This window comes from Poecilia reticulata, chromosome 22 (assembly GCF_904066995.2).
Source record: "Poecilia reticulata chromosome 22, P_reticulata-male-v2, whole genome shotgun sequence".
In the NCBI taxonomy this organism is placed as follows: Eukaryota; Metazoa; Chordata; class Actinopteri; order Cyprinodontiformes; family Poeciliidae; genus Poecilia; species Poecilia reticulata.
This window is the reverse complement of record NC_088851.1, coordinates 2,308,059-2,380,147: the sequence shown is the minus strand read 5'-3', so window position 1 is coordinate 2,380,147 and position 72,089 is coordinate 2,308,059. Positions and strand designations below refer to the sequence as shown.

General features: G+C 38.1%; 1 protein-coding gene and 1 long non-coding RNA gene across 4 annotated transcripts; both read right to left on the bottom strand.

Annotated features, from left to right (window-relative positions):
- Positions 1 to 17,674: 17,674 nt before the first annotated feature.
- On the bottom strand, positions 17,675 to 55,304 carry prkd1 (protein kinase D1). 2 transcript variants are annotated; one of them, XM_008398674.3, is made up of 21 exons: positions 54,755 to 55,304; positions 43,009 to 43,147; positions 41,646 to 41,777; positions 41,376 to 41,545; positions 41,254 to 41,277; positions 40,533 to 40,737; positions 40,298 to 40,375; positions 39,494 to 39,695; positions 39,293 to 39,416; positions 38,459 to 38,536; positions 37,371 to 37,538; positions 36,426 to 36,537; positions 34,618 to 34,670; positions 32,823 to 32,895; positions 30,544 to 30,650; positions 28,605 to 28,766; positions 27,660 to 27,758; positions 26,762 to 26,922; positions 26,522 to 26,628; positions 23,767 to 23,852; positions 17,675 to 22,571 (listed from the first exon to the last, which is right to left on the bottom strand). In XM_008398674.3, the coding sequence occupies exons 1-21, from the start codon at positions 54,968 to 54,970 to the stop codon at positions 22,341 to 22,343; spliced, it is 2,727 nt and encodes a 908-aa protein (XP_008396896.1). In that variant the 5' UTR covers positions 54,971 to 55,304; the 3' UTR covers positions 17,675 to 22,340. The 2 variants fall into 2 exon arrangements, with proteins under 2 accessions (XP_008396896.1, XP_008396895.1); XM_008398673.3 differs by having other exon boundaries at positions 40,533 to 40,740; positions 54,755 to 55,303.
- LOC145549994 (uncharacterized) lies at positions 47,527 to 49,426 on the bottom strand. 2 transcript variants are annotated; one of them, XR_014085808.1, is made up of 5 exons: positions 48,671 to 49,426; positions 48,405 to 48,494; positions 48,231 to 48,307; positions 48,031 to 48,098; positions 47,527 to 47,685 (listed from the first exon to the last, which is right to left on the bottom strand). It is a non-coding gene; the product is annotated as an uncharacterized LOC145549994 (long non-coding RNA). The 2 variants fall into 2 exon arrangements; XR_014085807.1 differs by having other exon boundaries at positions 48,405 to 49,426.
- Positions 55,305 to 72,089: the final 16,785 nt, after the last annotated feature.

Sequence of the window (72,089 nt, the reverse complement as noted above, 5' to 3'; positions counted from 1 at the left end):
CCTTAACCAAACCCAGACAGAAGTTTGTAGTCGGCCTAGTTTGCTTTTTTGGTCCACATCAGAGTTTGATATTTCACATTCACAACTCCCCAAACAAACCAGAGTTTTTTAAAGCAGACTAAGCATGACTGTATCCTTACTTCTTTTTTTAAATTCAATATCCTTTTAAAGGACAGACAGACAGACAGACAGACAGACAGACAGACAGACAGACAGACAGACAGACAGACAGACAGACAGACAGACAGACAGACAGACAGACAGACAGACAGACAAAGCCTCAAGCAGAAGATGAGTTTGGAGTTTTGAATTGGATCTCAGAGGCATCTTAGAAGTACTGACAGAATGAAGCACTTTACTGGATCCCCTTAAGGTCATGCGTTGTCGGTTGGGATGCACTGATAAATTGGCTCAGATTTCCTTAATTAATTATAGAAGACTACAATTAATTGATTACATTCACCATTATTATCTTCCTCATCAAAGGTCTGAAAATCCGCCACTGTCCTCTTTTGCTCTGCTGTGAGAGGTTTGACTGACTGACTCGTCCACCAGGTCACCTCTGAAACAATAGTCATCCCACTGCTGCCAATTTTGTGACTTTGTTGCTCTATTTAGCGACTTATTAGACAACAAAACAATCGGCCGAAAATCTGAATCGACAGGTCAGACTTTTTAAAGATTGCGAATCAGCCAGAGAACTGCAATCAGTGCAGCCACCTGACAACTGACTTTTTTCTTGTCAGGTGTTCTCGTTAGCTCTTGACAAACTTGAAGACTGTTTGAAAGACAGAGCTTTTGGTCCCCTGGGTAAACATCAGGTGGGTGTAGCCAGGTCAGTTATGCTGGATGTGAGCTTTGAGTTTGTGTCCTTTTCTGTCATGGCTAAATTTATTAACTTATTTTAAATCAGCTATTTGTCCCTTTGACATTACTCTAATAGTGAAAGATTTGTTTGACATTGTGGGGGCGAGTTCAAATATTTATATATTATTATGGCATCTTTTCAGTCTGGTTGTGAAGCACATTGCTGAGATGGCACTTGTAAAAGCTTTAAAGGGGTGTTGTGTATTTTCCCGGTACATAGTGCCATTTAAAATCACAATCAAGTAACTATGTCACCTTCAAAAGGTGACATAGTTACCTTATAAAAAGGCTGTACATATCAGACATAACTTAAAAGACATTTACCTTTTCAATTTGACGCCTTGAAATTGGGTCTCTGTCTCGGCCTCTGCTCTAACACTTCCCTTATTCAGCATGTCATCACAACAATGTTAGCATTAATGGCAGGCTCCATTGTGGAGAACTAGCTGTAGGCAAGCAGAGACCAAACGGGAGGGTCTGAGCAATGCATACACAATCTTGTTTGACAGCATATAAGCCCTAAACTGATTGTATTTCTGCAGATGGCTGTAGGACTGCAGTGCTCCCTGTGGCAGAGGAGCTTGGTTTTTTTTCAAAAATTTCTGTCTCATGCTGTCATGACATTGTGACAGTTTTAACAAACGTATAAAAACATAGATTTTTTAAAAATAAAAGTTGCAGCTTCAGCTTTAAAGCACAGACGGCACTAAATTAATCCATTCATCCTCAATCCCCATGTATTCTCACAGGTTTCCAGAGGGCTGGTGCCTTCATTTCATCCCACTTCCACTGTTTCAACAGTCTCCATGCTGGCATGATTGAGCCACTGAAAAAACAAGACTGGAATTGTGGCCTTTGGCATGGGTCCATGGATGAAATTAAGAGTGGTGGATGATATATCTGAAGTCATGGAATAGGATTCAGATCTATTCCATGCATATCTGCACTATTCCATGATGAGTGCAGATAAGAAAAATATCTTATTAAAATATTACAAGAGAGGGTAAACAGGAAGTAAAACCAGGAGGGGAAAAAAGCACCTGCCGAAGCAGAAGTATAATAAACTGATACAGCAGAAAGAAGTCAACATTGATCATTTTAGAGTCTGAGGAGAAGCAGGTCTTGGACTTTAATGCAGGAGAAGCTGTGCAGAAACATGGCTGCCAGCCAGCAGCTGAAGCAAAGGATTCGGATGGCTGAGCACTCCAAGGGGCAAACATGTTCTCACCATGTCTGTTTAAATACCGTGTATTCATTTTTCTGTCTAAAATCTATCAGAAATTATAACATGTATAATTGCAGTAATATATTTCAATTATTATTTAGGGGACAAAACAGGGCAAATAAAAAACCTTGGAATAACATTTGATGTGACCTGGTGCCAAAGAAATAGAGGGCTGAGCAGAGGCAGACAGAGAGCGGCACTTCAGGGTGTTTTCATCCCTGATAGTCCAGGGTTCCATTGGGGATCAAAGTAGCAACGTCTGTTAAATTTTCAGCTGGTGGGGTTCACTTTCATACTGCACTGTGTCAAACCACCAAACGCTTTGAAAACCTTGTCCCCCCACTACTCCTCACCCACCCACCTGTGTGGGCGCTGCACCAAGAACCACTGAAGAAAGCAACATGAAAACCTCTGAAGAAGAGACTGAGCACAACTTTCTTCTTCATGAAATATAAGCATAAATGCAGTGACTGGATGGAGGATTTCTCTTTTGTCTCTTTTGTCTTTTGTCTACCGCTAGAGACACACCTTTGGTTTGGTTGTATTTACCCAGCATGCCCTGTGCTAGAGTCCACTTCCTTTAGGAGTGGTCTCTGGTCTGCTTGGTGTTCACATATACCTTTTTAGTTTATGTTTTACGCTTAAACTCCAGAAGGTGGCAGTTCACAAAAATTAAACTTTTTGTGAACTTACATCATTTTCCACTAGTACAACAAAAGCTAAAAATACATGACAATTTTGTTTTTCAGTTAAAACGTGAAGGTGTCGACAGCTGCAAATGGATGCATCATATGACATGATAAGTTACCGAATCCCTGACCCTGGACAAACCCAGTTACAGTTGCCGGCGTTGTCTCAGCTTCTACCTGGGTGTCAACAGCAACACAACGACGGTGTCAGATCTGCTGTCAGATGAAGACAGCAGCGTCTTAAAACTCATAAATGAACAGAAGCATAAAAGGATCAAGAACAACTCAGCCTGAAAACAGTCTGCAAAACTGTTCAGCTAATGAGCAGCCGAGTTGTATAAAGTTGTAAGTCTTTATGGAAAAGGGTACAGTAGCTTTCTAATTTAGCAACCAGCATGATTGGTTAGACTTGAGTCACCCTGAGAGATAGAGAGACAAAGAATGGTTTAATTTCCTCATCGAAGTCCAGAGCTGCATGAGAAGGAGTTCTGAGAGCTATTATTCTCCCTTCTCTCATCAAATTGGAAGCAGGTCTGATTTGGCCTTAATCGAGCTAATCTCCCCTGCTGCTCCTTCACAAAACTGGCTGCAGCTCAAATCATTTCCCTCCTGACGAGGAGTATAGGTCATTCTCCTTTAGCACCGGGATTCTTATTAAGAGCCATGTCTCATTTTCCTACTGTCTCACTGAGAGGTTCTTGTGAGGAGGAGGAGGCGGAGGAAGGGGACTGGGCGTCAGCGCCATGATTGCTGTTACCAAGACAACGGTGCAGCGGGTGCTCCCTGGATCATAGCTGGGTGGGGTGGAGGAGAGCAGACGGAGAAGTGAAATTGCATTCCATTAGTGCTAATACAGATACATTAAGAGTCTGTCTGAGGCACGGCCGCTAAAGATTATGGTCACTAATTCATCCAATCAGCTCATGAGCAGACATTTCATAAAGTCATAACGACCTTGTCGCCTCTCCTTGCCGGCTATTACCATGTGATTGACAGGAGCCAACACTTTGTTTTAAACTGAGCGAGGAGGAAAGGGAAAGGTCAACAGAAGGAACATCACTGTCACTCCAAAAGCGTTTCTGCTGCATACTGTCAATTCCTTAACATTAGTCATGGTTTTATTGGCGCGTCAGCCCATCACACGCTATAATCTTATGTACCTGCCTGATGTTTAAAAAAAACAACAAAAATCAGTGGTACAATAACTCTCATATATTTTCAGTAAACATCAGTTTTATTTTAGGTTGAAATAAATTTAATTAGGTTATAATAAGCTCTAGTAAAGTTTTACTGGTGGTCACACTTCTTTCAGAAACAACCTCTAATAGATTCATGGTGGTACGTCTGACTGTGAGCTGAGCCGGTCCTGCTGCACCAGATTCATGTTGGTTCAGACCAAACGTCCTCTCTTCTGCTGCACAAATCATTTCATTTGTTTTCATGTAACAATGTGAACATTTTGAACTGTGTGGTGCCAGTCTTCATGAAAACAGGTTTTTCTATTCAATAAGCAGTAAAATTACACTAATTAATCACTAATAGCGATTTAATAATAGAATACAGCTAAAGCAAAAATCCCTAAACAATAAAAAAAAAAACTTTTTGCATTTTGACCTTTGTAATTTTCCACTGCAGAAGCTAAGCCATGTTTCATCTCACATTCAGCCGCTCCAAACAGATAACAGACAGGCGGACACGACAGAGCCACTGTACTTTAACTGGACCTGCTGGCCCAGTCAAAGTAAGCACAAAGCCTCCTGAAGCTGTGCTGCCCCAAAACTGCACAGTGGAATTCAGAAATAGGATCATTCCTGAATAACTGAACGAAGTGAATCCCCTTTTGGAGATCTTTATTCATGCCTAAAAAATCTTAAGAGCTAATAATAACAGATTGTATGAATTATTAAAAAAACAGTAACTCTCTGCATCATTGTCCCCTGGGAGAGCCACTTCACACAGGCCTGCAGAGCTCAGGCTGGATGATCCCTGATACTTTGCCATTCCTTCCACTTGTTTTGTGAAAGTTTGCAATATTTTTCTGGCTGAACATGAGAAAGGCCTTTTAGAAGTTTTGGTAAGAAAGGTGAATATGCACTAAAGGTCAGAATCCATCATTTGACCTCCTTTCAAGAGGTTTCATGTTTAGAGGTGTTGACTTGTGAAGTTCCTCACAATCAGAAAAATAGAATGAGATGACATATTTGGAAGCTGGGACTGTTTCGGTGGATTTTTGGTTTGTATCAAGGAATAAGTCACTAAGAAGAGAAACGCAGCTCTAACATGGAAACCAAAGTGTTGTTCCTGAAACAGGCTTGTTTGTAGCAAAACACCCTGCTTGTTCTGTGTGGGTTGTAGAACAGCTACAATCTGCACAGGAGAGCTACATTTATTGGAAAAATTATAATATAATTTTTAGTACACTACGTTTTTTTTGTCATTAGTATTAATCTCAACCTGTAATGTTCATTTTAATGGTCAGAATCAAGACATTTTAGTGTTTTCTGTGGAGTAAAACTGAGTATCTGTAAGTTTTATGACTGGTTGAAATGACATTACTGACAGACTGGTGACCTGTCCAGGGTGACCCCGCCTCTCGCCCGGAACGTTAGCTGGAGAGGCACCAGCAACCTTCCTGACCCCACTGACCAGGGTGTAAAGAAAATGGATGGATGGATTGGACTGAATTGACTTTATATAAAGTGACGTGAGATGAAATAAATGGAATTGAATTTACTGATAACCAGAGTTCAGGGAAGGATCCTCAGAACCTTTAAGATTTAGAGACGGTGTGGGTGTAAGAATGGGTCAAAATACAGAAGACATCTTAAAATTATTTTTACCAAAAATATTTAATAGATATTTCCAATGTTTAATTTTTAAGCTCTTCATGTATTTTCCTTGTGTGTGTGGATTACTTGGTTTTTGGATGACATTGTGTGTGAATTTCATGTCAATGGCCCAATTAAAAACCAAACAGTTGACATGTTTAACACTGACAGTGTTTTACCAGCTGTAACTTCTTGATTCCTTTGTTCCTTTTCAGTTTGTTTTATTCTCTCTCCACCTCTCACCCATTATCTTAACTATTTCTATATTTTGAACTTGATTTTATTATTATTTATTTATTTTTAGAGGTTTTTGTTCAACTCTTAAGACTCATACTGTATTTGGGTTCTCCATGAAACTGTAACAGTAGTGATGGCTGGTGTGGACATCACCTGGTTTGGCCTGTGTAATTAATCAGCTTTATTTTTTAACTTCACTTGTTGGCACCAAACATAAAAAATTGGTTTTCACAATGTTCTTCTTAGCATGTGTGGTCTTATTTATTTATAAATATAATTGCAAGGTGGTTAAAATGTACAGGAGAAGCTGTAGAATGTCAGAATGAGCTGACACACGATCCATGTAAAACACTCTGTGGTTTTTTACATGGCATAAAATCTACTCTGGAATTGTTGAATTATAATTTTTGTGCCCAAATGATTCTTTTAATATATTTTTTTTAAATTGCATTATTCTGAGCTAGGATCGGAACTCTTAGCCCAGCTGACCCGCCTCAATAGATGACAGCAGCACTGAATGTATAATAAATGACAAAGTAAGAACTTAAAAAAAAAATTACAGACTCACAGCATTTATAATTTTGCACTAAACCTCATCATTTTTGTTGTCAGATTTTGTAAATGTACCCTGGAACTGGCAGATAAGACATTTGTTTTATCAAGTTATTGTTATTAAATTACTAAGTATGATAAGCTCCAGGATATTATTTCTTTGTTTGTCTTGTAGAAACCTGAATTTGAATGTTGGCAGTAAAATATGTTGCATATTAACCACAGACCAGAGTTGCACAACTGAACTGGCATAAACGGATCAGAAAGCTGTGTTGCCATGAACGTTTGGCTGAGTAAAGCCGGTTATCCCTGTGGTAACTTTTCTAACACCTTCTGCTCTGTCCAAACCCCATAATTAGTACTGAACACACTGAGGCATAAGACTGATCACCAGAACACTGACATTAAATTAAACAATATTCTCAGGTCATCTTAAGATACCAAAGCAACCTTAAGTTGAACTGACATTTAAATTACAACATTGTTTCTAATTTTTTTTGTAAATTATCAAGGTTTTGTTTTTCGTTCTCATTCATTTTACTGATCTGTAAAAAGTTATCTCATTTTTTTTTAGCTGCCCTCATAATAATACTTTACCTTTGTTATACAGTGTTTGGCTGTCCTTTTCTGTTTGTCCAGCACACACTCACTCAGATGTGTAGGTTTGCTGTGGAGTATAAGTGGCAGGTAAACAGCATAAGCGGTTTGCAGGCTTGTATTCAGAGCCTGTAAACTCCTTTCAAATTCTCCCATGGGAGCAGAACTGCAGCGGCGACACAAAAATCGATCCAACTGCTGAAAGGATGGGAGTACGGAGGGAGACAGAGGCCTGGTCTGTCAGGAATGACTCAGGAATTTTTTGTAGAAATAATTACTTCAAAATTGGGCTGATGGGAAATAACATGCTGTACATTATAAAAGCAGATTGGTGGCTTATAAAAGACAGAGGGTCAATTTTGTTCTTTCAGGAAAAATAAATAAAATACATTTTCTTTAACAAAGCTCATATGAGTTTTGACTTCCTGTTTTTTTTTTTTTTTAAGAAATAGGCTGATAAGTTTAACTGACAAATGTTCTAATCTAAGAAGTGATAAAATTCACCTCAAATGCAATGTTCACTTACTGGAAATAAATTTTAACCAAAAAATTTGAAAAAAACTTATATGCCAAAGTATGAGTGCTAACACTGTCTCCCATGCAGGAGGGAGACAGAGGGAGATATATATATCTCCCTCTGTGTGTATATATATATATATATATATATATATATATATATATATATATATATATATATATATATGCTAAATGCACATGGTGTGTTGTGTTTTGTTACTTTTCTACCAGCAACTATGAGGTGCAGGAGAGACGTCCTCATCAGAACGGTTTGAGGAAAAGGTGCAACACCTTGTTGTGCAGCTTTATCCAGACAACACTGTTGTCTCAGATAGGTTAACGCTGCACACCAACAATGTAATGGCAATTTTTCCAAAATGTTAGAGCGTGGACATGAGCAGGTCTCTGTGGACAGATTCTTTTTTTAATTGCAGGACTGAATTCAGCGATGTGAGCGCTGCCAGCACTTCTAAAGACGGTGACATTCAGGGTGCCAGTGCTGCTGAAATTTGTGGGGGTTGAGTTGGCTTAGAGGTCCAGAGCAAAAAGCTTCAGGATGGAGAGCACCCAAAGTCTCCCCTTAAGTCAGAATTGAAGTGGCTTATTTTTTCAAAAAATTTTAGTGATGTCAAACAAGTGAACATCCCACAGATAATGTGTAGAGTTTCTTTACTGTTTATTGACTCATTAATCTCTCACTACACAGTTCTCCTAGCAGTGTTTTGGGTTAATGTCTGCAAGACTCAAAAGTAGCGTCATTTGAGTGCTGTGCAGGGGTTGGCGTGTGGGTAGGGGGCTTGGAATGATTTTTTTCTTTTTTAATTCATCAGTTGTCAAAATAATTTTAGCTGCACTATAGCTGTCTCCTTGCTCACCAGCCTGCTTTTTAACTGAACTAAAGGCCCATGTCAGTGTAAAAGGCAGCTCTGCCTTTCTGCATACATTTTATGTTGTGCTTCAACAGTTTGCTCAGATGCAAATAATCCACAAGCACAGGCATGAGGTGAAAATACACACACACACACACACACACACACACACACACACACGCACACGCACACACACGCACACACGCAAACACACACACAACTACACTTTGATGCTAACAAAAGAATTAGCCTGATTCACTTGCACAGCCAGCCTCCTGACCAGAAAAGAGCTTCTCTGAGTTATTTTTGTTGAACTATTCTTAACTCTAGAGATCCCAGGCGGCATTAAAATGGTTCAGTAAGATGTCTGAAATAAAAGATGTAAACATAAACAGATAGTAAAAAATATATTTTTTGAAAAAGCCAACTGTAGTGAACACCTTTCTGACTCCACACCACTGCTCTCCACCTATTCAATCCCTCTGGTTTACATGTTCACTCCAAAAGTAAGTTTGTCCCATTTTATTCTAAAATTAAGGGGGATAAGCTGTAGTTTTTTTTTTTTTAATTTACCTAAATTCACATGAAAAAAAAGCATATTGTGAAAATTAAATAACATTACCACAAAGGCTAAATTATTACATTGTAACTTGTTTAAACACAAGCAACTTTTACTAGCTTTATACATTACTGTAATTTATACAGTAATACAGTAATATATCGTTTTACATTTATGGTCTATAAATGTCCTTAAAACCTTCGTAGCACGTCTCTATCAACAGCAAAGTATATTCAGTCTGTCTTACAAACTGCAGATTCTCCAGTTTTGAAACATTTTATTAGCTCTGATGAACTGCATTCAACTTTAATAGAAAGAGTTTATAATTGGGAAAAGTTTCATAAAGTATTTCTTTATTGCTGTATTAGATATTTAGTTTTTTGGGCTGAACATGGTAGATTATGTCTATCAAAAATGATTCAATCAACACTGACCTGAGGTCAAGTCATCTTCCTAAGAGACTGTCCTAGTTAAAGTACATTGCAAACGTCCCTCAGGGGAAATGTGTGTCTGTTCAGTATTACATTCACCCAGAAAATCCTGATGACTTTATTTTAACTTCAAAGTTCTTGACCACTTGAGGACAATGACCGAACATCGGGGTCTTTATCCTAATACACACACTCTATACACACACTTTATACAAAACGGGAGCGCAGTCATCTGCTGATTCTCTGACAAAATAAAGGAAGGAATGCCTTGATACATCAGTACATTCTGTGAAACCCAGATGTTTACATTCAGTATATAAATATCTGTAAGTATTTTAGCCTCACTGCTTTAAAAACTTACATTCTAAAGTTTACTTACATTCCCTTAGTATTTCTTATAATTACTCTCTTTGAGTTGGGTCTAACAGTTTGGGTGTCCTTCCACAGTTTTCTTTCAGTAGTTTGCTTGAGATTGGGTCCAGTCCACCAGACAGAACTGGTGGAACTTAGTAAGATGTCTAGACTTCATCGCTCTCACACAACTTTACAATTTCACACACATTTCCTATGGAGCTGAGTTCAGGGCTTTGTGACAGACATTCAAAAACACAGATGTTGATGTCTTTAAGCCACGTTGTGACTAATTCCATGGTGTGCAATAGGTCGTGCAGGTGATGCTTCAATATTTTTTAAAGTAGTAATCTTTGTGTTTGAGTTAATCTTGTTTACAGAGTAAATCTGTTTCAGGATGTGAAGGAAACTCACAGCTGATTAACATACCAGGCTTTATTGGCTAGTCACATGTTTTTATTATTATTTCAGGCCGTTTGATCACCATATCCAACCCATGCCACTAACGGGCTGTTGAAAACATAAAAATAAAAAATGGTCCAGGTCTGTTTATGTGTCATGGGGAAATACTCACCTAAAATTGGCCCAGGGCCACCAAGTGATGTTAAAAATGATTCTTATGAACGTGAACTATAGGACTCAAGGGAGAGACTTTTTTGTTGTTTTTTACAACTTTGCTTGTTTTTAAAGCTCTGCACACAGGTCAACAGTTAATAATATTATTATTATTATTATTATTATTATTATTATTATTATTATTATTATTATTATTATTATTATTATTAATAATAATAAATTTAAAATTATATCTATTTAAACATTGAATAAATACAACAGAAAAAAGTATGGTTGTGTGAGAACCATAATTCATTGTCTTAATTGGTAAACTTAATGGTGCAAAATAGAATTTTTGATTCTGGCAGAGCAACTTAAGTTCATGTTTTTTTAAATACATCAACAGCTGTGCCTAGAACTTCAGTCTTGTCAATCCAGCAGTCAGAAACTCACAAAGCCGTGACATCATGAGTTGGGTTTTAAGGGTTGGGGGTAAACCCTAACCCTACCCCCCAACCCAAGACATGAGAAATCCTCTCATTATTCTGCCATTCAGAAAACGTTAGCTACTAACTCACTAAGACAAGAAAAGTTTACTGTATTTTAATGTAAGACACTGAAGACAAAAGATTACATCTTTTCATAAGGTGTATGCAAATATCTGGACCTCCTAACTACGGTGGTGTGTGTGTGTGTGTGTGTGTGTTGGGGGGGAAAGAGAAATAATCTAGCTGTGGTGGTGAATTATTTAGATCTACCTGTCACAAGTCCTCTTTACTCATCAGTCATAATGAGTAAAGGTCCAGTAGATCTTACCCTACTTGCGAGATTTTCTTAGCAGTGTCTTGTCCATGTTTATTATTTTTACAAGAACTCAGCCTTTTGCTTTGCCTGACTGCAGCGATCAATAAAGCTTCATCTCAGTGGGCTAAAAACAACAAACATCTGAGAGGAGATGCTCTGAGATGAAAAATTAGTTGGCAGCGAGGCAAAAATTGTGAGGCACGATTCATTTGTTTTTACTCGTCTGTTGTCTGTGCTGCCACTTTGTGTAGTCAACATGTGAGTGAGCATGGCAGACAGACGGATGGAAGGGGAAGGGAAGGAGGGATAGTCAGAGGGAGGGCTGCCATGTTGTCTGGTCTCATTTATTTTCTAACACACAACTAAATCACCTCGATGTGGGAAAATGGTTGTATATGGATGTCGTCACTGGGTGATGCTTCTGATTTCAACAGAGAGAGGGCTGAATGAAGTAGTTACTACGGCAACAAACCCATCATCCCTCTCACTACACTAGCAGAAAGAGAGTGAAGGAGAATAGACAGCAAGAAGGGACTGAATATTTAGAGGGAGGGGAAAGAAGTGAAAGACAGTGAGAGGATGAGGAGGTGGAAGAGGATGAGAAAGTAAAAGATGAAGATAAAAAGACAGTAGAGGAGAAAAGCTGTGTGAAACCGCAATATAATAATAATAATAATAAGAAGAAGAAGAAGAAAAAAACAACAACAAGAATCAGAGCGACTGGAAGCTGCTGGAAACTAATATAAAGACCCAGACAGAAAACAATCCAGTCTGGTTTTTACCTATTTTCTCTGAATTTAACATTGTATCTAAATATGGATTCATATATATATATATGCTTCATCATAAGATGGCAGATAAAGATGTCAAAGTATGAGTGCTAACACCGTCTCCCATGCAGGAGGAGGACAAGCAGCAGCTTTCAAGTTCCAAACTTTTAAAAAACATCAATACAAAACAGCAATTAGTTGAAATCCAAAAGCTTCCTGGTAGTATCAGAACCGGCCCTTTAAGCAGATTTACTATCTGCATTTAAATTGGCCTGGGCTTTAAGTAATTTTTTTAATTAATTATCTAATAACTATGCTATGCGCTCTTGTTGGGGAGGAAGTTGGATTCCTGTCAGTTGGATTAAACATCATGTGATGTCTGATAAATCTTGTATAATGTTTCTGGACTGTTTTGGTCATTCCGTATTTAAATACAAGCATGTCTTAAAAATTTCAGACCCCAACAGAAAGAATTAAGCTGATTTCTAAAATGCTGGAAAGACGGCAAAAAGGATCGCAAAAGAGACAAGCGAATAAAAGGAGGGAGTAATGAAGCGAGAAAATGGCAAAGGGAGTGAGAGACATATGGCGACTGGTGGTTTGCAGACTTTTCCGCCTGGTGGCCTCGAGCTGACAGCTCGCTTCGTCCCCATGAATAACGCAGGAACACAACATGGACGGACATAAAGAGAAGGTAGAGACAATAGAATCAGGCAGGAGTGATAAAGTAAAGCAGAAGGAAGCAGAATGCAGAGCAAAGGGTGAACGTATTTACTGGGTTGTGTGAGCAGAATATAATGCCAGCCAGAGAAAGAGAGAACATTTGTCTGAGCCGGAGCGCCGTGAGCTCCCCCACAAATGAATGCCTGACAGATTAATGGCATCTTATCCTGTGTTTGTACTCTGAAATATTATCTCTGGAAAAAAAGAAAGAAAAAAAGCAAATAAAGCAGAATTAACACAACAGCCCAGCCCAGCAGGAGTGAAAGGAATTAATACAGCAAACAAGGAGCTCAACCTAAATAAAGAAATATGGCAAAATATGAAACACAGCAGCAAATTGTTTTCATGCATTTGGGATGTAAACAGAAACTGTTTTACTTTTGAACTTTTTACTCATATTTAACTAAATTGTCTTTAATAAATAAAATAAAATAAAATAATAATAATAATAATAATAATAATAATAATAATAATAATAATAATAATAATAATAATGTTAAGCATATAAATGCATAATATAAAAGTTAATCACATTGTATAGATTCTTTATACAGCAGAAGTAAAGCAGCTTCTGATTCATCCCTAAATGTGGAGGTTTTGTTTTAGTCACTGATGTTTCATCTGTTCTATCGTTTTGGAGCTCTGCACCCACTGCTTTTTATTTTAGGCTGCCATTGATTCAAAAGCTCATGTAACTTCACACAAAAAATCTAAATATGAATAAAAAACAAAACAATATTTAGCTACAAGATGCTAATGTGAAAATATAGATCTGAAATAAACATACAAATTTGGGAGACAAGAAAATAATAACAGTCGTCAAATAAAGTCTATCCAACGAGTAGAATTATTATGGTACAAACACAGTAAAAGATTGTAAAAATACAGAAGCAAAGGAAGAATGTCAGCGAGACAGAATAGAATCAAACATATATTAAAATTTAATTTTATTTCTACATTTAAAAACTGACATATTTATTTTAGACATAATAATTAAGCAAGGTTAACTATTGATTTTTAAATATTTACATGTAAATATTCTGTAGATCATAAAACATTTTTAATAAATAAGCAAACAGGAAATTACTGTCTAATTTTTGCCCGACTTTAAACTTTTTAAATTCAAATTTAATTCAAATCACATTAGAATATTATAGAACATTAAAATACCCATGACATCTAAAAATATCTCTAGAATGGTTTTGCATGTTTTATTTACATTGAGATCATATATACTCATAGTCATATTCAGTAAATTACAGCTACACATGAGTTTCCTTTTATCAGAATAAAATTACCTTTTGAAAATAACCTTTAAGCAGGTATTACATTTATGTTTTATTAAATCCACATTTCTGTTTTAAAAAATGTTTTCTTTAGTTGCCTCATGTAATATCCAAATTTTAAATGTGATAATAAATGCACATGAACTGTTCATAAATAATCTAAATGAACAGAAATAAAGGCTGTCAAATTTATGTGTATAATGTGTTTCACAAAGTCCATTTATTTCACCAAATAAATGGACTTTCCAGTATTATTTTCATTTATTAAATCAGTATACAGAGCTTAACTTCCGTCTGCAGTGAATTTTCCATGTCTATTTGACAGGAAATGTGATTTCCTGGCCAGTCTATGGGATCTTTCTCTGTGATGAAGCTTTACGGATCTTGTTTTGTCCCACCTGAAGTTTCTCTTTGTTTATTTTAGGCTCCTGGATTCATCCACCATGCAATCAAACATCTGACAAGCTGCTGTATGTGGCTTTTCCTCATTGTTTGGTGGCTGCTACAGCAAACGGATTGTTAAAGAGAATCGAAACACAAAGACTGTTTCCCGCCGAGCGAACAGACTGAAGCTTCTTTCTCCTGCAAGAAAACAGGAGAAACAAACGGGCCGACACAACAGACAGAGCTGGATTCTGCTGGAAACACGTAAGACATGGAATATTGTATTTCTGTTAAAAAAAACCCTGAAATGTGGGTCACTGAAGAAGAACAGTCAATAATTATTATAGTGCTTTAATGTCCTAAAATGTTTGCCTAATAACAGGTAAAACTCCTAAATGTAAAGTGAGGTTAATATTACACAAAAATGTAATGTAACAAACAATTACTTGAAAGAATAATATGCATTCAACACATAATAATTGCTTTAGATGTTTTACTGTTGATCATTTATTGTGGTAAAATCCAGTTAATTTCCAAATATTAGTAAAGATAATCAGGATAAAATAATAAGTATCAGCTGTGTTCATCCTGCCAGAACAGAACATTAGCAAACAATAAAGAGCTGATCCCAGGAAACTGATTTAAAATTCTAATGAATTGACTTGTTTAGCTGACAAATATAAAAACAAAAGCAATGCAGCGTGTCATGTAACATGTTGGTGGATCTGCAGACACACACCGTCCCTGCAGAACAAGACAAAGAGGATTCAGTTCAGTTTTTCTGCAGCTGCTCTGACTTGACAGCTCATTTACACACGTGACAGGTTTCACTGCCTTGGTTTGTGTGCATGTGTGTGCATGTGCGTGTTTGTGTGTGTGTGGGTGTGTGTGTGTGTGTGTGTATGTGAAAGCATGAAGCCCAGGTAACAATGTGTGCTTTGCAGCAGAAGAAAACCTGAATTAGCTGCTCGCAGTTGGATTTTACACGTTGTACAGTTTGTCATTTCATGTTTCTGATCAAATAGTTGGAGGATTTCAGACTGTTAATTGTCGTTTGCCTGTAATTAGCTTCTCGCAGTCTCTAAAAAAATATTTCTGTTTTTGTCTTAAAGCCGCCTCCTTCTCTCCTTCCATCTCTGTGTTTTTTAATTGGCATATAGGGAGGCTTGTTTGTTTTTGTTGTCTGCTGTTTCTTAAATGTGTGTGTTCGTGCTCATGTGGCCCCCGGTGTCCCAACAAGCACTGCGGTAGGTGTTGGGAGGCGCTTTCGGTGGCAACAAACACACAACAACAAAACAACACAGAAAATCTCCACACAGGGATCCACATGACAATGTACACGACAAAGACAGGAATAAGCAACACAAACCTGACACAAAGCGCTCTGGAAGGCACAAAAACACAAAAATATGCACATGCTTCAAAAAAGGATAAAACACACGCAAACACACGCAAAATCACGCACACATTCATCAGAAGCAACTGAAGCAACAGTCTCAAACCTTAGTTGGCTCTCATGTGGCGCCATCTAGTGGCAGTGTAAAAATAAAGAAATAACTCATCCGTAAAAGCAGCAATTATTTCATGTCGGGAAACGATGAATTATTTCTGCTTTTGTAATAGTGAATTTTGAGAACAATAACATGCAATAAATAAATAAATACATTTACAAAGATGCCTGAAAATGAATGATTTTAAATTTCTACATTACCACAGTGACTTCCTGTAGATCTCCTGTTTGCCATGAAGCCACCAGGCAGACAAAGCATTTTGGAAACATATGCAGAAAGGAGCGCAGAGTCAGAAAAGTGATGCAGAGGGAGAGAGGAGGCAGATGGAAGTCACCGGCAGCTCAGTGTGAGCATCTTCATCTGCTGAATGATTTACCTGCAGGTTGTTTTTATCTTTTTACTGTTTTACTGTTGTTTTGTTGTTTACTAATGTAAATCCTGTGTTGTGTGAACCACTGAAACAATGTGGATCCTAACAGATTAAACGAAGAACACTAAAAAACTATATATATATATATATATATATATATATATATATATATATATATAAAGGTCACATAAGACAGGACTGAGAATAATAGACAGGAATTTGTTACTGTTAAGGATACATCTTCATTTACAAGTTTTTCATTTACAGTAGAAATATTGTGTGATGTCTATTTGATTAAAGCTACACTTAAAACTTTCCATTCAGGACTTCTAGTTAGTAAATGAATGATGCGTCTGCATTTAAATACTCTTGGAAGCTCAATACAACATATTTTAATTACTCCTGTCTGCAATTACATCACTTTTAAGGAGTCAGAAATAAAATAATTGTAGTCATCTTTAGTCTGACTAATTGTTGGAGACGGTTTTATTGAAATTTTATGAAGAAACACTTTAAGAATCCTTGGGTTTAATTGAACGTTCTGACATTTAATGATGGACATGAACGGCTTTTATTCTTTTTTTCCAAACCCGCCTGATCTTTGCAGCCATGTGGGGAGTGGCTGCTGCTGTCGTCTGTCTGCAGTGGCTGATGGTTGAGGTGCAGGTCATCATTTGACCGTGAGTTAATGGAGAACACAACAGCAGTGGTGTTGGAATACTGTGACCAGGTGTTTCACTGGAAGTAGGTTCTCACAAATGTTTAAGTATTTCATAATTCCATAAACTGATTTAAGTAAAAAAAAAAGAAAAAAGAAAAAAAGCTTTTGTTTGCATTTTTGAATCAACAAACTGAACAGTTTCTTCACATAAATGCCTCTCTCAGTGTTGCCCAAAAGTAATATTCAGGTTATTGATAGGTTTCTATGAATACTATTATTTGTAAAATATTCTTAGAAATTTCAATAAATTACATTAAATAAACAGCTGAGATAGTCGTGTTGTACCTGCAGGGGTTGATGACATCAATACTAACCTCTACACAACACACACACAAAATCAAACTTATCTGAACTTTAGTAATAATGTGGCTATAGAACAACTCTAGACAATGACAGTGCTTTAAGTTCAGTTCATTTACCATTCTGCTCTTTTCCTGAGGAGTTAGCAGGAATCCACTGGGCGTTGGAGGGTGGAAAGGAAGTGCAGGTGAGCTGACAGGAAGGAGGAAAAGGACTGCCGTGAAGAACCACTGAGTCATCCAGGAGAGGACATTGTTGGTAGTATTCCTGATGGTTGCTCTGATTTTTTTTATTTTTTATCGGTGACTTTGAATGGATGATGGAGTAAATAGAAAAAACACAGGTAGTTATTTGAGGGGAAAACATATTTAAAAAATAATCACAGAAGACTTGGAATAAACCTGAGGTAGCAGAGACTGAGAGGGTGCAGCAGGTGTAGTCTGATTGATTTAACCCCTAGAGGTGGAAGCTGCAGCTCAGTGGAAAGGAACATATCACACAGACAACAACAAACCCCAAACCAGGACAGTAAAGTATGTTATCTTTAGTTATTATTGTCTGGTAGCAAAACATTTAGGCATGAAAAAAGCAAAAACAAAAGAAAAATGCAGGAGAACAAATACTCTGACAGCACTCTAATATTCAGGTTAGCAAAGATGTGACAGCACAGTTATGTAGCAATGGGGTGTTTTTGAGTGTCCTTATATAAAACATATACTAATGACCACAATTAACTTTGTCATCATTTTAATTTTGTAACATAAACAAATAAAATGAAGTTCAATATAATAAATTGCAGCGAATTTAAAAAACACACTGCAAAAAAACCCATTTAAAATAATCAATCATCATTCCACAAACACATTTTAAGAGTTATAAGCAGCATGTTGACATAGTTTATGATAGAGACATTGTGTTGTCTTTTTTAATGTGAAATGAAAGAGTTAACAGTAAATACTGTTATTTTCCAGTTGCAGAAAAACATCCATCAATCCTGTTGCCTGGGAAGAGGTGGGCATGAATAAGGGAGAGGGGTGGAGTACACTCTGGACGGTTTTGAGTCTCAGATATGAAAATGTTTTTATAATCATAAAAATAAGCATGACACTGAGCATTTCTTCAAACAGCAAATTAATTCACAGTTATGAATAAAGGCATTTCGAGAGTCATTGATCAGTTCACCAAACAAGGAGAAACATGAACCTTAAGAAGCTTCAGTTAACAGCAACTGGCAAAAAAAGAAAAACTGAAATGTAAACCAATTATTTACAGAGCAACTAGTGTTTAGGACTCCACTTGAAAACTCAAAGATCCATCCATCCATCCATCCATCCATCCATCCATCCATCCATCCATCCATCCATCCATCCATCCATCCATCCATCCATCCATCCATCCATCCATCCATCCATCCATCCATCCATCCATCCATCCATCCATCCATCCATCCATCCATCCATCCATACATATCCTTATCCTTGCAGGGTTGTAGAGGTGGGGTTGGTGGACAGTGGTGGGAGGTCAGAGGGGTGAAGTCTGATAAGACCACCGACTGACATTTAAACAATCATCTGATGCAGCCACATGAACCCAGCAAATGAAGGGAGATTGATTGTTCTAACGCAGTATTTTTGGTTACTCTTTAGCTGTGGAAATAATTACTATCAGTGGTAAACAAATGCCGTGTAAGATATAGACTAAATAAAATACTTTTTTACACTTAAAAATGTCAACCAGAAAGTGCAACTTTTGAAACCAGTTGCTGTGGTTTATTCAATCCATAAATAATTCTGAAATAAATTTCACAGAACTTAAAACAGTCCTGCCTATTGCAAACATGAACCACTTGGTCTCTAAACCATGTTTCTGCCCTTATAGTAATGGACTCTCACCAAAATCATCTGTCCATTTTTTGATCTTGCTCTTTGATCTCAAACTGATTGAAACTGAGTGATTATCATTTTCAGCAGAGTGTTAACTCTGACATCAGAATAACACAAAGCTCTGGTCAGGAAACGTCTCTGGTTAAAAGCCCTCCCTTACAGTAACTTCACTCGTTTGTTCAATTTAATTTTTTCACACCAGCCACCAGAGGGCTCTGTCGATTTTCTCCAACAGACGACTGACGGCAAGTCTGTGCAAAACAGAGTCTGGTTGCCTTCAGGTCACAGGAGCAGTTGTGTAAATCTACTATTACATTATCTGCAGTGAACTCTGTTAACTGCACAAAGACGGCAGTGACGCAGTGATGTGCAGTCAGTGTAGACACTAACTTTTTCTTCAACCTCAAAGCAGCTTTACATTGTAGAAAAATCTGAAACAACATAACCTGGAGTTCAAGTCAGTTCAGAGCTCACAGTCACAGCTGATTTCTTCCTTTGCATCTAACCTAGTCTTATCATATAGATCTGTTGGAGTACAATAAGAGATGAATGGAAAGGCATCCTGTTACGCTGCTTTTAGACTGACTTCTATGGAGCCTGTGTAAGGTTAAAGTTCAAAAAGAGGCACTGCAGAAGAAAGCAGCTAAAGTCACTTTCTCTATTCTTAGATGAAAAAAAGTGTGTTGTCCAGATGTCTGGAGAGGCAGACGAGGCAGCGCATCATGACATCATGTCATGTAAAACACTGAAAATGATCAAAGAAAATTGTCAACTTGATAGATATTAGAATTTATAAATAAACATTTTTATGGTCAAAATTGCTAAATTTACACATCACTGCGAGGCAGTGACGAGCCACGGTGGTGCTGTCACACACACCGACTGACGCAGGCTGGAGACAGCAGAGATTAAAGCTGCAGAATGTGACTTTTATAAAAAAATATATTTGTTTACGTAAACTGTTGAAACTCTCTATGGCTGCGTTCACACAGAAGCTTGAAGTGACTCAAATCCAATTTTTTTATTTTTTTTTTACTGTAGTGCGACCTGTACCTGGTCTTTTCATGACAGTCTGAACAACTCAGGTCGTTTTTTGTTTTAATGCGACCCAGGCCACTTGAATATGTGGTTCTAAATCTGATACGTATTCCCTCTTTTCATATGTGACCTGAGTCTGTACGGCAGGTCACATTCATCCCAGCTGGACGTCATTGATACTCGACAAACGTCACTATTCTGTATCCTGATAGCAGGAAGAAAAACAACAACCATGGTGGACCGTGATGAGGGTTAAGTTGTTAATCTGCTGCTCCAGTTAGATAACAACTTTAAAATTATAAGGTACGCTCCACCATTAGCATCCATGTTTACTTCAGCTAACGCTGACTACTTCTTTTTTTATGACAAAACTCTGAGCACGCTCACTACATACACGACCTTGCGCCCTCTACTGTTCATGCGGGACACTGTCAGATCATTTGTAGTTCACACAGGAGGTCACACACAAGTTACATAATATTTGGAAATGTGAACGACCACATAAAAGTACCCTGATTTAACAAGCAAATCAGATTGAGGGAGAACAACAGCCTCACAACTGGTTTTAGCTGTTTATGTTTAACTTGGCAACTGAAAAATATTCCTTTCGTTTTGTTGTCTCTTTGAACCATTAGAGTTGGACTTGCTGCTGTACATGCTGGATTAACTAGACTAGTCACACCTGTAATACTTTACATCAGGGCTTTTCAAAGTGCAGAGTAAACATCTATGAATGGAACATCAAGTATAGCAACAGAAAAAAAAAACAACAGAAATAATAGCAACAATGTAGTTGGTGGTGGTGGGAACTTGGAGGTTGTCGATTTGCCGTCTGACAGGCAACTAGCTCTGCCGTACTTTGAAAACCCTGATTAGCATATTGTTCAGGGAAGACAGAGATCTCCTGGATGAGTTGGAGGTTTGCTCTTGGAGGTGTTTTCTCTGTGCATATTGTCTCTCACTATAGTCCGCTGGAGTCACAAAGCCTTAGGGTGTTTTCACACCCGACAGTCTGGTAAACTTGATTGGGGACCAAAATTGCTGCATTTGTTCCATTTCCAGCTGGTGTGGTTTGCTTTCACACTGCACCGTGTCAAACCAACTAAACCCTTTGAAAAACCTGTTCAACTCCTCACCTATGGTGGCGCTACACCAAGAACGGCTGAAGGAAAACTTATGAGTACAACGTACTTGTTCAGGAAATGTAAACCACAATGGAGTGCCATCAGATTTCAATGTTTGTAGGATTTCTCTTTATCGCTAGACTAGAGTTTGTTTTGGTTGTCTTTACCCAGAATCCCATGTGCTAAAATCTGCTTCTTTGGACATTCACATGTGCATTCAAACCTCACCAGAGTTCACTGCAACTGATTCAAGACTTCGGTAGAGTTTGCTTTTTTGGTCTACATCAGTTTTATTTTGCATTCACACCTCCGCAAATGAACCAGACTTTCTAAACAAGACTGGAGTTTGATTAAAGTGGACTGGACAGGACCGGTGTGAACGCACCCTTAGAAATTGTTTTGGAACCCGGACTGAAAAAAAACAAAAAAACAATAAAAATGTTTGATCTGTTCTTGAATATGTTCAGATCATGACAGGATGGGTTGCAAAAAGAAAAAGCTCACAGAAACATTTAAGAGTGACAATAAACAGAAATCTGTAAGGGAGATTTTTTTTCAGTCCGATATGTTGAGAAGCTTGAGGTCATGCACTTCCAATTTCTTATTCATTGCTCCGCCTTACGGTTAACAGAAAAGATATAAAAAAGGTATATCTGTCATAATTTTTATTTTGAATTTATCGGTACTCACACCTAATCATGAGACCTTCAATTCTAATGAGTTGCCTCCTTCAAAGGGTCACAGCCGATTGGAACCTGAACTTTTTATGAGCCATGGGGGAAACCAGAAACAGAAGCATGCTAATGCTTCAGTTTATCATCTCTAATAAGACCAACATGTATGTTTTAGGAATGTAGGCAGAAGCAAAAATCCCGATATGAGAAAAGCTACAAGAAAGACATGCAAACTCCACACAGAAAGCCTCCAGTCAGTGTTTGACAGGAACAGGAACATTTAACTTGGAGGTGTCAGCGCACACTGCCGGTGTGCAGATTAGTAAACCTGCAGCTGTTTTCATAGAAAAGAAGCCGATTTGAATGAAATGAAATGTAATAACTGCTTGAAAAATATTTGTAAATGTTCAATACTGCTCCTCCAGAAAAAGTTCAGACTTCCTTCTTCTGGTTTGTGTTACTTTGCGACACTGTCCTCAGAGTTCACTGACCCTCTCACTGAGGGTCTCCAGCTCCTCCTCCTGCTCATGGTAGCGCTCCATCCCTGGATCAACGTCGTTCAGAGGACCATTCATGAAATTCGAGGGGTAATCAAGGCCGCTGAGCTGAGCGTGATGGAGCCAACGAAGGTCATCGCTCTCGTGGGTGATGTACCGCTCGTTCATTCGACCCTCTAAATTCCTCAGGTCCAGCCACATCTGATAATCCTAGACAGAGAGAAAAAAAAAAAAACACCTTAAGATTAAATGATTTGAAACTAATTTGATCTTTTGTCATAGTGCAATTAAAATAACAATGGGTGGAATAAAAATCTATATTTTTGTGTATTAGAGGAAATAGTAGTGAATGTGATGAGATGGAAAGATGAAGTATGCACTTTGATGAGTTTCGGTAAACATTCAGTGGGTAGAGACTGTTCACTGCTTTTTGATAATATCAGAGAGGAAGATGAGTTCATTTTATACAGATAAAGTTGTTCAGCTTAAAGTGTCATTTCCACACTTCTGTGAGTTAGAAATAAATATTTCAGAATATCAAAGGAAAAAAAACAACAATAAAGTCATAACTGACACATAACAGGCCTGCTGGACTATCTGGGATATTAATGGATGACCGTTTTGTGGTTTAAGTTAACAGCTAAGCGGCCGTTGTTGTTAGCTATGAGGTCTCAATTCAAGATGAGCTGACTCATTGGTCTTTTCTCCTTCAGTCAGAGCTTTCACTTTGTAGCTAAAATATGTGACTTTTATAAAAATATAAAAATATGTTTACATATTAAAACTGCCTCTGGGTGTTTTTCTTTGAATATGACATGAACTGTTTTCATGTAAAAGCTTAATGATCTGATTTTCTATAATATATCTAAAAAAATTACATCACATTATCAACTGCATACTTTTTAAAAACATCAAATAGAAATAAATAAATAAAGATAACACTAAATAATGCACAAACATTGCGGACAAGTGTAATTTGTATTTATATCACCAAAACACACACAATTATACAATCCTCATCATGAAAATGAAAACAGACACACAAACTGTCCACTAGTTGATTATTCTTATTGTTCTGCATTATGCAGAGCAGCTCTTCTTCTGTGGTCATGAAAACTGGACATGTTATTAGAAAAATGTTTCATAAAAGCTTTGCTGTTTAGTTTAAACAGCACAACAGTGTGTTGTAAACTCAGTGTAGTACCAATTTATTTCACTGTACAGTTCAGCTATTGTCTTTAGAAGTTTTTAATTCAACAAGTTGAAACAATATAGCAAGTTACATATAATCAAACTCACCCATAAACACACAGTAACACCCAAACAAAAAACACAGAACAATAATAACCCCATCCATTTTTTTTGTTAAATGATCACTGTAAAAGTTTTGAAATGTGTTTCCTACCTGTAACCAGGGGTGACTGAGAGTTTTGTCCACACTGTACCTCTTCCTCATCTTCACCTGCAGGAGGTTGTTGATCAGGTCGATTGCTGCAAGGAGGGGAAGTAAGCAACAGAACCAAAGTAAAGATGGTGGTCAGTTTTTTGTCTCCAGCTGGAGTGTTTTCCTTCGCTGTGTCAAATAAGAAGTTCATTTACAAAGCAAGACAAACAAGCTGCAGTCTATATGATCCACAATTAGTAAATCCAGAGCAAGAGAACAATTGTTTGCACGTTTTCCAGTGATTGTAAAGTTTCTGTTTCAAATGCTTTGCTTTGCATTGAAACACTTTAGAAAGAAAATGAACAACTTAAATAATAATAGAGCGTACACAAGCAGGATTGACATCACTAACACCCTCCTCCTGACTCTGATTGGTTGTTTCTGACCAGGAGCAGTGTATTCCTGAAGATGACAGTAGAACCACAGGGAGGAGGAGGACCATGACATTTTTCATAAGTTATCTTTCTCTCATATACTATCATGACATATTAACAGTTTTAAAGTGTCTGAAATGATAAAACCACTGACATGATTTAAAAAGATAAATTACTGCACTTTCTTTCTGTGTACACAGGAGCTTTTAATAAACATTTCTCACAGAATACTATAAATGCAGAGTGTTGCTGTTTTTGTCTGTGGGAACTGGGTCAAACACCGGCACCATGTTGTGACATAATCAGGGTAAGTCAAACCTTAAACAACTAAGGCTGAATACACAAGGAAGTTGTGAGGATTTCAGCACAGATTTGCAAAATGTATCTGCAGTTTGGAGGAAGAAGCTCAGATGGAGCAATGAAGAAGATGGATGTGCTTCTACTGAAGGACTGCAACACTGTTTAATGAGGCCTGTTGTTCAGGAAACAATGATGACTCCAACGTTTCTGTAGAGGAAGGATCCGGCGGTGGAGGTTTAGAGCTGAATATCTGTCGCCTCCAGATCACTGAATGCCAATATGTACAGAATTATTACTCTTCTTTAATTCTGATGTTTCTATATTTATGACAAGAAACTTTATGAAAGGGTCTTCTTCTTGAATTTGATGGTTAAATGATTTATTTTGTATTTTTACCAGGTATTTTACAATTGAAAGGTTGAGTTAATGTGTCAAAATGCTGAAACTAATACCCATAATGAAATCCTGACTTATTCAATAGGCTCTGCATGCAGGTAACTGACCTAAAATTTATTTCATTTAATTATACAAAAAGTTTAACATTCACCTTCTTTTATTTCCGTCTATAAGTTATACTGTTGTGTGGGCAGGAGTCTTTCTTTAACCTGATATTTGGACACGCAGATCCATTTAATCTGGAGGAGCATTGCCTGCATTTACTTCTAAACAGCACCTTAAGTCACTCTGTCAGGATGAGGGGGAGGATGGAGAAGTGCTCGGGGTTTCTGGCTGAGGAGCGAGTGAGTCACTGATAAAACAGTCTCAGTGTCAACTTGACAACTTTAGTTAACAGACAGCGTGGACACATGTAGAGACATCGACATGAGTCACCGAGCCGCCCGGAGAGGCTGCAGCAGACTCTACAGACATGGTGAACAATAGCAGGGCGAGGCTGTAAAGAGTGTCCAAGAACATGACTGCAGTTTTTTTCTCTTTTGGTAGTCTGCTAGCATGTTGCTATAACAACTGGTGGGTTAAAGCTGAAGTATGAAACTTTTATCATTTTTTTATATACATTTGTTGAAACTGTCACTTTGTCATGACAGTATAATCTGTGAAAAAAATTGAGCTCCTCTGTTTGCTCCAAGTGCAGAAACAATCGATCAAAGACAGGAGGCAGGTTGTAGTGTTGCCAATCACCCTCTGTGTGGCGCTGCTCATCCCTCTCTCCTCTTTCCCTTCTTGCTCTCTGCTGCCCTGCAGCTAGCATAGCATGTTGTGAATGCTAAAGGCCAGTTAGCATAGCCTATGATGATAATAGATAAGCAGTTTTCTTGTGACGATGAGTTGTTTCTCCTACAATGCCACATTTAGAGTACATGAGGTGATTGACAGCGCTAAGGCCCTCCTCCTTGCTCTGATTGGTTGTTTTTGGTGGGCGTGGTTTGTTTCTTCAGACTGCTATAGCAGATCAGAGGTGAGGTGAAGGAGATTGATCTTTTCACAGATTATCTGTCTCATAACAACCCCTTACAATATGACAGTTTCAATAAACATGCATAAAATAAATTTTTGATAAAAGTTACATTCTTCAGCTTTTAGGTGTGATAACAAATACATCTAAAACAATTAAAATGTGATGAAAATCTTAAATATTTTCTGTGATTAAATCTCATACATTTTATAGATTTATTCATGATTTTTTTTCTCCCTGTCTGAAGTTAAAATCTGCCTAAATCAGAATTATTATTTCATACTTCTGATTTTCTCAGTTTTTATTCTGATGTTATGTCACCTTTCTTTCGGATCTGGCTCCAATGAGCTCAGGTTTTGTTTTCTTTTTTTTTTTTACTGAAAATTTTATGGAAAATAAACAGTGGTATGGTGAACCGTGTCTCTGTGTTGCCCTGCAACAGACCGGCGACCTGTCCAGGGTGACCCCGCCTCTCGCCCGGGACGTTAGCTGAAGATAGGCACCAGCAACCCTCCCGACCCCATTGAGGGACAAGAGTGTAAAGAAAATGGATGGATGGATGGATGGACGGTATGGTGAACCTGACATCCAGCCTAAACCACTACAGAGGTTCTGCAGGACCACATACCTTCCTGGGAGACTTTCTTCCACGGGTGTGGAGGGTACATAAAGGCAGCATTCTGGATTTGATCATTAATATCTTCATCTTCATTGAAAGGGAATGTCCCACTTAAACTGCAGATACACAATATAGTTACAATGCAAAATATTGCTATGATGAGAAACATTTTCTTTCTGTAGATATGCATGTTTCTGAACCCAAACATGAATTCGACCATTGATCACGTGTCATTTTTCTGACGCTTACCTGACGTAGATGATGACTCCGACCGACCACATGTCCAGAGAACGATTGTAGCCTTTGTTTCTCAGGACTTCAGGAGCAAGGTATGCTGGTGTGCCAACCACTGAGCGCCGGAAGGACTTCTCACCAATGATCCGAGCAAATCCAAAGTCACAAAGTTTTACCTGCAACAGCACAAATGAGAGGAGGGTGGTTTTACAAAACTGCTCAACTTAGAGTTGAGCACTGCTCAGCAATTCCCACTGCTCAGCAATTCCCTTCCCTGCTGGCGAGTGACTGGGCACAATCGGTATTTTCCAGTCTCTGTCCCAAATACAGTGGTATGACATGAAGCCTGGACTTCTGGACAAGCTTCCATATGCACATAAAGTATTTATTTAAGACTTTAACCCATCAAAATACAAACTTGAAAAACAGGTTGTTTTTCTGGCACTGACCTGGTTTAAGAAAAAATTCTTAGACTTTCAGAAATGTTTGCGGGACGTTATTCGGTGTAGCTATTGTGAAAGAAACATTCAGTTAAACGAGGGCAAGAAGCATTTCCTCTCAACATTTTACAATATATGCCTGTTTTCATGAGTCCTTTAAATAAGAAGGATTTCTTTCTCAGGAAACATAAAGACCAAAACTGAAGACGTCTTCTGAAGCTAAAGAAGCTAAGAAAATAACTTAGAAATAAAAAATAATAATGCCAAATCACAACAAGAAGACACTTTGAATAAATAGCTATGCACCATCTCTAAACTTGCAAAACAAAGATGGTGGATTGGCGTTATTTATTGTTGTCTTCATGTATTTTCTATGTCATATTAAGACTGTAAAACTGTATTTAATTTAGCTAATTTAGTTAAGGTTAAAACAGCCCAACCATAATTTGTACTCATGTATGAACACAGATTACCTGAGGAAAAGAGTCTGCAGAAGCCAGAAGCACATTTTCAGGCTTCAGATCACAGTGGACGATGTTCTTGAAGTGGAGATGCCGCAGAGCCACCAGGATCTGATGAGGAAGCAGAACACAGAGAAAGAGCATCACAAGAACCAGCAGGAAGACTCTGAGGGAACTCCAGAACCAGAGCCATCTCAACCGGCTTTTCTGCCAGTGTTTGCTTTATTTTTGCATCAAATTCACAAAGCAGATTGTATCCATAAAATTCATAAATCCTGTCCACAGAGGCTTTAACTGTGAACATCTCCACTGCTTATATGTTGTGTGATGACAGACAAAAGGCTGACTTTCTAACATCTTTCTGTTCCAAATAAAGTCGATGGAGAAAACAATGTTAAATAACCTAATGTGAGACAGATTTCTGTAAAAAATAATCATTTTTATTCTTGGTCAGGATGATGTGGCTTTCAGACCAAATGTTGCCAAACCTCCCCCAGAAATCTGCAGGTTTACCTCTGGAGCTAAAAAGGAGGAGGACATTGTGACAGCACACAACGCAGACAGTAGAGTGGGCGTTGTGGAAAAGCTGTTTCCACACTGACTGTTTGCCTTTTGCTCTATCTGGAGCATTATCATACCTGCCTCTATTGGCTGTCAGCGTCAGCGCACCGCAGACAGATTTCAACACTTTCAACTTGTGCTAGCTCCACCTTGCTGCATGGACTGCCTGTAATAATACCGACTGGTTCAGAGCTCAGTGGAGTCAGTGCTGCTTTCAGCCCAAAGGCTCATAGCACATCCTCGGTCTGTTTGCGTTAGAAATACTCAAGAAATCCTCCTGTTGGTTTGTGGATTTGCTAATACTGAAGTTGAAAAGACTGTTTTTATTTCATAAAGTTTAGTTAAGTAACTTCAAGCTCATGATTATGGGTAATGCTGATGATAGTATAGTATTACCTGTGTGACCAAGAACTTGGTGATTCTCTCCGGTAACCGACCTTTCTCACTGGACAGGATCATCTCAAGCATGTCTCCATGGAGCTTCTCCATCACCACAAACACTCGCTCCGGCGTCTCAAACATGCACTCTAAGTTGACCACGCCTGGGTGGTGCAAACTCTGATGAAAAAGAAGACAGATTAGATTCATCTCCACTTGGGCAATAACAATCATCAATGTTTCACCTTCAAATGAGAGTTTACACCAATAGTTTCTTCACCATACATGTATATACATGTTTATGAAACAGTAATAATGCATGATGGAATGGGAAAGTTTCCTGGGTTTATGGAGCTTGCACCAAACTTTCATAGGAATGTTTTGCTGGTTCCTTTTCATGGTGATGATTTATGGAGCATTAGTCTTGTCCTTATTGGCTGCTGATCCACAATGCTCTAAGTCTGAATTTGAAACAGGACTGACTATTCTGACTAACAGGCCATGATCCCATCATGCTCACACTGACCGGCAGCGCATAAAGCATGTTGACTAAACGTCTCTTTAGAGATGACAGGTGCCATGATCTATGGTAGGGCTGGTTTATAAAACAATATTGATCAACAGAAAATATGTCAGAATGTTGATTGAACTCAGATGTAGAACCACAGCATTCTGGGGCAGGTAGGCAGAGGAAAGGCTTTAATCGCTCAACCTCTCACTGCCAGCTAAAGGTTGGTGGCATCCACTAACTCATCCTTTGCTAAGCTAGCAAAACCTGCTGAGTAACATGAGCACTACCAGTTTCATGATGTGCCGCCATGCTTTAGCATGTTTAACTCCTCAGTGGTCTATGTGTATTCAAAGTGGACGTCCACCAGAAATGCAAAGGTAAGTTTCTAAGACTGTATATGCTCACTGACATGCAAGGAAAGCTACTCAGCAGGAAACTGCAGTCCCATTGAACTGTTTTGTAATGTGACAACAAGGTGTTAATGTTTAAAGTCAGCACAAACAGTATGACAAAGCATGACTGCCTCTGTCGGCGCAGCACCAACAGTTGTGTGGTGGTTGCCTTGGTGGAAACGGAGCTAGACACCCAACCAGCTCATCAAGCTTGCTAGTTCCCCTGCAGATTGTGGAAAATGAAGGAATATAGAATGAGAAATATAGGCAGTCGGGACACTCAGCTACGAAACCTCAGCCAGCAGTGGGCAGCGTGTGTGGAGTCTGTGGAGTTCAGATAATACAGACAGTTTAAGAGGAAAGTGTGAATAAAAGAGGAAAGTTCACCACCACCAGTTTGGCAGTATTTATAAAATACTTATATCATGATATGTTTTTCAGCCACATCACCCAGCCCTGCCGTATAGGTCCTGTGCCTGCTTCGTTTTACCCAAAAAGATCTTATCATGCAACTGCACCAAAAGATCCACACTCTCCACGTCAGTAAATGCTGCACCATGCTGTGGCCCTTCCCACATAGGTCATGGTAGGTTATTGAGTTCCAAGGAACTCGATAAAGCACATAAACTTGAATTTGCTGGTTGATGGAAGACCAATGAAAGTTTTAAATCTTAAGAGTGTGTTTTAATTGAGATATTTACCTGTCAAATAAAGGACCCAGCATTTTATTTACTATTGATAAAGTAAACAGGAGAATAAATTGGAGGAAAAAGATATGTTGGTGATTCATTTACTATTTTCCATTTATGCGTTATCTTCAGTTATTGCTGCCATCACCTTTATGTTATGCTCTTTTTTCTCTAAAGAAGTCCTGGACAGGTGTTGCTGTGTTTTAACCGAGTCTCCTTCCTTGACAAAGATTTTGAAGGAGCTACTTATTTATATGTAGCCAGACCGCTAATGATAATGAAGACAGATTTTGACCAGTTCCAGTGATTACCAGGGCAGATGTCAGTGCCAGGTCTGAACAGCCATCGTGTGTTTGTGAGGTTACCTGCAGGATGGCCACCTCATTGCGCAGTTGGCTCTCCTGCTTAGTAGGGAAACGAAGTTTATCAATTATTTTGATGGCAACATCTCGACCAGACTTCCGATGTTTACCTGTAACAAATATAACAATAACTTTTGTAAACAATTAAACAGAAATGAAGCACTTTCAGTTTTGTTGGCCAATACTAGGAGTGTAGAAATATAACATATAGAGAAGGTTAGAATGACACTAGGGGAGATTTTAGTTTTCGACCTTCAGTGATGCTCAGCAAGCAACTGACATGAGCTCTTTAACGAAACAACGGTTAAACAGTGTTTCACATCACTTTATTATCTTTTGAGAGGTGCTTGTCTCTTTTCCAATCAGAACCAAACTTTGTGGTTGAATGGAATATTTAAAAATTTAAATTGGCCAAGGGTATGAATAAATTTTACCTTCGATGTATAATAATAGTTTAAGGAAAATCCTCCCATATATCTCTAAAGGTGAGATAATGTTCAGTCATACACAACATAGCCTCTAGGGATTTCACTTTTACTTTCTACGGGTCAAACAGGTTCAGTTAGTTAGTCAACCAAAAACAACAACAAAAAAAAGAGTGTTTGTCAGATCATGGAAAGTACTTTGTTGGGTGAATTATTTCTCCTGTGTTTCACAAAGTATCATCAAATTTATAAATAATTTTTCTGTTACTAGGGAAACAACTGTTATCAAGGATAAAATCAGATTTCACTACATGAGTAGGTGGCATTAAACAGGGTAAGTTAGTCACCTGTCTAGCCTACAGACTGTAATAATAGCTAATTCATGCCAATAACCTGCCCACGTTAAGCACTGTGAACACCCAACATGGGCAACACTTAACACATGGATGAACAATTCATTTAGCATTTTATATGATAGCACTGTAAGACCCAGTGTTGTAATGTTACAAAATCCTTTTTTTTTGTTTGTCACCCAGACTTAGATACTGAACCTTATTGTTCAGTCGTGGAAAGCTTATGGTATGAAATTTGGAATTAAATTCTCCAAATATGGTCACAACTCAAAAAACCTCGACTGAGCAAGATCTCTGAGATCTCTGTGAGTCACTGTACCAGATTAATCAAAAAGAAGCAAAACCTAATTTTCAATTTTAGAGTAATTATTACAATGTCAGTTGGTGCAAGCTTGAAAAATGGGGTATGTTTTATGTGTTGTAATATTACAGAGTTGGGACAGCATGGCAGTCCATGCTGCACTGAAAGTGCATAAAGTTAAGTGTGGTCTAAATAGATAAATTGTAACAGTACAAGTGCAATCATGTTCCCTACATTATGATGATAATCAGAGCTCAATGCCCAGTGACCAAACTTTGTTTTTACAATTTCAAACAATACATGAGAGGCCAGCAACACCCATTGGGCTTCCAAGTGTGGGTGAGAACTGGAATATCTGGCATCATGATGTGAACCATTGTAACATGTCTACCAATGATATTCATAATTCGCCTCGTGATAATCAATCAATGAGGCGAATTAAACATGCAGATGTTCAGTTGTTATTCAGACAATGACTATCAATAATTTATGCAAAATTCTGCCATATAATGCACCCAGTGTTGTGATATCACATTTTCAAAAAACATTAAAAACAACAAAAACTCTGAAAACATCATATTTTCTCCTCCAAATTAATTTAGATCTGACAGAAAATCCAACCTGACCCAACCTTGTGTCCAGTCCGATATAACCTGATTAACTGACTCTAATTAAACTTTTCAGTGAAGTAAACCTGACATATTATTGTAATCTGACAGTTTAACCTAAAGACCTCTGCTCTCTGTCCTGTTTTGAGCTAAACATCTTCCAGCTCCCTTTTGTCACTTGCTGTAATCGCAGGGTTAGTCAAGTGCAAATCTTCTGGGATGTGAGATTGTTAGGAGTGAAGCAGGGCAGAGCCGCGTTGCATGCAGTGCACTACACTTGTTACAGTATGGTTTTATTTTTTCTTTTCTTCTTTCTTTCTGTCTTTTTTTCACTGAAAGCTTCGCATTCATACAGACAGCTAACTTCCAAAAAAAAACTTATACAGTATGTCAAGTAAATTTTGGTATTTTTTAAGCAGTTGATTTTTAATATATTTAATCATTTAAAATGCTCTATTAATTTTACAAACAGTTAGCTGTAACAGAAGGAGATCCAAACAAATTTGATTAAGCTACTTCTTCGCAGTGTAAACAATTACTTGAAAAATACACCTTACATAATAACAGCAAGGGTTTGGATGAATGTGTAACTCACCTCCATAAACAATACCAAACTGTCCAGAGCCAAGAACTTCATCTGGAAAAATCTGATAAACTGAATTGATGTCCTGGAGAAAAACGTATGAATACAAGATCAGTAGCAGGTTGGACAGCAGCAAAGTGTTGATTAAACTTTCATTTCTCTAAACCAATTTAATCTACATCTGTACTGCAAAAGCCATAAAAAACATAAATGAGACAGATTTCAAAATTGGCAAATTTGTTAATATAACATTAACAGTAACTATCAATAACAACCAATAAGTATCAATAAGAATAAAGCAAAAAGACAAAAAAAGTAAATATAATTTGTCTAAAGAAACCATTGCGCTTATACATACGCAGATATAGAAAAACTAAAGAAATATGACAACATTAGTGAGTCCGGTGTCAATACTTCAAATCTTCCAGAACAATCTTAAATCGACAAAACTATGTATATACATGTGAAACTGGCAGAAAATCAATCAAACCAAAAACCAGAGTCACATGTTGTTTACCAGGTGGGGGTGTTGGAGAGGACAGGGTGGGGTCACTGGGGTTCCAGTGGTTTGGACGGTTACCATGGGATCCGTTTGTTTAATTGCTGCTAATCTGGCTTCAGTTCTAATTGCTCGTCCTCAGACATGGAGCTCAGTGTCAGTTCATTTGAACTGGTTGTTATGTCACACATAATGCTATAATTACTGATCATTTAACAAAGATCCACCTGATTTTGTATTATATTTATGTTAAACCTATGAGAAAGCCTGACAGCAGAATACCGAACACTGCTCCCATGTTGGTACTTTGCTCCAGTCGTTCTGTACCGGCTGCTTTCATTTACTCATGTGTTTGGCAGATCATTTTGTAAACTGGTCACTGTTGCTTTGGTCCTACTGATGGAAGAATGATCAGAATCTCAGACGCTATTTGCCTTTGCATCTGAGCACGGAGCAGAATGGCAGAAAGGATTTTAGATGTGTTCTGTGTATTGTGAGGAATCCATACTGTTTTGTGATATTAGGTCAGACCTCTGAGCTGCAATGACAACATCACCAAACTTGACTCAGATTTTAAGAAGTTCAACAATTTCACGTGTTAGCAAATTAAGAAAAAGTTGCTTCAAATAAAGAGAAATTCCTGGATTTAGGAATGAATCCAGGACTGGACTGGAGCCCGGAGACAGCGCTGTGCCTTACAGATGGTCACAACACAGCATCACAGATCAATATCAGCTTCGAGTCTGAAACTAGAAAATATTTCCTGCTTCTGCTGTCCGTAATCGCTGTCATTTCATCCCCCGTTCACAGAAAGCCTAATATCACACCTCAGGCAAAGACGACAGGAATACAATATTATAAACCTCGTCCTCCTCCTCATAGTTTGTGGTCTAATTACCATAGTCTCTATGGAAACCATGTAGCTGAGTGAGTAATCACAGTAATCTCCATTTGATGTGCTTGATACTTGCTCACCTTGGAGATGGTAAGGGTGCATGTCTGCATGGAAACATGACATGATGTTCTTGGCAGCTTGCAAGCTTTTTTCTTTTAATATACATTTCAGTTACATAAACCCATCCTGACACAACGGCAAAAATCTGAAAAGTGTCAGTGGAAGCAAAAAGCATAATTGATTCAAATCCATCAACTTGTAACCTTGCAAATGCCTGTGTGTGTATGCGTCTGCGTGTGTGTGGGGGTTGGGTGTGTGTGTGCGTGTGTGTGTGTGCGCGTGTGTGCATGTGTGTGTGCGTGTGTGTGTGTGTGTGTGTGTGTGTGTGTGTGTGTGTGAGTGAGTCTTCTTACCACATTTTCCTGGATCTGACAGTTGGAGACTGAAATACTGATGGAAATTTCCTCTGTTGATCAGAAACAAAGATGATCAGAACAGAAATGGAGCCAAACTGTCACACTGACTCATTATTAAAGAAAATTCAGTTCTTAGTGCAACTTATCAGTCAAAAAGGGAAGAATGACCATGTAACTCATCCCTTAAACGTTAAAACTGTCATTTCTCATTTCCTCTGGCAGTGATCTGATGTTAAATCAATATTTTAATATATTTAAATCATACACCTGAAGCCTGTAGACGACTGTTTTAGTTCAACAAGCAACCTCGGTCTGACTCTTTGGAAGGATTAGTCATGAACAGTTTGACGTCACCGAAGCTTTAAATATCTCTGATGGGCTTTGAGTGGGCATTGTCAGTCTAAGGAGAGCAAAGACCCTGCAGAGGGATTCAGCTTGAACAAGAACAGTTGTATCCAAGTCATTTACCACGGAGATGATTTTCTATTTGTGCATATTCTTCAATGCTACAATATTTTACTTCAGATGCATTCACATGAAGAGTCCTTTGTTTACTCTGGTTTCAAAACAAATTATTTAGATTTTCAGTTTTTTAAAGCTAAATGTAAAAATGTAAAATCAAACTAATTTAAAATGACTTCAGGCCAGAAATCAGAACGTCCAAAAAATTTCCCAAAAATGTACAGTTTCTCTTCACTTTTACCTTTAAGTGACACAAATTGTGGCTGTCGTTTTAGTTTTCCCAAAAAACTCCACCTGATTATTTATTTTAAAAACCTAAGTAGTGAACAATACACGAATTTGCAGTGCAAACAACATATCTTCAATTCTCAAGTGATTAGTTTTCAGAAGCAATGTTTTTATCTAAATGTCTTCCTGTTCCACTTTTAGAGACATTATGGCTAATACTTTAGCCCTTGTGTTTGTGAGTTTTCTTTCACACACAGCTCTGTTAAGGTCGCAGCAGCCTATAACTCAGGTTGTGGTTAGAGTGATACGACATACTGCAAACAAATCATCATCACAATATTAGTATTTACAGTCGGAATATTTCAAAGCTATTAGTTAAGTGTCAAAAATTCCTGCTTTTCTTGTCTTCAGTGTGTTCTACCAGTTGGACTGACTCTTAATGTTCTAAATACACTCAGCTGGTAACCATGATGGGGTTCAGAGTGCTGCAAGCAGCGTTGTTACTGATAAGAAATGTTGGGTTGAGGTGGTGAACGTGAACTTAACCTAGATGATATCAACAAAAGGAGCACTGTGCATTATGCACTGGCTTTTCTATCTGACTCAAATGTATTTGTTTTTGTTAGAGATATTTATGTATTGGTTTGTTTTTCTTACTTGTCCATATGTTGAGGTTTAAGTGAATGTTGCATAGCGTGAGCTCTGCTGGACACACTGTCACTGTAGACTGACGGATTCTTAGCTGGTCAAAACGACCTTTTCAGAGTGATGATGAAAGACAACAACTGTTTCACTGATGTCAGTTCTTTGCTGTATTTTTTTCCATATCTTCAAAATCATGAAGAAACGATGAGGGTAAATTTAGAGTCTCACACCTGTTACTAAGTATCTTGGCTAGTTTTGTTACTGAAATAATGATTCACTGAAGGTATCCTGTCCTACGCTGTCCTTTATCTGAGATTGTGCAACAGTTAATATTTTACCTTAACAAGGACATGAGTCTTAAAGCTTTCAGCATTGGTTGTTTAACAAAGTTCATAATCATTTAGTCTTGTACATTTTTAATTCATAAAATACATGCAGGTGAGCTGGTTTTGTGTCGATCAGTGTCTTACTGTGCCCACTTCGGTGGGAATTGTGGCAAATTCCTGTGGAGACGGCTGGCATAAGAGCATGCTGGATGGCCATTTCCCACATCCGAGCCACATCCTGCCCAACTCCACTGACCTGAAACCAGTTTGTGGAAATGAAATAGTTTAAATTATTATTATTATTTTTTAATCTATCCATCTTCTTCCACTTAATCTGGGGTCAGGTCACGGGGGCAGCAGGTTAGCAGAGGCCCAGACTTCTCTCTCAACAGCTAATTGTCCAGCTCATCCAGGCGAATCTCATGCTGAGGCCAGCAGAGAAATGTTGTCTCTCCAGCATGTCCTGGGTCTCCCTCTGGATCTCCTCCCACTTGTGAGGAGAACTTGTGAACAAGACCATGGGACCCTTAAACTCCTCCACTTGGGGCAGGATCTCTTCCCCGAACCGGAGAAGGCACTCAACCCTTCGCTGTCTCAAGACCACGGCCTTAGATTTGGAGATCCTGATCATCACACATCTGCAAACGGCTCCAGTGAAAGCTGTGGATCATGGTGTGATGAAGCCACAGAACCACATCGTCTGTAAAAGGCGAATTCTGATGACGCTTGCAAACCAGTTGTTGTTAATAGAAATGCAGCTATTGCATTTGTCTTTTTCTATGAAGATTCTAAAGTGCTAATAACAACCAAATGACTTTCTACATAGAATTACTTTCAATTATTACTGAAACGCTGGGATTCATTGGCAGTAAACAACGCAGATTGTAACCAACACCAACCATGCTGGGATTGAGAAAATACATTTGCTTCTACGCAAAAGGATGAAGAAGGCAAGCTCATAATACAATCTACTCAAAGTTCTGCTCTGATGAATCATTTAAACACCAGTGTGGGTGGATTAGGCTCTCATGCACTGAAAGCCAATTTTACATCATTCCACGTCAAATAGAATTCAAATCAGTCTCTCACCAGGATGCTACTGCCAGTCATGGATGATTCGCCTCTCAACAGGTTCTCTCCAACATAGTAAACCAACATTGCTGTAGTGATTTCAAAACAGTGAGGGTTGGCTGCTTCTGGAAGCAGAGAGAAGTTCTGAGCTGGCTCCAGAGACAGGATTTCTGACAGTGGAATCTCCTGAAGACAGATAAGGAAATAAATGGAGCACAACTTGTGAAGATACAAATTCTTGACGGTGTTCTCTTGAATTTGCATTTGGGAGGTGAGTAGAATTCAGAAAGGAGCTTCCATAATGTCTGGGTTTACTGAATCCCCTTACTCTGAATCTGTGTTCATTTTGTTAACGATGACGATACCTTTTCTAACGATGATAATTAGATTGAACTGAATTGTGACTAAAACTAAATTACATTTTAGGCAAAAGACTAAGAATATAACTAACTAAATAAAATGTGTTGTCAAAATTAACACTGCTCTGAATTGGAAAGAATAGTATCTGGTTGTACAACACTGACTTCAATGTGGTTTAAGAATTCTGAATATTTTTAAGTTCAGAGTGAGCATGAGGGCTATACAAATCCATCGTGGTGAAGCCTTGAGATCTTGAATCACCATGGCAACAACTGGAAAATAAAATCAAGCTATTTTACCCTGCTGCTACAAGATGTTCTCCTTCAAGCTTCTAAAGGACATAATAACATATTGAATAAAAGAGTAACATGGCAGCAGCAAGAATACTGCCTCACAATCCAATACTGAGTTGAAAGCATAATTATGTGACAAAGAGATTTCACTGAGATTATTAATTTCAGGTTTTATGTACCTTGTTTTTATATTTGTTATGAAACAAATCTAAGGGGTAATAAAATATGAATTCTGAAGATGACAGACAGACAGACAGACAGACAGACAGACAGACAGACAGACAGACAGACAGACAGACAGACAGACAGACAGACAGACAGACAGACAAACAGACAGATAAATTCCTCAGTCTATTAGTCCTGTTAGAGCTCAAAATGCCCAGTCAACACATTTACTATCAAAGAATTTGATTCTTCCTCAATAATCAAAAAGGTTGGTGGTGTGTATCCTACCCTGTAGTATTTACTTCCTGTATCATTTTGATACAAGGTGATGCATTTACTGTCCAGTCGCCAGTAATGGCGTTTTCTCTGAAACAGAGAGAAAAAGAGACGTCAGCAGAGGAAAGCAAACATAACCAGCAATAACTGAGAAACGTCAGTATCAAAAGGCTGTTTTGGTAGAAAAATAATTTTGGATTTTACTCTATTGCCATTAAAAACCTTTTCTATGGAAAAAGGAGCAAAAATTATCTAAACATCATTTGAAACTTAAATAGGACTGCAATTATTGATTATGTTAGAAATCAAACATCCTATGGATTGTTTAGATGATTAATCTTTTAACTGGATAAAAAATAGCACATTCTGCAGATTTTTCATTGAACCAATTAAGTTAATTTTGTTTAGTATTAGAAACACATTTAAAAACTGCTTAAAGTCCATGAATAATTCAATTCAGTTTTTACATAAAATAATTTTATTGGATAAAATGTAGTAACAGCATTTCTTAAGCGAACGTCTGATCATCTGCTACAACATTTTTATTTTATTTTAAATGCAGTATATAAAAATCTTAAGAAAAGTTATGCCTTAATTGCAGCTAAATGTCAGCAAATCGCCTTTTCTGTGTCTGTATACTTCAATTAACGACCAGTCAGTTACAAAATTAGTTGATGATCATTGATTATTTCAATAACTGACTGATCACAATTAATTGAATTAACTGTTTCAGCCACAAACTCAAATTATGCTACTAAGTAAAATATGCTTTTTGGTCAAAAAGTATTTAACCGAGTAATATATTCCACAATTTGTGAAAAGTATAGGTGTTAAACAATCAATTACAAGAGTATCCTTGCTGGTGTAGTGAACCATCCAGCCTTCCTTCATCACATTGCTGTTCTTCCTCTTGGTGTGTTTGACAGACTGAACAATTCGCATCAGTGGGATGTTGTTACTGGTGGACGGGCTGCAGGCAGACAGACAAAGCACAGCCTCAGCCTGGTTCTGTTCCAGCTTCTGTGGATGAATTGTTGGAGTGTTTACCTGATGGCACGGTTGGAGTCATCCAGGTCAGGGTCACGCAGGTCACTAAGGTCAGCAGATCCGGTGTCCAGCATTAAGCCCCCATCTGAAGTTAGTGCTTCATCCATGTCATCAAGGAGGCTACCACGTCGGTCACCACTGGGGTCGTCAAGGCAACCCTCCACCATCACAGCATCCGACTCTGCTCCTGGGCTCAGAAGATCTGTAACACAACAATTAAAGTCAAACAATAAAGAATTTAACTCAGACTAGAATGCAATTAAAAAAAAAAACTGGGAATGAAACCTATGAAATTAAATTGGTCAGAGCTAGCAATGCTCTGACAACAGTTAGATGGAAAATAGATTTAATGATGAGAAATCGGTGACATGCCTCAACTAATGTTAGTGAATTACCTAAATTAGCTGGAAAAAATGTTTAATTATACAATAGTTTTTTTTATTGGAAAATAATGTTACAAACATTTGTCACTGGTTAAGGCACATTTATGTGATTTGAGGCTATGTTGTGTAAAAACTAAATATACTTACTTTTGAAAATAGTTCCATTTTAAAGATAAACAAGCTCATATAAAATAAGTTTTTCACATTTGATTTTGTCATCCAATCATCTTTGTATATATATATTTTTTACTTTATTAGTTACATTAAGCTTGGCTGTATAGCGAAGGTCCAGAAATACCTGGCCAACCTGAATACCTTGGCCTGTCAGGGTTGTTGTACAGATTGTTTTAGGAAGAGAATCCATTCACCTATATGTGTAAGTACAAAATGAGCTCTGATGGTTTTGTGTGTGGAAACTGGCCTTCATTTCTGGAAACTTCTCCAAGGCAGTTGTTTGGCACTTTCAGAGCACATCGTTTATGGCAGTTAAATTTACAATCTGAGAAAGACAAGAACGGAGAAGGTCAACCTTTCCGGTGAGTAAGCTAGCTACTTAACCAGGTAGTTATTCTTCACCAACCCCCACCGTAATAAGGTACTTTAGAACATTTAAGTACCAGTGCTGACTTAAAAGTAAAGATCGCTAATGTACATACCTTTGCACTGGAGACCCTGTCTGAAGAGGCCTTTCAGCAGCTTCTTGCAGTGTTGGCACACAGTTGGCCGGGTGTATGAGTGGATTAGGAATGTGTGGGGAACCTTGACCTTTGACAGTAGGATTTTGTCCAGCTCAATGGGGCGTCCGATGTATGACTGGGTGCTAGCTCGGCGCTCCCTGCCAGGGTAATAATCTAACTGGTTCTTCTGTCGCAAAGACAAACAACCATGAAGCTTGCTGGTGACATGTGACATTTTTTAAAACTATTATAATTCAGACACACTGAAGGAAACAAAACAGAATGATTCATATGTTCTATTATTAAAGCAAAGGAGGTTAGCATGACAAAAGTGATGTGTTATAGAGCGGTTAAAGGCTACATATTCAGCCTTTATTATAGAAACAATACTGGAGTCTATTTTATACTTTCAGGCTTTACTCAGTTTCATTGTAATTGCCTTAAGGAGTATTTCAACATCTAACTGTTATTTGTCTGTCCACATTATAATCTTGATATTACCCAAAATATGTTCATAGTTTAAAATCTCTTTTCTTTTGTTCTAAACAAATAGTAAGTTTAAGTTAAAACTAAAAAAACTCTAGATTGTATAATCCTGCTACTGCATTTGTACAATAAAAACATTTATGCTGAATATATTTATCACACAAATTCACACTCTAATTTTGAAATTCCTATGAATGAACTTGGAAGGACTTACCTCAACATTGGGACTTACAGGAGACTGTACCATAATGAACATACACAATAAGACAATGCAGTCAGTTATGTCTCTAAAAATAACATTACATTTTTTTTTTCATCTTTTACAATAAAACTGACCAGCAAAGCATCATCTGTGTAGTGGGGAGGTGATGGCTCAGCAGAGAGGGGGCGACCCACATTAACAATTCCTCCTGTTAGTGAAACCGTTGAATTGCGACGCCTTCTCACCCCACTGCAGTTGTTGGGAATTTTAAATGCACAGCGTTTGTGATAATTGAGACCACATCCTGGAAAACAAAAGTCCAACAAGAAGTTTTTTTTTTAGTTATTATACTCTGGGTTTTCCTTTCTTTCATCATGTTCTGCTTTTGAGCCTAAATTTCTTACCTTCACATTTGAGCCCCTGCCGTACCAGACCCCACAGCATCTCACCGCAGTGGTCGCAGAAAGTTGGAGCTCTGTACGAATGAACAAACAGACTGTGTGGACGGATTTGGAAGTCCTCCATAGTGGCTGAAGCTGCAGAAGATCAGATCATAACAGCTGTGAACTTGTAGAAAAATATTACTTGTAGAAATATTACTTTTAAAAGATCTCCTTATTTTAAAATAAAGCTAATTCAAACTGTTTTAGGTATTTATTTGATAAATGTGCCGAATAGTGCTATAATTCAAGGTAACTGATTTTATCAGATCCATCCATCCATCCATCCATCCATCCATCCATCCATCCATCCATCCATCCATCCATCCATCCATCCATCCATCCATCCATCCATCCATCCCCCTAAAAACAGCCCCTATCCCAAAAACAGTGCTTGTCCTCCTGGGGCCTGAGCTCTGGGCCCTATTAGAAGGACCCACACAATGCTACGTTGTGTGGGTCCTCACAACGTAGCATTTGTTGAAAAAGCAATTTAAAAAAAATATTTTTCACCTTGCCAGGTGACAAATTAAAACACACTCCCACACAAACTCAACTGTGATGTGCTGGTAGTGTATACAGACAGACATTGGGAAACAGCAGTAGTCTGACTGTCAGTGCTGCTGTGTATAAACAGCTGAGCACTTGAGCCCAGAGATGGTCTGAAGGACAGATGAGGACCTCGCTCAAAGAACTGACATTAGTTTCAGGATGTGAGCCCACAACAGTACACTCACTGGTGCAGACAAACATTTCTGGAATTGATTCAAACATGCCTAATAGCCACTTTGTGCCATTTCTCATTGTCAGCTGGTACTGAAACAACCCTACTGCAGGTCTGCCTGTGATTTTAAAATGTGAGGAAAAGCATCTCAGCCTAAAGATTCCAGTAAACATGTTACTTTTAATTAAGAAACATATTACAAGCAAGACATGGCTCTAAGTGGCTAACTTAGACACTAGACGCTAAGTGTCTAAGTTAGGCTCTAAGAAACTGACAACTACATCTGCATGGCATCAGTGTGTGTAATATCACATATTGCTTTTGGAATATTTCACATATTATACAAACTATAGAAAGTCATCAGATCGGGTTTACATTTACCAGAATATTATTCAGGACATCTGGTCTGTTTGGTCACAGAGTAGATCTTCAGAATCAGAATTCCTAACTGATCAATTCTCATTGATCCCTGGATTGGTTTGTTCAACAAAAAGATATGCAAGACCTATCATACACTTTTGCAAACTCACAAAAATGTATTCCACAATATCCAGAAAGTCTGGCCTGTTTGGTGATGCACTAACACTCGTCCTCCTTTCTCACCTGACAGAATGGCCTCCACCAGGTCACCCTCCTGGATCTGCGAGGCAGAGCGCAGCAGCTGCAGCATGTTGTCTGATGTCTGGTCATGACGAAACAAGAGAATCTTTTCATACATCCCATAGAATCCACACTCTGGCAGCTGACAAAGAGAACAACATATGTTTTTAGTCAAGAAAGGTTTGTCAGCTTTTGGGAAAGGTGTAACTGCTATATTCTTGCAGTTACAGAATGAATTCTGAATGCAGAATGCATGCTGCCCTGCTTTCTGAGGGCTGATTAATGAAGCTGCTGCCCTTTGAATGCCAGGATACTAACTCAAAAACAACAGAAAACACAAATGTAAGCAGATTTTATTTCTTTAACACTTGAAAGAAATGGTCAGGAGTTTAGAAAACGGAAAACAAAAAAACAATTAGTCACTGCATATCTCAGCAGCTGCACTTCCACTGACCATATAATTTCACAATGATATCTCGACAATAATTTTGCTAAATTTTAAATCATACATTTTGCAAAGACTTTTGCTTTTCATTAAAATGTTTTGGTGCTAGGATGAGATGGTTTATTTTGTAAAACTACAAAAAAAAACAAAAAAAAAAACATTTTGCACCAGATGTTGCCACTGGTGGATACCACGAAGAAGAAAATGACAGGAAGTAGTTGGTGTATCATGGCACAGCATAATTTTTAATGACTTACAAATAATGTTAAATTAAATAATCAATGTTAAAGTTAAAATTGAGCAAAAAAGACAGGATGGATTTTATTTAGTTGTTTTGCTCTTAGATAACCTAACATGCCACATTCTGTCACAGGTAGTTCTTGTTTCATTTACTCAACGAAAATACTTTCAAAATACAAAATATACCTAAATGCTAAAATATGAAAATCATATTTATATGTAAAATGACTCACTATAAACAGAGAAGAGCATATGACATGCAGGAGCAGAGAAGGAGTGACGTGAGCAGAAAATGATGACAAAAAGAAAGAACATGAGGTTGAACAGCCTCATTGTTCAGACCTTCACCTGCCTCTCTATCCGGCTCCTCAATGATGCACTTCATAGATACAGTTTTTTATGTGTGCTGTCGCCATAGCAGCATTGCAGCTCTTGTTGTCATAGAGACAAAAAACAAGGCTGATTCCTCTCCATCTTTCCGATCTTTTTATTATATACAGCTTTAAGACTTTATGTGTTGGCTAGTCTGCACAGCAGTTAGACCAGCAGATCCCCAAATGCTCCATTTAAGTTATTTTAGTTCATAATGCAACCCAAAGCTGAAAGCTGTAAGGGTTACAAAGACTTAGCCATCAGTTAATGGGTGATTTTGGTTACAGTCATCCTCACAAGCTTTACTAAATAAAAACAAAAAAGTGATAATTGCACACTGCTTACTATTAGAGAAATGTATTATTTTTTAAACAAAAATTAGACAAAAATTACAACACAATACAGTTGTGTAAAATTGGATATCTTTAATGAGGCCTTTATAAATAACTTGAGAGTTTAAGCAAGCCAGTTCAGATTGTTTTCAGGTCTTTATGAGCAGAAAATTAAACGTCATCAGAGTTTTACATCTTAAAAATAAGCTTGTAATTTGTGTACATGATGGTATTCATCTGGCTTCAGGGAATAAAATAGCTGACTATAATCTTCACTACACTAAAACAGTCCTTGCTTTCAAATGATTTTACCTTTTGGGAGCATGGACACCAAGTAAAGATTAAAATTCAAGAGCAGAACTCTATGAAACATGAGTAACTGTAGTGTTTCTTCTATGTACTGACCACAATGCACACAAAGTAGAATAGAATTCACCACTTAGTTTCTTAAGACTTACTGAATGAAGTAAGTCTTAGCAGTAAATGAACAGTAGATTGAGCCTCTGCTCCTTCAGTTTCGATATAAATTCTTAAGCTCTTAGTCCAGTGGCTTTTGAGGACTGTAGCTCCTGAGGACTGGAGTTGGAGACCACTGTCTGACTGCCATTGCAAAACTGCCTTAAACTGTTTCTGTGCTTGGTGTAGCCAAAGTGCCTATGATGCATGTTCTACACATAGCAAGGATCACGTTAGAAGCACCTAGTCACCAGGTAGCAGTCCAAGTCTGAGTGAGCTGAGCTTCTGATGTTTAGCTATATTTGAAATACTGTGATGAAGGGCCAGAAAGAATTCATTTTTGATGCATTCAAATCAATGCATCATAATGTTAATAAACCTGTCATTGGGTGTTTTTAACACATATTGGGTTATGAAAGAACACATTACAGTTCTTTAGCTGTGAATAGTTTTATCAGAAGTGTTGACAATTCTGAACAAAAGAGGTTAAAAAAAAGAATGACTGGGTAGTAAGTTTGGTGTGTAACTATACACCAACATAACAAATGTGGATAAACTGTCTCTTTAAATTGCAAGTGATGGAATATTTCTACCTTAAATCTAAATTGAAATCAAAATTTCAATTGGAAAATCAAATAATTACTTTAGAATGAGCACACTTTAAATCATATTTTAAACTGAACGTTTTTCATATTTATAAAAGTCAAGTACAACCAGAATTACCCATAACATTTTAAGCTGAGAGGGGGATAAAAAAAGGTAAAAAGAAATAGGAATGAATAAATAAAAGTGAGGACTTGAAACAAGCAGGAAGAGATATGACTATGAGACGGACAAAAGACACACATCTGTTCATCATCTTCCAATTTGTTTGGAAAGCAAGACCAGAGTCTGTATGTGTGCGTCTCTAATAACGGCCCTCACAAGGACACTTCACAGTCCCAATCATCATCAGTTGCCAGGCAACAAAGGGAAAGCACAACGGACTGATACACAGTACACACAGTTCCATTTTTACAGTTATAGAGGAGTAGAGGTGTTAGTATACGTGCGTTCATAGCCTATGTGAGGTTATAACCTCACTGCTGCATGAATTAAAGTTAGTTAAGTTATGATGTATTTTCTGGATCTGACCCAAAAACTCTTCCTTGTTAGTTCAGATAGCATTCATGCAAATGAATCGAAAGGAGCAGAGCTTCTGGATAATGGAGCTCCTCTGCTCATCTCTCACTAGAAAGTGAGATGTAGTAGCTAGTGAGATGTCACTCGCTGCTACTCTGCAATATGTTTGAACCCTCTTAGTCAAAGTAGATAAGACTTAATTTATGTAACACCCTTCAAGATATAGATTGCAAAGTGCTGTACAGAAAGAAAAAAACAATTAAAAACAGTTTCTAGTTAAAAGCAATTTTAAAAAGCTGAGTTTTTCCCTCAAACTAAGGGGGAGATCTTTCAGCTGCACAACCAGCAGGTCTTGGTCACATGACCTTAAGATCCTGCTGGGGACAACTGAGGAGATGTACACCAGTGCCTGGCCAGCCCTGTAAGTGAGAACCAAGATCTTAAAGTGTAGTATGTAGTAGATGGAGAATCAATGGATCGGGGCAAGTATCTCTGTGAAGTTGGCACTGCACAGCATCTATCAGTCCAGAGGGGGCGCTGCACCAAGAACCACACATGAAAACATCTGAAGACACTGAGATTTTTGTTTGTACACGAAATAGAAACAAAAATCGAGTGGCACCAGAGTTTAACTGTTTTGGGGTTTTTCTTTTGTCTTCGGCAAAAAACCATGAGCCATTCCTAGACATGTGTTTGTTTTGGTTGTTTTTACCCCAGACACCCTGTGCTGGAGTCCACTTCATGCTTTTGAAGTGTCCTCTGGTCCACTTGGCATTCACATATGCATTTAAACCGCACCAGAGTTCACTTCAACTGAATCAAGACCTAGGTTTGTAGGCAGACCAGAGTTTGTTTTTTTGGCCCATATCAGTTTGATTGTGCATTCATATCGCCTCAAATGAACCAGACTTTATAGGCAAACAAAATCAAGTTCACAGGACGAAAAGTGGGATTTTTGAGCCTGTATTCTGACACGAACGCAGCTCGTGAGCGACAGATATCGACAGCAATCAACAGTTTGCTGTCTCACGACTCACGGGAGTCGAAATCTGTCGATTGCGGAATCCCAGTAGGTGGGGGTGGAGGTGCGGGCGGGTGGTCTTAACGACTCTACTTAGCATACGAATAGCCTAGCATATCCAAAGACGCTTCAGCAGACCCACGTGGATTCTCAGTCATTGGATGAAAAACAATGACATCACAGTTCATCATAGACATGTGATTGGTTGATGGGTGACCATGGGATAGCACTTATGTCTTTATAAATAAACCCCGCCCCAATCATTAATATGTTTAATGCTGTATTTTAAAAAATCTATATTAAAAATAAATGCTGTATTAAAATATATTCATTTGAATTGCTTATATGCAACATGTTCATATATGAGGAACATAAAAGTTTTTTTTTTTTTCTTTATTTCATTTTTTTTTTTACTGTTTGCACACAAAATAAGACATAAATGCTTGTCCATTTCTGGACCATCTGGCAGTGTTTTTTTTGTCCAAACACGATCCAACATTATGTTGCATTCAGGACAGGCCCAATGTCTCTCCTGTAGCGTGGACCTGACGTCTCTTCCTGTCTTGTAGTCCTGATGTCACTGAGCTCCTGGTTGGAGGAACTTGGGGTCCATCCTGACACCAGCTCATAGCTGCCATCCTCCCAGAATGCCACCTCCTCTGCTGCCAGTACTCTCTGCCTTCCTCCATCAGCTGTTAACACAGAACAGACAATCATTATGAAATACAGGCATCTTTTAGTCATTATGAAACTACAGTGAAATTGTTTGGCAACTTCCAGCTTAGTATGAACACATAAGACATTAAAACTAAAAAACAAAACACATTATATTAATACATTCTTGCAGAAAATAAAAACTTTAATGAAAAAGAGAAAACACTTGGAAACAATTGGAAGAAAAAAAGAATTAAAAGCAGTTGGTAATAAATAGTAAAACATAATTCAACAAACTCTGAGGCAGATAATTTGCTTTGATGGATTTTAATAAATCACAGTATTTTAATCATTCAAGGAATTGTGACATCTCTAGATCTTACCTGCTTCTTTCTTGAGCTACATCTGATTGTGTCTGATTGACACAAATGTGACTCTCATTCTGTGGAGTCTGTGGAAATAAATGTAAAATTAAAAAAACATTGCAGCAAATATATCACTTTCTCAAAAATACATAAGTAAATAAGTTAAAATTATTGTCAACCAATCGGGAATCAACGCAGTGACTGTACATAATACATACCGGCTACATGGCTCCGTCCTTGTATCCGTCCGCCATGTTGTCGATCTCTACTGCTTACCACACTCTGCCTTGATGTACTGCGTTATAACAAAATAAATAAAATAACCGGAAGAGCAGTTTTCCTTACAAATATGCGAGTGTTCACTATTCACTAAATGTGAAATCATAACTTACTGAATTTCTCTTTGTCCTGGTGGACTCCGTAGGAGCTCCTCGGCACCGTGGTCTGAGGTCTGGCTGGTAAGGCTTGGCCATTTTTCAGATCTGAAAAAAATAAAAGATGCGAGTATTTTTAAGAGTTCAGAACATCACATGTAATAAAAAATACAATACGAAATCTCACCCTACACTTGTTTTGACATATGAAAACGACAGACCGCTTTCTGTAATAAACAAACAAAGCGTCTCGCTCCACTTGCTATTTATAAAAGCTTTCTTACCGTGAGTTCGGTCTTGTTGGACCGCCGCGGTGTCATCTGTTGTTTTCCGCCGGATCATTGCTTAATATCAAAACGATATTGAAAAGGTAACTCCGTGAAATAGGACTTTTTCCACTATTTCACACAACACAAGGGTATTTTCGTTCATGTTGGGTGTAGGCAGTTAGCGAGATTAATGGCAGCCGCCATTAATCTGGAGTTTAATGGCGGCTGCTTGACCGACTATGAAAGCGCATTACTGCCACCAACTGGACTGGAGGGTTAAATGAAAGTTGACCGAAAAAAATACATTCTAAAAGTTATTTTTTCAAAAGTTACATGACAGTATATTTTATTTTTATTATAATTAATTGCTAAAATGTTTTTAAATGTGTATATGTTTATTTACTAAATTCTACTTTGAGCTGTCTCCTTTTCAGTTTATACAGAATATAATGATTCATCATCCGTGAGTTAGATTTAGTGCTTAACTAACAAAACTTTTAAAAAAAGAATACAAATGTTTATACTCTATCAGAAGGTATCCCATAATTTCAACCATTTTGTTCTTCAATTTAAACTTGAGAGTTAAGCAACTGAATACTGAAAAATCTGTAGTTTCTTAAGTCCTGTATTGTGATGTGGAATGACCACTACAACTCCAATATAGCATGACTCTGGGTCCAATATAGCGTGACTCTGGGTCCAATATAGCATGACTCTGGGTCTTTAAAGCAATCAGTGAACATTAACATTAGTTTGAATATTATTCACAAAAATACTTTACGTACAATGAACCACTCTGGAACATGTTTTTTTATTATTATTTTTGATTAAGTTGTGCAATTCCTCCCATCACAAGATAAATCTTCAGATAGGAGGAATGTCAAAGTAAGATCACGTTTCACAAAAGTCTATTGTATGTAATCATGCTTATTCTTCTTTTATATCATCAATTCAACCAAAACTAAGTTTTTCAGTGCTCCTAATACACATGTATATATATTTTAATGGATAAGATAGATTATTGTTTTAATATTCTTTCTCCAAACATACTAATTCATGGCATACTTCTATAACTGAACAGTGCCTACAGACGTCTCAAAATGTGTTAAACTGTTTGGTCCATTGCACTGCAACACCAACATGTATTTACATCCCCATTTGAAGGAGTTCGTTGGACTACAGGGTTTTTTGAGCCAGTAGTCCAGTATTTGTGATTAAATACTGAGAATGTTTAATCACAAAGTCCAGATTAGGAGACAATTTCAGAAGAGTCAACAACAACTTAGTATGCCATGAACATCTGCCTGTGATACTATAATGACCAACATTTTACATGTGCAAATGATTGGAACTTTGTTATGATGACACAACTGATCAGTGTTTTCACGTTGGCAGAAACACTTCGGTCTGATTCCATCACACAATCTTGGATGAGCTTGACAAACATGCAATGTTGACAATATATCATCAGATTTACCCTGAAAATTGTACTTTGATATGCACACTTAAGTGTTAAGGTTACATCCCTAAGTTGAGCTAAGTGTGTTCAGTGCTGGATGGTGAATGTCACACTAAATTTGTTCCATTTGTGTGACTTTGTAACATTAGAACATTTTCAGCATTAATGCCTGTTTAATACTTAAATCTCATTATTTCTCAATTAATAACACTGAGGGGTTTTGTCCAGGTCCTGGGTCTAGTAAACAGGTGAACAGAAGGTAAAATGGGTTCTACAACAGGAATGAGAGTCAAAAGGCGGTGCTCAACAGTTGATTTGCATTTGCATGGCTCTCAGCAACTTCATTTAAATACGAAAACCTCTGCTAGGCACAAGGGGTGATAGGGGAACATGGACACACGGCGTTTTTGACCATTCTTGGCAGTGCTCTACCATTTTCAACTCTGACAAAAACCTCTTGCCGAAAGCCCTCAATCTCCATGCGCACGGCAGAACTAGGTGTCAATAGGTGTCGAAAATCCCATTTTTCATCCAGATACTAAGACATCAACAGTAACAAACTGTTTGCAAAAACTCTGAGGCTCCCAAACAAAACAATTTCATTTCCAGGACTGCTGCCCTTTCACAAAATCACAAATGAGATCACCGACTAAGGAAAGCAGGGGCAATCCTTATCCACGCTAGAAAGAAGCTCAACTTCACTTGAATTCAATGGTGTTAGCAGAAGCTCCAACTAATTCAAGTGACTAATTATTCACCAGCAATACCCACCACAGATTGTAAATGGGACATGTTATGTGCCTTCTCTGAGTTCACAAATCTCATATGGCAGGACAGCCAAACTCATTTGATTTCCTCACAAACTCAAAAAACCAATCTGATCCTCTGTTTTATAACCAAAACAAAATCCACATTTCTGTTCCTTAATCCAAAGCTGGACAACTGAATGGAGACTCCATTCTGACACAGTAGACTTTTTCTGGAGACTGAAGTGCTGTATATACCCTGGTCAGTTGAAGGGCACTCTCCAAACTCCTCTAGAAACCAAAACCCTGGTCTGCCACTCCACTGGTGTTGTCTCTGGCAGTTCAAAGTGCTTTACATGATAAAATCATAATACAATAATCAATGAAACCAGTAATTTACATTACATTTTGTCAAATGCAATCATCAAAATCATCAAGATTTTGATTTATTTGAGTCATCAAATAAATCACATATAGTGATCAATCTTCTATTACAAAATTAATGAAAGCAACTTCAAAGCTTTCAGAGTCTCTGAGCAGATGTCACTCATTCCTTGCAGTCTGGCACGGAGGAGCCTTTTAAACATATTGGCAAACTCATCCACATAGTTATTAGACTCAAAGGTGTTGGAACTTTGGGTTTATGTTCACGTTTTGATCATTTCTATGTTGTTTATCTGTTTAGATCTTACAATTTATTTATTTTATTTTATTAAATTATTGTTTCTGTTTATTATTTAAATTACTTTCAGGCCGTTTATAATCGTTTTCCTCCTTTCCTCTTTATCACTCCCACCTCTTCTGGTTTGCATTGTTCTCCTCTGGCTCTTATGTCATTCCACTCTAAAATATTACTGCTCGTCTCCCGGTTCTTCCAGCGGGAGTGGAAGAACTTAAAACTTCTTGTTCTCTACAAAAGTCGTATATGTCCTCTACAAAACTCATTATGACATACTCAAATTTTCGCTGAAGCAAAAGATCACAGATTTAAGTAGCTTAAGTAGCAAAAAGCAGTTTTGCACCACATGAAAATATTCTGAGTCTGGACTAAAGGTGCAGGTGCTTTGAGAACTTCCTTCAGGAGACTGACATTCTGCCACCAATGCTTGCTTGAATTCCTCCCAGACCTCTGGGTTTACTGGCCAACAGCTGCTATAGGAGCGCTCAAAGTAAGCCCTCTGTATTTTTAAAGCATGGACATACAAGCAGGATCGGTGAAATGTCTTGGAAATAATGACAGAGACAGATGGAGTTGGGGTTCAAACCGGCAACTCACTGGTTACAGGACAGGGTCCTAACTGCCACTGTCACCTCCTAATTAAAAAACATTAAGCTCTACACATTTGGAGTGTGTACTTTCTTATAATATAATTGGAAAGCTGTATAAAAGACCAGAAATTAGTGTTTCAATCCCTATTTAGAATCTGAAATATGATGGCTCAAAACATAACCTAATAATGAATGCCAATTAAAGCTCAGTATTAGTTCACTCTGTTTTCAGTTACAGCTAAAAATGACAAATCATGAAATGTGGGATTTTGAAAGAGCTGGACCTGACCAGTTATCAGGAAAATATATATTTTATGTAGAAGGATGTTAGCAACCATTCTTCTGATCACTACACTGGAACACTAACCATTCTCCTTCTAAATATTCAGAAACAACCAATCATGCACAGTGTCCTGAAACAATATTTGCCCACTTGCAGATTTGACCTGTTTTTAAGTTAAAATATTTCAGGTCCTCAAATACATACATCTTGTAAGACAAAAATAAGATGTGTACAGTGGACCTCCGGTGTGGCTGGGCCATCTTATCGATTAATCAAAATTGTTATTAAAAATAAAATTTTTGGAAAATGTGATTTTTTTTTCTTCGCCAATGAACTAAGTGTAAATAGGTAGATATTCTGAGAATAATTCTTGAGTTACATTCCATAGAAAAATAAGTGAATGGATGAGCGCACAAAAGTTGAACTGCAAACAGGCGGGCTTCATTGTGAATGAAAAAAGTAATTTTCAAATGATGATTTCAGGTATCCAAACCAATGTGGCCTTATGCAAAATTATAATGACCCTTTTGTTAAAGAATGAATTAAGAGTGAGCAATACAGGTGGGATTCTTTAGGCACTTTATGACTTGATTCATTTACGATTCAAAAGTAGACGTAGATTAGTAGATAAATCAAATGTTAAACATGAAATAGTTTCACCCTTCAGTCACACAGAACCACCACCAACCCTCCGTCTTCGTAACAAAAACCTTCTGTTCTATTTGCACCTGTGTGCTTCTTATTCACAGCTCCTGTATGGGATTCACAACATTGCCACACATCAGAAGACAAACGTGAGTCAAGATCCATGGCAATGGTTAAGAACTATCCCACATGCTTCCAGTGATTCTGACACTTTGTTTCCATCTTGTAGGATGAGGTCACTGTGTCCTAAGGGCTCAACAGTGTGAAAGTCCAGCTCATCATCTGCTGACGGTTGCAAACCAGATACTTAAAAAAAAAAAAAATCTGCTGTGAACTTTGTGTAATATGGTTTCTCTTATTCATCACAAACAAAGTGAAGGTTTCAGAGTGGCCTAATCAAAGTCGGGACTCAAATCCAACTGAAATTGTGGGGCAATACATTAAACATGATGTTCATGTTCAAAGCGCATCCTATGTGGCTAAAATAAACTGCAAAGAAGTGAGATAAATGACTCACTGCCAGTTTCTACAGATGATTGATGGTGGCGAGAAAAACCAGTTGATTTTTGTTTCGTTATGGGCTTTTTATTTATTTTGTTTAATTTACTTTAAGTCAGTTTGGATAACATATTTTCTCCTAAAAAATGAATACATTATTAGAAAACTTGTCTGTATTTTGTCAGGTCACTTACATGCAAATTATCACACTAACCCCATCTCACTGTCAGGCATTTGAACTTTGGTTTATGTAAGGAACTTGATATTTTACTAAAAAGAATGAATGATGTGTTTTCATTTTAGAAAATTGTATGAAATATTATCATTTTAATGACCATAAATGCTGGCATGTTTCTAACCCAGACTAAGTTTGGTTAGGCCAAAATAGATGTAATTTATTAAGTACTTATCAAGGAGAAAGCAGCTGATTAATTAGTCAGGCTATCTGCTTGAGTTCAGTCGTCAGTCAGCTGCTTGACAGATATGCAGCTCATAGCTTACCAACTGTGCAAAGGGTGTTACATTAATAAGAGTAACACACACAATGGCTGTGTTTTACACACCTGGAAATATCTGCAAACAACTGAATGTGACAGTTTTTTGAGTGGGAAATATGATATGTAGGAACCTTATATCAGCCAGCGTATCTCAATGCATTTCCTGCAGAACATGCACCTTTTCGCTGTTTTGTTTTCTTATGGTAAATTTGTGTCTGAGTTTCCAACTGTGCTCCAGAATGTCCCAGCTGTGCTGTGGTCAGTATCAGATCAAAGTGCTGCACGTCTGCTGACAGTTTTCTGGACACAGTTTTCTGGACACAGTTTTCTGGACACTTCTCCAGGACTGCAAAGTTTTAAAGAGATGATTCAATCTAACATATCAGTGTTAAGATATCCTTTGATGTCCTTTTCATCTGTTTTCATTTTAGTGTATTATTATATTAATTCGTTACCGTTTTGTTTTGTTGTACTTGTAAAGTGTCCTGAACAAACATAAACAAAACGCATTATTATCATCATCCTCTACTAACTAGATTTAAGTACATGTGATAAAGCTCAGTGAACAACTACAAAGTGCATCACGATGTGGTTATTATTGAAATGGATTATGAAAAACGTTTTTGTGTTACATTTATGCATTTTGTTTGCAATGTGACAGATTAAAATCTTCCGCTGAGCGTCTGGCAAACTGCTGGTTACCTTCTGGTTGATAATGGAGCAAGCCACTTCCCGGACCTGACTGAGGTTGAGCTCCGCGGCGTCTAGCAGCACCGGCTCCCGACTCATGCCTATCTGGATCTGGAAGGAGATCACACCGCCTCCCCCTTCCCCACCTCCTCCCTCGGTGTTGGGGCTGCTCGTCCCTCCCAAAAACGGCAGCGGGCTGGGCGCCCGGATCAACGGAGGAGCACTCATTGAAGCCTTCTCCTCTGTGGTTCCCAACTTTGCCAAGAAACAATTAGAAGTCACGGCGGTGACAGATAATCGCCCGGTGCTCAACAGGAAGAAAGAGAGGAAGGAGCCAAGGGAGCAACCAGAGAGGAGATTTAAAGCGTGGAAAATCGCGGGATGCTCTGACGCACGGAACACCCCGAAGCGTCAGAAAAGCGCAAAAAGAGTTTCAGACAAAACACCAATTCATCAACTACAGGAAATCTCTAAGCAGCCCAGGCTAAAAACGCACAGAGACAACACGAGGACACAGAGAACGGATGTGAACGGAGAAGGAGTAGTGACTACATGACTGGACCAGAGAGCTGCCTGGAAACCGGTGAGGCGGGTGACAGAGTCAGAGACGTCAATACTGGATGGAGACGAGGAGGAGGAGGAGGGAGATGAAGAGGAGGAAAGGAAACCTCCTGTGCTGATATGGACTGAGATATTCATTTTTAAGTACTATTGTTTTGGCTTAGAAATTTGAAGTTCCATTTACTGGAATTAGAAAATCTCGAAAACCAAGAACCAGAGCAAACAAGCAGCTAAAGTTATAAAGTTATAGCAATATGGAAACTTTGGAGACTAAATAAATAAATAAAATAAGCTCATGGTAGCTACTCATATATATATATATATATATATATATATATATATATATATATATATATATATATATATATATATATATAAGCAAGTATTCTGTGGAAGGTTCTAGAAAGGGTTTTATTAAATTGGTTGGAGTTTGTTCTCACCTTTGACAACCAGTTTACTTCTAATCCTAAACATTATTTGGTTTTAACACAAACCTAAAGATGTGCAAGATGTGAATTTTTTGCATTAAAGGAGATCTTGGGTGTGTGTAATATGTATGTATTTTATTGATGGTTCAACACATCTCATTCAAATGGTTGAAGTATCTCATCAGTGCGGTCAAGTTCTCCAGAGTCCCACTAATGACCTGATTATTTCACTCAGGTGTGTTGAATCAGAGACATCTAAAAGCTGCTTGGATTTGAGGATCACTGCTCTAAAGCTTTTGATTGTGTGAATCATCAAAGCTTTTCTACAAGCAGTTCCCAAGTATCTAATCAGAATCCTTGTTTATTGCTAATGGCATCAGTAAATGCATGTGAAATCTGGTAATGCTACGTCTGATGCATTTAATGTTGGGATTGGAGTCAGGCCAGGGAAATATATCGGCCCATTTTCTTTTTAACGTATGAAATGTCAAATGTGACGACATAATCAGTCACCTGATGTATGCAGATGACTTCATAGTTCTGTGTCCATGTTTTTATTTTTATAATGGCACTCTATTTTTTTACAACGTTTAGCAATTACTACACAGTATATTTCATTTTATTTTATATCCGTTTTTACATATTTTATATTTCTATCATAAAATATGTAAAAACGTTTTTACATATTTTACATATCTGCACCAGCAGACCTTGCAGCTGCAGCAAAGTTGCAGCAGCCTGTGACTTTGCTGCTCTTGCACTGGAATTGGGACAATAAAGTAATTTCTATTTCTATAACTGTCTCCCAGTCTTCCCAGTTTTACTGGCTGTTTGCCACATTACCATATTGTGCAGAATTTGCACTTTTCTAAATGAAAAAAAACACACCTTTGTTCCTTAGTATTGATTAAATACTTTAAACTGATCATGTTACATGGTGACATTTTGCTGTTAGGAAGCACTTAGTTCTTCCTTAACTATTTTATAGTGTCTTTTAAATGTTTAAATTTTAAACAATACTTTATGCACTAAGGTTTTAGTGAAATGTTTTGTTGTATTGGAGTCAGTCAGTGTGTCCTCTGTTGCAGTTATCTTGTATCGCCTCAAATGCAGCTCTATTACTGGAAGTGAGCAGGTAAGAGCAGGAGCTAGATTGGCTGGCAATGTGTAATAATTCCAAGTAGGTAAGAGAATTATAAAATTATTTATAAAGTTTTTATGTGTATTGATAACGTCCACCTGAAAAAATTTGAATATTGTGCAATAAGTGCAATATGTCTTGCCAGTCATCTCAGAAAGTTAGACAGTCATATATGACTGAATGATATTTTCTTCCATTTTTAAAAGTTTGTAACGTACCACAAACCTTTAAACATTTTCATTAGAATTGTGTGTAATTAACCAACACAAAGTAGAAGTGACAAGTGGACATGTAGTTTTAAACAGCTTTCATGATATGAAATCTAAAAGGTGTGGCCAGCTTGTATTTTGGAACACATCTTATAGTTTTTTGTTTTTTTTCCTTAACCAGGACTGCCCTGGATTCACTTCAAGCCACTTATCATAAACTAACCATCTTTTCCATCTCTTTAACAGAGAAGCATTCCCAAACCATGATGCTCCCACCACCATGTGTCACCATGGTGACTGGTATTTTCAGGGCAACCTGTAATTATCTGCTAGACAGATAATTACAGGTACCAAGTTAACTTTGAGGTGTTTGGGGCACTTGCACATTTGGAGCAGTTTGTAGTCGTGGTACCTTGGCTCTTCTGGTCAGATGAAATCCCCCACAGCAGCTCTGTGCATCAGGCCAAAAGCCTGTCACGTTGCTCTTTACACAGTCTGAAGTAAACAAGGAGGTGGTCGTTGTTCAGTTGTAGTTATTTTACTAGATCATACATGATGATCTCCAACCATATGCTAACCCCGTCTAGCCACTGCTCATCATCATCAGTTCCTAACAGACTAACAGGTGCACACTCTCTCATACTGTTGAGCTTTAGCTTTTTAAAATTCTTGTATAAAGTTCTTTACAGTAACTCATACTTTTTGACCCACATCCCATTTCGAGGTGAACACACACAGAGAAGTAATGCTTGACATGAGCTTCTGGCTGGTCCTCTAAACTCATCTTTTCACTCCCGCCTCATGTTCTACGGAGCACCTGTTACATCTGCCTGCTCAGCTGCTCAGACAGAGACGGAGAGGTGCTGGTTGCTAGGAGACACACACGCGTATGTACACTAATACACACTTCAATCAGCCCTCCTACACTTCAGCCTTGCCTCTATTTACTTCCCTTTGTAATCAAGAACTATGACTGTGTTTTAGAATCTGGTGCATGTGTGTGTCTATATCTATGATGGCTAATTTGCGAGTGACTCTGGTTTGAATGTATTTGCTGTAACTAGAATAGACCTTCAAATTGCTGTTTGACTCGGTTCAGAGTCAAAGTTCCTGTTAGGTTTTAATTTGTGAGGAGTTGGATGTGAAAAGGGATGTACTTATTTATGATACATTCATCATATCAGGGTAAAATGAATGACAATAATATTAAAACAGAATTTGGCCAGTTTCAGACAAATGAGACAGAGCTCCAGCATCAGATCAACACCGTCTTACAAATGTTGTTATATTGTCATCCTAGTGAAGACGGTAAAAAAAAAAGTTAGAGTGCTGGAAGACACATTTGACTCATGTAGCTTGTCTTTTTCTGACTACTGTCCTTTCTCCAAGTGGCCTTAGTACCTGCTGTTTCAAAGTGTTTGTTTTGATCCAATTTTACATCTTATACCTGCTTATATATTAAACAGTGATTGTTCTTGATATATTATCAGTTATCATTTATATTACGGGACCAGGCAGAATCTAACACCAGTCCTGATCTAGTTCTAAAGTTTCATGTATGAACCACGTCAGGTTCTACGTATGTTGCATGTTTCAAGGTCCTTATTGTGAGTAATAAGGACCTTATTACTCGCAGTAATAAGATCCTTATTACTGTTTGTATGCAACAGTTGCAACTGTTGCATACATACAGTTGCAACTGTTTGTATGCAACTGTGTATGCAACTGAGTTGCATACAAACAGTTCCTGTTTTGTATGCAACACACTATTGATAAAATAATATTACAATGTCAATGCGTTCAAGCAATACCTTGTGTTATGTTTTTGTCAGTTCTGCCAGCTATGCAGCTCATACATCAGTAATGCACCTACCTGAAAGAAATCTGACAAATTAAATAGAAAACATTCAGTTCCAGAGATCACATCCTGCTCTCCACCAGCTGTGATGCCGTTGCTCAGGATTTGTTAAACCATCACCCAAAGTTTCACCTGGCTGGTATTTTTATTCTTATTATACAGGGGGAAAAAAGAAAGAAAAATGCCTTTGTATAAAACTCAATTTTTGCAACCCCACAAACAATAAGTCACTCATATTTAATACATCAGAATATTATTAAAAATTGTACCCTGCATGAAAGCTTACATGTTGGCTCAAAGAAGTTTCCATTGTGTGAGTAAGACTTGAACTAGTCAAGTACTGTACCAGAAAGTTCAACCCAGGTTACTGTTTTTAAAACTACTTTTATTCTGACAAATGAATCTCATTATGTCAGACGTAAAAGTAGTCTGCAGTGAGAGTTAACAGAAGTGATGTGAGCAAAACCCCGAGAGAGAAATTAGACTCATGTATCAGGCACAACAGTGTGATGTCTGAGTAATATTAACCTATTCATACTTTTGTCAAACACCCTGAGCCATTAAGAGATGCTTTATCTACAACTTCTAATGGCCTGGTTTGCTGTCTGTCAACAAGCTATTGTCAATAGCTTTCCTGCAATATCATGTAAGGTATGACTTTACAGAATGCTCTTTTTTCCCCATCAAGATCCATCCCAAAATAGGGCCTAATTACACTTCACATCACAGGCTGTAGGAGTAAAACATGACTGACAAATAGACCAGCGAGAAATGAACCAAATTCTGGGAGAGGATATGCAGCAATACTCCGTTCTCAAAATACACCCAAAGTGTATTTCAATGTATCAAAAAGGTCAGGCTCAGTTCCATCCCCTTCCTCCTTATTTAACTTGGTTGCAGTGATTCACTATGACTGTTTAGCCCCCTGAGGCTTCATGTAGGCTGAAAATATTTATTGTAGTCAATGTCCTTATTTGTGGAGCCGCTTGCTAAAACAGGATGTTCACGATGAGTCATGGAGGATGAGCAGTAGAGCAGTAAACTGTGTGAGGGAGTTTCATTTGAGTGTGAATAAGCAAACCATATTGAAGTACTTTGAAGATACCAGGAAAATGCAGGTAGTGATTTTAAAAAGGAAAACGACCTCTTGACCTTCATTGAAAGTCGAAACAAGACAAAGAAGACATATTCAGCAAATGACAACCAGAGTTCTCAACCAGAGTTAATATTTGTGGATTAGTAATCACAGAAATGACCAGTACAGCAGAACTACTGACTAAGACGTATTTTATTTGATGAATGAACATGAGGACTACAGAAACTGCTCCACCACATCCATAACTGGATCTCCAGGTTCTTGGATAAATTAGAGCAAATCTGAGCACCGCTCTGTAACTTCCTCCACCACAGCAAGTCCTGTTGATTTACTAGAAGTCACAGTAATAAGTTTTGAACTGACAAAAATCAATAAGATAGTTAAAGGAACAGCCTCTAACTGGAGAAAACAGTGGGAGTGGGTGAGTTAGCATGACTGTAGGCAGAACAGAAAGTCAGGGGAGCTGAGAGAAGGCTGAAGGTCAACGCTGCAAGGGACAAAAATGTCTCTAATTTACGGTAAAATACCGGCAGAATTTTATTGTATCAATTCTTGTTTTTTTTTGTGTGTTTTTTTTTTTTACAAAGTATCACATGAATATTACACAAAGTCATAAACCTTACACATATTGCATAGCAGCTCAACCTGTTGAAGGTAACATTGTGTTTGAAGACCACAGACGTCCTATAACTCAGCCTCAGTTTCATCCTACAAAACTACAAGAAACTGATATTTTTTTTTCTTCCATCAGATGATTAAAAATAATCCAGTCTTAACAGGCCATTCACCTGTAGATGGAGTCTAATGCAATTCATAGAATGGAAGCATATTTACATAGTTTGTTGTTAGAACAATTACCAGTTCCTGAAAGTCACATGATGCTTAAATGTTGAACTCAATTATCTAAATGCTTCCTGGGACTGTCCAGGTGTCCATGACTTTTGGCTAAAAGTATTTGAAGACCTGTCAATATGCCTCCAAGTCTGTCTATAACTGTTCCTGCTTGGTGACATCATACAGTGACTTGCAAAACTATGTCACACTGTATCCCTTGAACTTTTTCATATTTTGTCACATTACAACCACAAATCACATTACAAACCCAGTCATGGTCAGTGCGGTGGGACGGGTGCAGGCCTGTTTCATACAGCAGCAGAATAAATGATGACTTCTTATGTGATTTCTTTATGAAGCTTTTATTTTTTCAGAGCAGTGCTTTTTAATATTAAATAACTATCATTTGTGAGTAGAGTTCAGTTTCATATAGTATCTTGTGGATCTCATCCTGTATGCCACATTAAGCAAAAACATCTGGACCTTCTATATTTTAAATTACACAGAGCTTCCTTCATACAGGAAGCATTCTCAGCACAATTATTTCATTTTCAACAGTTAGAAACACCCACAAACATCCTGGCTGATGACATAAAACAACATGAAACATGATTACATAGTTACACGCTGACTTTTTGGACATGCTCACTTCTTTCTGACATAATGTGTTGTTTGGTTTTTACTGCCCCTGTCTTTCTACAAGGCTATTCCCATTACTTTGGCTCATTATAGGGCCTGAAGTGTGTTTCTACTGAATACACTAAATCTATTGTAGTTGTATGTTGTAGAAAATCATTTTGAAACTTTAGAATGGTAAGTTACAACAGCTGTCAGGACGGCAGCCATTTCAGAAAGTGGGATCATGTTGGAGGAAAAGCGTCAGCCTGTGGATCACAGATCACACCCACTGCATGTTATGCTTTGTCCCAATCATTAAGCATTTTTCTGAAATTGCAACTCACTAGAAAATTATAGACAAAAATCAAATACGAAGGAAGGATATGTGTAAGGTTTTTTTCCTCAAAGACAGAAAGTTATCTGATTATTTCTCTTTAGCCAATGAGCTGCAAAAGCTCCAATTACTGATGAAACAATTGCAAGTCTTGTCTGCTTCGTGATAAAATGTGAGTTTGTGATGTGTGATGATTGACCAAATATTAATTGATTTATGGAGACAAAATATAACCTTCACCTTCTGAATTGGATCAGATATAGTTTCCAAATATAAAAAAAGTTTCTGCAACTACTGTTGAGCTCTAATCGTTGATGCTATTTTCTGTCAATACAAACAATTGGCAATAAACTATTGACAGACTAAAGCAAGGTTAGAGTGCAATTATTTTGTTGTTGTAGAACAACAGCTTTTAAAAAATGAAGTTAATGAGGATTTTTGGTATGACATCTTTTCAGGGGTTTACATGCTGTACCAATAATATGAAAGGTTATAGTGGACGGGTGTTCCGGTTCTCAAGCAGAAGCCAGAGTAGTTGCCAGTTTAGTGACTTTATCATTATATACTTAATGACCTTTCAGAACAGCAACTAATGACAAATCTTGCAAATATTTTCTGGTTCTGGAGACTTTGGCATCAGCATGTGAAAGCATCAGTTGCTCTGCAGTGATTGACTGAGCAACAAGTCTTGTGTTGCAGCAAACCCGGCCTGCAGTCAGAGCACACGGGACGCCCATTCCACTCCATGTCCACACTGCAGATAAAACACTCATGTGCAAAGCCGGAAAAACGTTGGCTATAAATGACTGGCCATAGTTCTGGTGTCTGAGTGAAATAATTTTTGCAGTAATCTGTGTTTTTCTATGTCCTGTGTTCCCCTGAGTCTCTGTGCCATCCTGATGGTTCCCAGCTGTGTCTGTTTCTTTGATTACCCTCCCAGTGCGTTTAGTCTCACCTGTTGTCTTTGTCTGTCGTCGGATCCTCGTCATGTAACGTCTTGCTGCCTGTTGTGCTGCCTGTGGATTATTCATTTCATCATGGTCATCATCATCATCCTGGGGTCTGCCTGCGTCTTCCCTCACCACTCAACCACCGCAAATCATAACAATTTTACTTCTTCATTTGACTTGTATATACATAGAGATGTAAAATCAGGGCTGAGATGTAGACATGAACCAAGCTGTAGTGTTGTAATCAATAGCAAATTTCAACTGCAGTGGCCACCCTTCAATCTAAAGAGGGCAGCACATGATTTTAGACCAAATATTTCAAAACTAAACAGTTTTTCTGAAAAACATTAAGTTGGTTTGGGTTTAATTTTCTCTCTATCCAGCTAAATGTTTTGGAATATATTTTGGGTTTGGTTTCAAAATTTTTTCATAAGGTATTTTTGCCTCTGTGGGCTTTTCGGTCATTAACAGAAGGCTACCAGCAATTTTGTCCATGAGCGTAGTTAAAACATCTCCCCAGCAGCAGGCTCACCGGGGCCAACGGAACTAGTGGAGAGGTGCTGTATGTATCAGGTGGAAGTGACTGGAATAACAGGCTTCAGTGATTTGAATGTATGGTCCAATAAAGAATTACTTGGTTTCATCTTTTCTATTTTAATCTTTTAGATCTTTACTTGTTTTGTTGTTTGTCCTATTCTCTTAAAGTTAGATAAACACAAACTGGTAGCTAGTAAAATATAACGGGTGAAAGCTTATTGACATTTCAAAGTTACTCCCAAAATAACAATTTCAATATTTTGTAATATACTTAAACTTCTGAAAGCTTTTATTGCCTTTTTATCCTGTTTCTTGCATTTTCTGCTGGTTCAATTTACTACAAAAAAAATAAGATTAAACCACCATCAAACAATAAACTAGATCACTGTATGCTTAAAGAAACCTCTTAGTCATGCAGTTTATTATTGTTTAGACAAATTTACTGTATATTAATACACCTTATTTTAATTGTGGGTATAAACTCATCACTGCAAAATATATCCTCTGAGAATGTAGGAAAGCACAGATACATGGGCAAAATTAACACAGGAGTTGATATGCAGGTTTTTATCAAGGTCACTTCAGCTGTAGCTGCCTTCTGCTGCAGGGTTTGTGGATATTCTTGTTTGTTCATCTGCACACTTACAGACACGACTAATAGAACATTAATGCTCATACGAGAACACATAATGTGCTGGTTTCTCTTTAAAGCACTTATGGACTCTCACCTGTGTGAGGCTGGTGTGTTTGGCTACATCCATTTGGTGTGGCTGCAGCAGCAGTGTGAGTGCATTTGTGTCAAATGCATTTTGTTTCAACTGAAACAGAAAACCTACAAATACTGATTTCCGATTTTGTGATGTGAGAGTGCCCTCCTCCGCTCACAACAGAAACTGCTTCAACACCATATATTAACTGATAATCGGTTTTGCTGTGTACATAACAATCTTAATCTACATGTGGATCATGCAGCAAAAAAAATATAAAGTTATCTCCAAACAAAGCTAAAATCATGTCAGGTTTCACAAGAGCAACAAGGTAAAATGTCAATTTCTTTCCTAATGATATTAATTGGCTGCAGGAGATAAAACAATGTAGATTTTTTTTCATGCTGTAGAGCCACAAAATGTCAAGTGGACAGATGCAACTGTTTTTCTTTAAATTATTGCATGACATTAGCAGTAAACACATAGATTCTAAAACTAATTATAGAGAGATAAAAATGAAAATACTTTAATTAAAAATCCATAGACAAAAAGCACCTGGTAACACCTCAAAGTCAGATGACACCCAAGGGATGAGATGAGCAGAGTGGAAAGCAGAACAATGAATATATATATATATATATATATATATAAAAAAAAAAAAAATTCCCTTCTCACCCTCCGCGGGTGGTCTGTTTCATCCTCTGAGCTCGGGTCCTCTACCAGAGGCCTGGGAGCTTGAGGGTTCTGCGCAGTATCTTGGCTGTGCCTAGAACTGCACATTTCTGGACTGAGATGTCTGATGTTGTTCCTGGGATCTGTTTGAGCCACTGCTCCAGTTTGGGGGTGACTGCCCGAGGGCCCCGATGACTACAGGCACCACTGTGGTCTTCACCTTCCAGGTCTTTTCCAGTTCCTCCCTTATGCCCTGGTATTTCTCCAATTTCTCATGTTCCTTTTTCCTGATGTTGTAATCACTTGGTATTGCTATATCCACCACAACGGCTTTCCTCTGTTCTTTATCCACCACCACAATGTCCGGTTGGTTCGCCATTACCATCTTGTCTGTCTGGATCTGGAAGTCCCACAGGATCTTAGCTCGGTCATTCTCCACCACTTTTGGGGGTGTTCCCCACTTTGATCTTGGGGCTTCCAGTCCATATTCTGCACAGATGTTCCTGTACACTATGCCCGCCACTTGGTTATGTCGTTCCATGTACGCTTTCCCTGCCAGCATCTTGCACCCTGCTATTATGTGCTGGACTGTCTCAGGGGCCTCCTTGCACAACCTACACCTTGGGTCTTGTCTGGTGTGGTAGATCTGAGCCTCTATTGCTCTGGTGTTTAGGGCCTGTTCCTGGGCGGCCAGGATGAGAGCCTCTGTGCTGTCCTTGAGTCCAGCTTTCTCCAGCCATTGGTAGGTTTTCCTGACATCAGCCACTTCAGTTATTTGTCGGTGGTACATCCCATGTAGGGGCTTGTCCTCCCATGATGGTACTTCCAGCACCTTGTCTTCTGTTCCCCATTGCCTGAGACATTCGCTGAGCACATCGTCTGTTGAGGCTTTGTCCTTGATGTATTTATGGATCTTGGATGTTTCATCCTGGACAGTGGCTCTCACACTCACTAGTCCTCTGCCTCCTTCCTTACGGCTCGTGTACAGTCTCAGGGTGCTGGATTTGGGGTGGAATCCTCCATGCATGGTTAGTAGCTTCCTAGTCTTAACATCCGTGGCCTTCATCTCTTCCATTGGCCAGCTAATTATTCCGGCAGGGTATCTGATTACTGGTAAGGCATAGCTGTTTATTGCACGGATCTTGTTCTTGCCATTGAGCTGGCTTCTCAGGACTTGCCTTATTCGTTGGAGGTATTTGGCTGTGGCTCCTTTCCTTGTGACCTCATCGAGGTTGCCATTTGCTTGTGGTATTCCCAGGTACTTGTAGCTGTGCTCTATGTCTGCTATTGTTCCTTCTGGGAGTGAGACCCCTTCTGTGTGGGCGACCTTCCCTCTCTTTGTAACCATCCGACCACACTTCTCTAGTCCGAATGACATCCCAATGTCAGTGCTGTAGATCCTGGTGGTGTGGATCAGTGAGTCGATATCTCGCTCGCTCTTGGCGTACAGCTTGATGTCATCCATGTAGAGGAGGTGACTGATCATAGCCCCATTCTTGAGTCGGTATCCGTAGCCAGTCTTGTTGATGATTTGGCTGAGAGGGTTCAGGCCTATGCAGAACAGCAGTGGGGACAGAGCATCTCCTTGGTATATGCCACATTTGATGGACACTTGTGCAAGTGGTTTGCAGTTGGCTTCAAGGGTGGTTTTCCACAGCCCCATCGAGTTTGCAATGAAGGCTCTTAGAGTCCTATTGATGTTGTACATCTCTAAGCATTCAATGATCCAAGTGTGTGGCATTGAGTCATAGGCTTTCTTGTAATCAATCCAAGCGGTACACAGGTTGGTGTGTCGGGTTTTGCAGTCTCGGGCAACTGTGTGGTCTACAAGGAGTTGGTGTTTGGCTCCTCTGCTATTTATGCCTATGCCCTTCTGTGCCTTGCTCATGTATTTATCCATGTGCCCGCTTATCTTAGCCGCTATGATGCCTGACATGAGCTTCCATGTTGTAGAGAGACAGGTTATTGGCCGATAGTTGGATGGGACTGAACCCTTCGAGGGTTCCTTCTGTATCAGGATTGTTCGCCCTTCAGTTAACCATTCAGGGTGAGTCCCATTTTGTAGCAGCTGGTTCAGTTGAGCTGCCAGTCGCTCATGGAGGGCAGTGAGTTTCTTAAGCCAGTAGGCATGGATCATGTCAGGTCCTGGTGCTGTCCAGTTTTTCATACCCGAGACTCTGTCTTGGACATCTGCCACAGTGATGGTTACCGGGGCTTGTTCAGGGAGGTTGCTGTGGTCCTCTCGTAGAGAGGTTAGCCACTGTGCATTGCTGTTGTGGGACGCCTCCCTTTCCCATATGCCTTTCCAGTATTGTTCAGTCTCCAGCCTGGGTGGGTCTGCTCTGTTGTTATTACCCTGCCATTGAGAGTACACTTTAGCTGGTTGGGTGGCGAAGAGCCGGTTAATCCTCCTGGCTTCATTCTCTCTCGTGTATCTCTTTAGGCGGCTGGCCAAGGCTTGGAGCCTTTGTTTGGCAGTTTCGAGTGCTTCAGGCACTCGAAACTGTGCTTCAGGCACAGTTTCGAGTGCTTCAGGCACTCGAAACACTCGAAATATATATATATATATATATATATATATATATATATATATATATATATATATATATATATATATATATATATATATATATATATACACACACTGCTCAAAAAAATAAAGGGAACACTTAAACAACACAATATAACTCCAAGTAAATCAAACTTCTGTGAATTCAAACTGTCCACTTCGGAAGCTACACTGATTGACCCGACGAGGGTCCCCGTTGTCAATATACATAACATAAAATGGTAAAATAATTAAAAAGAGAAAAAATAAATCCCATAACTAATGTCTGAAAAAGCACAGTAAAATTTCAAAATATCTGAAGGCAAGATGGTTTGAATGCCTCTGTCTGTTTTTTCAAATTAGTCCAGAATATCAAGACTTGAGATGGCCTAAGAAGCTACGTCACCTGGGGACATTACTACATGCAAGGCTAGTGAAGAGTCTTGCTCAAGGACACAACAGTGGAGATGGAAGTCTCATTCGATGTAGACAATTTACTGAACTTAACATAAGTACAGTAAATGGGGGTGGGGGGGGGAATACTAACAAAGTGTTGTTGTTTTAACAAGATTAGCACACAAGCTAACAAATTCAAGCTTTCATCAAGTCATGATGCAAAGGCAGACAGCTGAGAGTAATAGTCTCCATTTTCAGTTTTATTTTTCAGTTTTCTTCCTTTGTTTGTTGTCTTTTTGAAAATCCAGAAGGGTTTGTGTGGTTCATTGTTTTAAGTTCACCACTAGCTGCTGTGGGCACTTTTCAGACAGTCACATGGCCCCTTTCACTTAAGGTGGTAAAGCAAGTTCCCTTTTCAGGGAATCAAATTGTGCTGTTCAATGGGCTTCACTGTTTCTTTCACCAAGTTTCATTGTAACATTGTCCATTATCACAGTTATTGATCTCTACAGTCCTCTGGGGACCTCTTAAGCTCCGTACCTTGGCAATTGCCTGGCTTCCCTACCATATTGTGACGGCATCCCTCTACTAAAGGCCCTGTTCTCCCTGTTCTCTGTGATGATCAATGTGTATTTAACTAACACGTTGCTGAAATTCACAACCATGTGAGAAAGGGAAAAATCATCCTTTATTACACCGTCTTGTATGTAACCCCTGATCTGTATATATGTAAATGTTTGGGGGATTGATGGCAGGAAAGGATTACACAAACTGTCATGGGAAAATTTTTGACCCAAAATGTTTAGCAAATGTTTCTTTCATGATCAATTCCATGGTGTTTGCTTGAGATACTTTGTAGTTTTTCTTATAAGCAAGAAAAGCTGAACTTCTGAAGTTTACACACAACACAATTTGCATTTCTAACCCAGGGGCATGCAAATACAGACACTCATTACTGTGAATATCAGGGTGACAATGACACCAGCTCCTTCATGATAGCTGTTTCCCCCGTGAGTTTCATGTAAATATTGACGAGCGCCTATGCCCGCAGCTGAGCTGCAGTGCACAAGCTGTCAGCTTTCATGTTTCATTTCCTTAGACATATGTTGATGAACGACAAAGTAAAAATGGTGCCGCAAAAGGTGACAAGACTTGCAAGCATTTTTTCTTCTATCAAGTTAGTGCAAAAAAACAGGCAGCTTCTGTTCATTACTTAGGTTCCTTTTCTTCTGCACTGAAACTGAATATTAAACATGTTAGTGTTTGAAGTTTCAGTGTCTAAAACATTTAGACCTCCCTCTTGATTACATGGCCAGTCTAACAGAGTCAACCACTTGGCTCATGTTTATGTTATCACATTAGCAAACTATCTTTGTGCTTATGAATTTCTAATTCATGGTTAATCTATAAATGTATTTCACAATTTACGAAAAAATATTGTAGATGTACAAGTATTTCAGGAAATCTTCTATTCACAGGAGAAAAACAATCATCACTGTATCATTAGTGTAAGTAACAATGCAGTGATGCGACCAACAGTATGAAAAGGTGACAGTGTTGCAGATGATTAAAAAGGCCTGTTTGGTAATGTATTCCAAAGTGTTGCAGTGGAACATATGTTGTGACAAAAAAACCCCGGAAAAAAAAGTATTTTTTCTACGTGTGAGTCTTTCATTACAGACTTGTTAATATACTTTACAAAAATCATGGTGGGACTTCCACACCAGCATGTCACTTAAATCAATCAGCCTCAATTACATTTTGAAAAGATTACTCAAAACTGTTTCTTATAAAGATACATTTCTTTCATTAATTACCTTGTGGTTTACCAAGGATCCAACCATCACATATTAATAATAGTTGCTTTACGACAAAAAAGCTGCAAAATACCAGTGGTTGTCATGGAGCCAGCATTGTACATACCTTAAAAAAAAAGAAAAAGAAGGATTGCTATAAGGTCAATTCACAATCTATTTGGTCTTTGATAAATAACTTTCTACTAAACTGGTTTACTAAATTTTACTACACTTTTAAAGTGTAGTAATCAAACTGGAATGAATGGAACAGAATCTGTTTCTGGTTTATTCTGTTTGATTATTGTGGATATGAGTTTATGTTTCTGTACTTACTGGATATGTGCTTTAAAATGACTTGAAATGACACTTGTAATATGGCACCATAACAATACATTTAGTCGAATTAATCAACAATCATGGTGAAATTCAAATGTTTGTCACTAACATTACACCAGATGTAGGCAGACACACTGCAATTTAAGTGTCTTAGTAAAATATAAAAAATAAGCACTGTTTGCAATAACAAACTAAAAAACAATTTAAGTAGCTCATTGTATTTATTAGTAATAGTAGCTTTTCTGAATTCAACATAAAACGCCACTTTTAAACACTGATAATGTGATAGAGTTGAAAAACTGAAATACAAAAAATAAAATAACATTTTAAGGGGGAACCCAAAACTAATATTGATCAGCAGGGGCGCCGCCAGGAATCTTGGGCCCAATGACAAAAATGTAGATTTGGTCTGTGAGTGGTAACATTTAATTTTTACTGATAAAAACAATTTTAGAAAACACAATATGATTAGTTTTGTAATTGACAGGGCCCCATTTTATTTAATTTCTATGGAAAAAAAAAAATTGTGGAGGGCCCCCTGTGGGTCAGGGACCCTTGGAATTGTCCTAACTACATACTATATAGTGGCCCTGTTGATCAGTGGCCCTGTTGATCAGTATGAGGAGTTGATTTGATACTGATACGATTTGGCATCAATATAAGTGTTTCAGATCAATGCACCCACCTCTACCCTCCATACACTCCAGTTTTCCAGTGCAAAGTCTGAGACCATGGTTCTCAATAGTGGCTCCAGGCAGATGTGGTGATAAAAGAGATAAAGATAAACTGTGGATTAACTGGTCTGAGGTCATGAAGTATGGTTCATGGATACTTTCTATTGTAAGGTTTCTTGTGCTTACGATGAGTGGTGGTGAGCGTCTTGGAGTTAGTCAGTGTTTATAGGTGCAAATGAAAAGCTTAAGTTTTTAACTTGAAAAGGAAGGACTGTATCTCCTGATAAACATTTTCACATACAGGGGAAATACATCAACAGTAACAGTAATTTAACAGTGCTGCTCCACATAACTTGTGCCAACGCTGAAGCCTTAAGGCTTCCAAAAGTGTAAAGTGTGCAGATCCTGTATGAATAATATATATTTTATTGCTCAAACACAAATTCTGAGATCCCGCTGTGTTTGTTGCAGACTATCATCCACCCTGCTGTGAATTATTCATCAATTTACAAACATTTTCTGATTTGATAAATACACAAAGCCTGGGGTTTAAAGCGGTGACAAAAAAAAAAATAATTTAAGAAGCAAAGAAGGAAATCCAGTCTGTAATGTTAGACTGCTGTTCAGTGCATGGCATTCAGACATGAAGGAGTCATTTTTTAATTTTCCCAGATTTTGTGGTTCTAGTGGTCATTATTCAAGGTCAGAAATTGAACTTTGGGCAGCTGCACCTAGAACTACACTCGTACCATACTATGCAGCTGCTCTACAATTCTGTGTTGAAATAGACCAAATTAAAATATGCCAATAATTACTACTTCTCACACATATCTATATCTGTTATGGTTTTTAAAAAGTGACTTTAATTCAAACTGAGAAGATATAAGGTAGGACAATTAAACTTTTACATGCACTCAAAAATCACCTCAGCCTAGTTTATTTAAGACATTAAAATGAAGAGCAATACAACTAAAATACATGGTCAAGGTGTCCTGGTCCTTCATTATGGTCAGAGTTTTAGTCTAAGTCTCTGGCCCACTTCATTTCAGTCTGCAACACATCGACACAACACAGCAAAAGCTTTTGATGGATCCATCAGCGGCTTTCAACTTTTATAGTTAAGTTTCTTAGACATATGTTTTTGGACGTTTTATGAACGTTTGTGTTTCAACTTGATAGTTTCTCTATAGTTGCCCAATCACTTTGTTTCTGAGACTACATTCACTCTCTTTTTTCTCTTCACAAAGTTTTAAATTCTCCTGTGATTTTGGTCGCTGTGCTGTTGTTTACCCAACACATCCACTCAGAAAATCCGTTTCAAGTAAATGACTGCTGTTTACCAATAAAAGACGAGTGTGGGCGTTTGGTCAAACCTTCTACCCTGTAAATGCTGAAAACAGAACACAGGTGTTGGTTCTATGATGTACACCTCCTACGTACAGACGTGGTAAAAACAAACTACAAACTCTTTTACGTCCAAGCTTTTATATATGAGGAAATTATAGAAATAATCAATTCTTTATCAAGTTTTCAAATTACATAACTAAAACTTTAAGTGTGACTAGAACTTGCATGACTTATTTGCTTGCTTTCCTGGGCTGAGAACCCAAACACAATATTACAAAGATAAATGGTCCCTGCTCTGCTGGAGG

Excerpts from the sequence above, each read along its gene's own strand:
- prkd1 (XM_008398673.3), bottom strand. The coding sequence starts at position 54,970 with ATGAGTGCTCCTCCGTTGATCCGGGCGCCCAGCCCGCTGCCGTTTTTG. Across the intron at positions 28,767-30,543 it reads ATGAGGTGGCCATCCTGCAG|AGTTTGCACCACCCAGGCGT; the intron begins GTAACCTCACAA and ends CTTTTTCATCAG. Across the intron at positions 26,629-26,761 it reads GGAGTCATCATCTACGTCAG|TTTAAGTGGGACATTCCCTT; the intron begins GTAAGCGTCAGA and ends GTGTATCTGCAG.